We start from the raw sequence: 72,089 nt of genomic DNA on the forward strand, positions 1-72,089 counted from the left end.
CCTCTCGCCAACCAGTCATCGGCCTTGTTAAAAATATTTCCAATTGTCATTGCCGCTTCTCTTTGGGGCCACGATTGGAAACAAAAATCCGTCCTCATCCATTTGGCCATCTATGCAGTAGTTCATATAATCAACAAAGGAAGGTCTTCATCCCAATCTATCATGAAATTCCTCCACAGCCTTAAATGGATTTCTCTCACACATCAATTCATCCTCGTAGCTGCTCACATTCCAGGCCACCTTAATGAGATAGCTGACTCTCTCGCTTTCATTGTCAGAAATTCAGAAACTTGGCGCCAGATGCAAGACCGAACCTGTGCACAGTACCTCCCTATTCGGAACTCACGTTCCTCTGAATCATCCTTTCCATCACTATCTCTAGCTGGCCCAGCAAACTATCCTCTTAGGGATTGCCCCTCGAACTCTCAATTCTTACTGGACTGCCTGGAAGGGCTTCCAATCCTTCCACCTCTCGGTGAACATAAAATTCACTTCTTTCGAAATTCTCACCGTATCATCCTTCGTTTGCTATTGTAGAAACTTACTCAAGGTACGAGCATCCACCACCAAAGTATACCTGTGCGGCATCCACTTCTTCCATAAACTCCTTTTCGGCACGATCTGTCCATCCCTTATCAACCCTCAAATTACTCTCATTCTTAAAGGCTTTCAGCGGCTTGAAAAACCACTTCCGAACCAACACGCACCACTTACCTCAGACATCCATGAATCCTGAATCTACGTTCTCAGCTTGGGTTACCACTCACCCTGGGTCGACCGCACTCTTGAATCTTTATTCTTGTTAGCCTTCTTCATCTTCCTAAGGTGCTCCGAAATTACCGCTGCTTCCACATCCTTCGATCCTTCTTTCCAACCCTGCTTATCTGACATCTCCATCTTATCTTCCAATACACTGACCTTCTATCTCAAGAAAAGCAAAACCGACCAACTCAGATCCGCCACTCTCATCTATTATTTCAAACTCAGTTCCTATATAAGCCCTTACAAGCCTCTATCCCATTACGCACGTCTTCGCACCTCTGCCGGAGCTTTGCTTACTGCCTCTTTGTTCGTAAACGAGAAGGACCGTATCGTGATACTCTCCTGAACAATTCTCTGGGCACTCCTTTAGATCAGGGGCCGCATCCTCTGCCGCTCTCCAAGGCATACCCGAGTATCTCATGAAGCAACTCGGCCGTTGATTCTCCGAGGCTTACCATGCAAACATTAAAACTAACCCCGGTATCCTCAAGCAGGCACTTTCTCTCCTCGGCTTAATTAGTCCAATAATCTTTTTGTTTTTTCTGCACTGGTGACTGGGGGTCCTGCTTGGTTCTTTTGGGGGTCCTATCCTCCCCGTCCAACGGCCGGGAGGTTGGCCCTCAGCCAAGCGGATCACACCAAATCTCCACATCCCAATAAACGATTCTAAATTCTCCCAAGCTTTCGGCTGCTGTCATTCCTTGTGAAATGGAGTTTTTAATGAAAGTTCGGGAGGAATGAAGGCAGCCACGCTCATTCGACAGCTGCTGCAATTCTCACTAATCCTGATGTAAGCAACCGGTCTCCATATATATCAAACGTCACCCTCTCCTCTTCCTCGTTCGTTTTCTGCATCCCTCCTCCACCCCCTCTCCACCTTTGCAGCTACCCAATTGGTCGCATGGGGGTCCTATCCTCCCCGTCCAACGGCCGGGAGGTTGGCCCTCAGCCAAGCAGGTTACGCCAAATCTCCACATCCCAATAAACGATTCTAATTTCTCCCAAGCTTTCGGATGCTGTCATTCCTCATGAAATATTCTTTGTAATGGATGTTCAAATAAAGGACTTGAAGAAACTATGAAAAAAGCAACAGTAATAGCAGAGGATTTTTATTTTTGACGTTTGCACCTCAATAATTAATTCCTCCTTCCAAGAAGAAAACACAGATATCAAAAGAAAGATAGGGCAGTCAGCAAAGATAATCTGTCGGTAAAAGCGGTTGAGGTTGACTTGGGTTTGGGAGGATTTCTAACTTCCTGGGGACTAATACAAAACTCTGTATAAGATCATTGAGTTTTTTTATTCTTCTTAGTTAGTCTTAGCCGTAAAACTTCTTTGATGTTGTCATCAAAGATAAACTGCAGTCAACAAAGATAAAAAGATCATTATCTTCTCTGACTGCTCTATCAATCTTACACCTGAAGAAGGATCCACAGCCGAAATGTTGTCTCCTTTCTTCTCTTTTCATCATGGAATAAACCTTTACTTGTTCCTTTGCAGCCTATGCATGCTGACGCAGCTACCCACCTGATATATAACATTCCTGTAATCACAACTATGAATGTCGACTGTGGGCATTTTTCCAATGATTATTTATTCCGCCATTGAAGCATATTTTTTGTCATACTGACGTGTCATAATCGCTAAAAAAAGACGTTTTTCATTCAGAAAGTAAGACAATGACAAATCACTATGAATTGCAGTTAGCCTGTCCTGATCTAGGTTTTCTATATACATGCCATGTTCAGAATGTCACAACTCAGAAATGTAACAATGAAGTGTCGTATTGAGTGATATTGTCTTTTTTACCTTAGTGTCACAATATTCAGATGTTTTGGTAATGAGGAAGGACGGACAAAGCAAATTGACAGAATTTGTGCTTTTTTGTTGACTATAAATCCTCACATGCCAAGTTCACAGGGTCATGTTTAAAAAATAGTACAGTAAACTTTCTTGTGCTTCATTATTTTCATAGTCGGTTACATTGTGTCTCACACCTCAGTGTCAGAATTGTGAGATGTTTTTTTTATAATCAGGAGGGAAGGCCATAGGAATACAGCAGAAAGTGCAGTTACTGTTTGCTAATGTCTTCTCACATGCTGTGTTCAGAGGGTCATATTTAAAAAAACGGTACAGTAAATTTTCATGTACTTCAGGATTTTGAGTCTGTTACATTGTCTCTCACACCTCAGTGTCAGAATTGTGAGACGATTTTATCATCAGGAGGGAGGGCCATAGCAATTAAGCAGAAAGTGCAATTAAGTTTTCCCAATGCATTCTCATATGCCATGTTCAGAGGGTCATATTTAAAAAATGGTACAGTAAATTTTCATTTAGTGCAGGATTTTGAGTCTGTTCCATTGTCTTTCACACCTCAGTGCCAGAATTTTTAGATGTTTTTGTAACCAGAAGGTAGGCTCATAGCAATAAGCACAAAGTGCGATCACCCTTTGCCCATATATTCTCATATGCCAGGTTCTAAATGTCCCATATAAAACCGCTATATTAAAATTTCTTGCAAAATGCGAAATTGCTAGACTTCTAATGATCAGAAAGCAAAGTTGTGTTAAATATACAGAGAGTGGCGGTGAATTCACGTTTTGCCTTTGTCTTATTTATTTGTTGTCCAACATGCCAGTTTGTGTTATTGTGAGCTTTGAACATTGTTTTTCCATTTTCTCAAATGTGTTTCATACAAAAATGCTATTTGGACAGCCACTATTTACTTACATATTCCCCTTTAATGAGGATATGCACAGTAATCCATTCGGATTAGCATTTTAAAAAATGACTATAGTGAGCCATCTACAGCGAAAAAGGTGGAATAACATCACTGCAACAGCATTTAAGGTGGAACAAAAAACGCAAAGAAGCTGGCGAATAAGCCAACTTCAGCCTCGTTAATGCAAGAGAATTAGGTGAGATGAGGTGGAAAAATATTTCTTACTCCGAATCCTAACATTTTTATAGGAGGTGTTCTAGGACTTCTTGCCTCAGATAAAGCTGCCACTCCATCAATATCAGCAGTTTTATCGGTACTTAGCGCTAAATGTAGGTCCTGTCATCATATAAAAAGTCTAAAGTATTGAATGCATTCAACTGATAACATTTCTCTTTGATGAGAGAGAACTTTATCCAAAATAAATCGGAAACAAAATAACATGTTTTTTAGGGGTCCAAAAGAGCATCATCATGAGACTCAAAACATACCTGTTTTTTTCTTCTTTCCAGGAGGAAGAATTATTCAGAGACAAACATCAGTCCAAAATCAATGTATTCTCCAATTGCTGTTCTTCTTCAAATCCTTCAAATGAATGACGATATTGAAGGATGATATCGTACCAATTGTAGTTTTTTTATAGCAAATTTTATTAAAATATTAGCCTCTATTACAGTTGTCTTGGATGTTTCACAGGGTATAAAGACCCTCTTGCACCCTCAGATAAAATATTTAAAAATACAACACATTTATATATACATATTGAACAGTTTTTATGGTTACGTGTATATTAAAATTAAGGTAAATATAAAAAAGTATTAAAATATAAATGTACAGTCCTGTTGCAGGATGTGGGCCTTTGAGGCAGTAACAGGCTGTGATTGACTGCGTTCTGTTGATTGCCAGGATGGTGTCAATGTTGGCTCTCACTCAAGGTTTGAAACTTCAGTTTGTTCTAATGAATACAGTCTATCGGGAAACAGTCAGTAACAACGGTCACACCCAAGCTTCCTCCTGGAAAAATATTGTGCCAACCTGTTTCTGACAGGGACTCTGGAAAACCCCCTGAGGGGGATTGGCTAAGGGGAGGAATAAAAACATCTGAGCCGGAACAGAGTACGCTCGCAATTCCCACAAGCAGGGGTGGATTAACAAACAGGTTAGCATAGGCTTTAGCCAAGGGGCCCCCAACTGGCCAGAGTATTTTTTTAAACGGACCTGTCGGCCAAAATCGTGTCAAAACCAAGACGCGGATGTTGCAGTATCAGAAAGACAACATAAAGAGGTATTTCTCTAAAACCCTCTTCAAAAGAAAACTCAGAAATGGCGAGCGTGTTTCAAGAGAATGGCTGCTGTATTCTAATTCAAAAGGAAGTGTTTTGTTTCGCATGTAAATTATTTGGGGACAGCGATGAAAAGTCCGGACTGACCGTAGGGTATAGTGACTGGAAAAATGCCGCTGAATGCTTGGCTAAACGCAAAGTGTCGGAGAGCCACACAAAGGCTATGGTTGTATACGTTCTGCGCTGTGCTGATAATGGTTTAATAGATTCAGAACTAAAAAGACAGTTTGACAATGAATATGAGTATTGGACTAATATCTTGAAAAGGGTGGCTGCAGTGTTGAAGTTTTTAGCAGAGCAAGGGCTGCCTTTTAGGGGACGCAGCGAAACTTTCAGGCGCCCTGACAACAGGAACTTCATGGGTGTCCTTGAAGTTATCAGCGAGTTTGATCCCTTCTTGGAAGCCCATATAGAAAAATATTTAATCGTCGATGCAGTGTATTGACTGATTTGAGTCTGTTGACTGCAATGGACTTGCACGAGTTGGGAGATTCCTATTGCTCTTGAAATAATGCGCTCAAACAGGGTCTGTGGTTATCCTGTTGTTTCATAGGTTTTAAAGTAAGCGTGCGCATGATTTCTGTTGTCAGCTCGGAGGTTGGCTGTAAATCTGATTTATTGATTGTATTGCTGTACTTGCATTACAGGCGATTCTAGTGTGTGTGTTCCCTGCGTGTGCCGCGTCTTATTCTGTTTCAATCCGCGTTAGCAGGCTCTTACTCCGAACGCGTCACTGAATTATTACAGTATTTTCTATTTTTGTTTCTGGTAATGGGATAGGTGGGGGATGGAGATGGGGATGGGCGGCCTACACAACGTGTAGCCTAGGGGCCTCTGATCACCTTAATCCACCACTGCCCACAAGACCCTGGAGATGACACAGATAGCACAAGGGAAGCTGAAGAGTATGAGACCACGGAGGCCAGAACCTTTTGGTTCAGGAATTGACGACTATGGGAGACACTGGCATTGGAACAGAGGTACTGTACAGAGACTTTTAATACCATGAAGACGAGGAGCAAGATGTGCATCCCTTTCTCCATTTGTAAGCTTTGGATAAAAAAATAAATCAGTGGCTTTTTTCTTGCCAGATGGCAGTATTTTTTCTGCACTGGTAGGCAAGATTTGTATTTCATCTTTCGCAAGCTGTATGAATTTCTTGGAAAGAAACTATCACAAAACTACAAACTGAACCCACATAAGGAAATCAGTAAGATCACCGTTAAGCAGGAACAGAACAGTTATTGGGTCCAGTTCCTTTCATCCGGAGTATCAAACCGGTCACTGGTTGTTCTCAGCCAGGCTGCACAAACTGCTCCATCAAGAAGGGCAACATCAGACAGGAGAGTCAGGTCTGTCCAGCACCAGAGTAGGCCTGGGTTTTTCCAGCACTGCTGGTACGACCCCCAACAGAGTCCACTGTCTTCTGTTGGCACTGCAGCAAGAACACAGATGAGCACAGACTGGAGCTGCTGAATTCACAACTTCCTGTTGGGACTCTTAGGAATACTGAAGCTGACGTCTGGGGATTTGAAGGAATACAGGAGCTGATGTCCAAGGATTCAGGGAAATACTGGAGCCAGTGTATCCTTGAATTCTGAGGAATATTGGAGTTGAGGCTCACACACCTCTATCCTTTCACTAACATCCTATACTCCAGGTTCAGAGGACAGTGACTTCTCTACCTGCACTCAGGCTACCAGACACTCCTCTGGCCTTCCAGTCTTAACTTCTGTCTCCCCAAAATTAAAAGACCAGCTTTCCATCCTAGCTCCTGACAAACTTTTCCATTTTATTTGTATTTTTTGCCTTTTCAAGCTACTATGCAACTGCATCAAGTCACTCATTAACGAACATATCTATCACTTCTAGCAGTTCTCATTTGCTATACGTATGTATAAGGTAAAAAACTACTGTTGCACTGAACTAAAATCCAACTTTGTAATAACTCTTCACACAAAGACAGTTTAAACCAGAGAATCCCACTTCTAAAACAATTACAGAGAAGGGATTAAACAATACAAAACACAGCAGGAGAGACCATCTTGAACCTTGTGATACTTTCTACCACCCCTTAAATAGCTGTAACATGACCTTCCTCAATACTTTTCACTGAGAAGCCATATCTAGTGGAGAGGTCATTAAAGAGATTTAGGATGTGTAACATTTCTGCTTACATGAAATATATTCTGCTACAGTAGACTTATTTGAAATCCCAGAATTATAAGAATCTTTTACTGACCGAGATTAAAGTGTTTCTAACTTGATTTTCCTAAGGTATTGATTAGGAGGATTTATAATTACTGTTCAGAATGTTTGAGCATTTGTTTTTTTCCACCCTTGCTGTAACAGAATGTTTTTTCTCCTGTGTGAAGGAGCTGGTGGACTCTTAAGGCATTTGAGAAACTAAAGCACTTCCCACACTGGCTACAAATGAAGGGTCTTTCTCCTGTGTGAATGCGCTGGTGGCAGTTTAAAGTGTCTAACCGCCTAAAACTCTTCCCACACTGACTGCAGCTGAATGGTTTCTCTCCTGTGTGAATGCGCAGGTGGCTTCTTAAGTGGCTTGACTGATTAAAACTCTTCCCACACTGACTGCAGCAGAAAGGTCTCTCTCCTGTGTGAATGCGCCAGTGGGTTTTTAAGTTGCTTATGTTTTTAAAAGCCTTCCCACACTCCCTGCAAGGGAACAGTCTCTCTCCTGTGTTAAGTTTCTGGTAGGGTTTTGAAGTGCTAGACTGACAAAAATGCTGCTCTTGTCCATCCTGTAATGACAGTTTGTCCCCTTCCTCTGAGCAAGGGCTCGAGTGATTCTTCCTGAACGTCTGGCCTTGCTGTGGTTTCTCACTCTGCAAATGCTCCCAGTAATAATCTTGCTCTGTGTGTTGAAACTTGTTCTCTCCATCATGTCCCTCAGTGTGCTGCTCAGCAGTGTGAATCACCTGGGGCTCCTTCTCCAGCTCTGTAAGAAAAAAAACCTCCAGTTCATTCAGTTGTTCCTCTCTGTACCCAAGAACAGAGATGTACTCCAGATCACTAAAATGTTTTCTTCGTGAAATGATTCTTAGTGTCCAGATTAAAACATTTAGCCCTATATAGAGCTCGTTCAATTTACTACTCTGAACTTATAGAAAGCAATAAAATAGCCCTCGCTACCTATTTAAGACAATAGCTGATCTAACAAATAAGACAGATTCTATAGCACCATCTAACTTCAGTAGTGACGATTTCATTAACTTCTTTAACGATACAATTAACACCACCAGACTTCAAACACAATCAAATAAGCTGCAAAAAGGTCTGGTAGAGAAACAATAAAAGCACCTCTTTAATGTTTTTCAATTAGTTAATGAATAAGAACTCAAGAAATTAATTAAGACAAAGTCAACCACCTGTCCGCTAGATCCCATCCCCACTCAGCTAGTCAAAGATTCCCTCGAAGTACATTTATGTATAAGGACAACAGATAGCAAGTGATTGTGTGGGTAACTGAGCAACCAGATTATTAAACCAGTGTAAAGTCATCAGATACTAAGGGATCATATGACTGTTTAAAACACCTCTCCAATGACAGTCCCTCCACTTTAACAGAACAAGGCCAATTTATTATCAAGCCCTGTTGGAGCTGCTGTTGTTTCTCCCTGTACTGACTCTCCTCTGTGTAGTAACTCAGTACTGATCTCATCAACAGGTACATCAGTCTGCTGTTCTGCAGCGTCAATCAACGCTCAATGTCATGGGGTTCCATGTCCTGCTCTGTAAGATTACACTCACCCAGTTCTTCTTTGTGCTCTTGTACAGAGACACAGCCCAGTTTATTACAACCTTCTGTTGTTCAAATTACTAAAAATTACATCTCTATAAAATCATCAGATACTAAGAGTTCAGGTGTCTCACTCTCAGAATTTGTCTTCATCATGGGCACAGAGTCCAGATCCTCCACACTCTGTCTGCTTTCTGTGTGCTGCTCACTGAGTTTCTCTTTCCCTTCTGCAGCAGTGAGCTCTGTCTCCTGCATCAGACTGGAGCCCCACTCCTCCTCAATGTGTTGCTGTTCAAGAGGAGCCCTTTCCCCAGCATCAGGGAGAGCACTGGCCTCTGAGCCTGAAAACACAGGACAAGACAGGAAGGTCTTTAACATGAGCTTAGAATAGTGTTCAAAAGTAAATAATATGCACACAAAAACAAGCTAAAAATTTAAAATTTGAGATAACAGAGCAATACTATCTAACAACTGTGTTTAAATTAATTTGTTGAAGCTTATTTAAAAACTAGATGTACACCAAAGATCCAAACAGATATACAACAAATATAAAACAAAGATACAGACACACTGGACACTACAGTACATTAACACTGCACTGAGAGAGATGAGGCTGAAGTTGGCTTCTTATTCGTTTTTTGTTCCACCTTAAATGCTGCTGCTGTGATGTTATGTTGCCTATTGCCTGTAGATGGCTCTCTACAGTCTTTTTTAAATGTACAAATCCGGATGGATTACTGGACATATCCTCAGTAAAGGGGAATATGTTAACTAAATTGTGACTGTCCAAATTGCATATTTGTATGAAATATCTAGAAAATCGAAAACCAATTTTCAAAACTCACAATAACACAAACTGGCATGTTATACAATGAGTAAACAAGACAAAGGCAAAACATGAATTCACTGGCACATTCTGCATATTTACCACGACCTTGCTTTCTAATCTCAAGTCTCAAATTCTTGCATTTTACAAGACATTTTAAAATAGCAGTATTAAATGGGACATTTAGAACATGGCATATGAGAATATATGGTTAACCGAGGATGAGCAAAGGGCAATGGCACTTTCTGCTGTATTGCTATGGCTTTCCCTCCTGATGATAAGATTGTCTCACAATTCTGACACTAAGGTGTGAGAGACAATGTAACCGACTATGAAAATCATGAAGTACAAGAAAATTTACTGTACAAGTTTTTAAATATTTTTAAATACCCTCTGAATATGGCATTTGAGGATTTATAGTCAACAAAATAATGCACCTTCTGCTGATTTGCTTTCTCCCTCCTTCCTCATTACCAAAACATCTTCATATTGCGCCACTAAGGTAAGAGAGACAAAATCACTCATCATGTACATTTGTAATTACGACACTTCATTGTTGTATTTCTGCGTTGTGACATTCTGAACATGGCATGTTAAAGTATATATGAAACCTAGATCAGGACTGGCTAACTGCAATTCATATTGATTTGTCATTGTCTTACTTTCTCAATGAAAAACTTGTTTTCAGTGTTTGTGTCGTCGATATGACATAAAATATGCTTCAATACCAGAATAAATAATCATGGAAAAGATTCCTGGTAATTAGAATTACAATTACCGGTAAAACAGTAAATTACCGTTTACCAATGTCTTCTCACATGCTGTGTTCAGAGGGTCGTATTTAAAAAATGGTACAGTAAATTTTCTTGAACTTCAGGATTTTGACAATCTGTTACGTTGTTTCTCACACCCTAGTGTCAGATTTGTGATACGATTTCAGTCAGGATTACTACTGACTGAAGAGAGTCAATTACAGGCGAAAGGCAACATAAGGCCAGCAGCCGTATCACTCTGAAACTAACAACTAGCAACCCACTGAAGCAGGTGTGGAAAAACTAAGGCTGCTGCTGGGAGAGGGGTCCATGTGGGTCCTAATGCCCCAGTATAGCGATGGGGACACTATACTGTAAACAGGCGCCGTCCGTTGGATGAGATATAAAACCGAGGTCCTGACTCTCTGTGGTCATTAAAAATCCCATGGCTTCTCTCAAAAAACAGTAGGGGTATAACCCTGGTGTCCAGGCAAAATTTCCTATTGGCCCTTACCAATCATGGCCTCCTAATAATCCCCATCTATGAATTGGCTTCATTACTCTGCTCTCCTCCCAACTGATAGCTGATGTGTGGTGAGCGTTCTGGCGCACTATGCCTACCATCGCATCATCTAGGTGGATGCTTCACGTTTGTGGTGGTGGAGGGGATCCCCATTACCTGTAATGTGCTTTGACTGGAGTGTCCAGAAAAGCGCTATAAAAGTGTTATTATTATTATTATTATTATTATTATTATTATAACATCACCGGTGTGGATGATGAAATAATTTACATGCTGCAAAGGGCCTATTCCCACCTGGACAGAGCTGGCAGCACTGTGAAGATTATTATTTTTTTATTATTTCTCCAGTGCCTTCAACACTATACAGCCAGTACTGCTAGGAAGGAAACTGGAGGAGATGCAAGTGGGTACCTTCATGATCTCTTGGATCACTGACTACCTGACAAGCAGACCACAGTTTGTGAGACAGCAGAACTGTGTCTGAATGGGTGGTAAGTAATACAGGGGCTCCTCAGGGGACGGTCCTTTCTCCATTCCTCTTCACCCTCTATACTTCCGACTCGAAGTCCTGCCACCCGCAGAGTTCTCAGATGACTCTGCAATTGTGGGATGTATTGACGGTGGGCTGGAGATGGAGTACAGAGGACTGGACAATAGCTTTGTGGAGTGGTGTGGGGAGAACCACCTGCAGATTAATGTGGTTTAGACCAAGGACTTGGTGGTGGACTTCAGGAGGAAGAAGGCCCAACCTACTCCTGTCTGTATACATGGGAGCGCCGTGGAGAGGGTTAACTCGTACAAATACCTGGGCGTCCACATTGATGACAGACTGGAATGGACCAACAATTACGAGGCCATTTACAGGAAGGGTCAGAGCCGACTTGACTTTTTGAGGAGGCTCAGGTCCTTCAATGTGTGTAGTGAGACGGTTCTGATGTTCTACCAGTCTGTCATAGCGAGTGACAGTGGTGTGCTGGGGCTCTAGGATTAGAGTGGGGGACGCTAATCGGCTGAACAAGCTCATCAAGAAAATATGTTCTGTCATTGGGTCTGATCTGGACTCTCTGGAGCTGGTGGCTGAGAGGAGAATGGTGTCCAAATTAATATACATCATGGACGATGTTTTACTGGTGTTCTGTCTACATCTGGTTTGTAAAAGTGCAATACATGGAAGTGGAATGGGCAATTTATTTATTATTCACAACTGTGCAATAGTTGCAACAGTTACCTACTCTGTACAATGTGCTTGGGAGTGTGTAATATCTATACTGTCTATTACATCTTCCTTGTGTTTTCATACTTCAAAATTTCATTTTCAAAATTCATACTTTTGTGTGTGTGCGCCTTTTCTGTTTTGTTTGTAATTCTTTATTCATTTTTTAAAATGTATTTACTGTATTGTATTACTGCATTTGTACTGTACTGTGTTGATTGTGTCTGGCTGCTGTAGCACTTGAATTTCCCACATGGGATTGATAAAGTACCTACCTATAGGAATGTTATATATCAGGTGGGTAGCTGCGTCAGCATGCGAAGGCTGCAAAGGAACAAGTAAAGGTTTATTCCATGCTGAAAAGAGAAGAAAAGAAACAACGTTTCAGCTGTGGAACCTTCTTCAGGTGTAAGAAAGATATATAAGATATCTTTTCTTCTCTTTTCAGCATGGAATAAACCTTTACTTGTCACAGCTACCCACCTGATATATAGCATTCCTATAATCACAACTATGAATGTCCACTGTGGGTTTTACCGGTAATTGTAATTCTAGTTACCAGGAATCTTTTCCATGATTATTTATTCTGGTATTGAAGCATATTTTATGTCATTACGAAGTGTCATAATCACTGAAAAAATATGTTTTTCATTCAGAAAGTAAGACAATGACAAATCACTATGAACTGCAGTTAGCCTGTCCTGATCTAGGTTTCCTATATACTTTAACATGCCATATTCAGAATGTCAAAACGCAGAAATGCAACAGTGAAGTGTCGTAATTACAAATGTACATGATGAGTGATTTTGGCTCTCTTACCTTAGTGTCGCAATATTAAGATGTTTTGGTAATGAGGAAGGAGGGACAAAGCAAATCAGCAGAAGGTGCGTTATTCTGTTGACTATAAATCCTCAAATGCCATGTTGAGAGGGTCATATTTAAAAAATGGTACAGTAACTTTTCTTGTACTTCATGATTTTCATAGTCTGTTACATTGTCTCTCACACCTCAGTGTCAGAATTGTGAGACGATTTTATCATCAGGAGGGAGGGCCATAGCAATTTAGCAGAAAGTGCAATCACCTTTTCCCAGTGTAATGTCGAGTTTTTAAAATTGGTTTGCGATTTTCTGAAATATATTTCATACAAAAATACAACTAGGACAGTCGCTATTTATTTGGATATTCCCTTTCACTGAGGATGTCTACAGTATTCCATCCAGATTAGTACTGACCGAAGAGTGTCAATTACAGGCGAAAGGCGATACTGCAGCGGCATTTAAGGTGGAAAGAAAAATGCGAATAAGAAGCCAACTTCAGCGTCGTCAGAGTGAGAGAGGTTAATATAGACACACCGACATTTAAAATAGTAATCCTGCCGCTTTGGGGAGTTATTTTACAATGAACATATATATACATACTGTATCTTGAATTATTTATATAATTTCTGTATATTCTACAAATCAGGCACAATAATTCTGGCAACGACGCTAAATTAGAGAGATTGATTCGGTTATATAATTGGTGTATTTAATAACTTTTACCTTCAGATTAATTACATACAGTACCAAAGACCAAAGATATAATGTGAAACTTAATTCTGGAACAATATGTTGGCAACCTAAATTTACAAATACAAATAAAATAATTGAATGATTTTTTGCTAATGATGGTGACAACAGTTTAGTTCCCAGTGAAGAATTCAGCTGCTACATCACAAAAGTCTTTCCCACTTCACTCTGCATCTCTCCACTATGTAACGCAACGGGGGCTCAGGCGGGCGCCCTTGCCGCATCAGGTCGGCCCCACACCGTCCGGGGCTCGAACCCGGGACTTCCGCGTCTCTCTGCAGCGACCTAGCCCCGTGAGCTAAAGAGAGATCTCTCTACAGCCCAGTAGCTGTAGTCCTGCTATCACAGGGAAGGGCGGTGACGTCACCTGCTCTGGTACGCCGGCTCTTACACAGTACCTGTCGGCCGTAAGCGTTACAACTATATTATTACCACTGAGGAAGTTAAAGGCACAGTTTTTAAACGCACAGACACTGACTTCATACAAGTCATTACACTGACCTGACAGCTCCAGTTTCGTGTCTATTTCTTCTTTTATTTCTCCAGTGACTTCACATGGAAGCGTGAGTCCAACATGATCTGTCTGTTCCTGATCTCGTCCTGCTCCCGAGTCCTTCTCCCACAGTTGCAATCTCCACTTCAGGCTCTCGTTTTCCTTCTTCAGCTGCGCCACTTCACTCTCGAAACTCTCTTCCACAAACTGTGTGATTTTAACCATTCTGTTTCGGAAAACTTCAGAAAATTCATCCACGATCGATTTAAGCAAAACCTCCATGAAAGAGTAAAGCTCAGTCTCCAGCGTGAATAACAAATTAGCCATCTTTCTAAAGAGTCGAAGAGTCCGAAACAAAGGCTGAGTTCATACGTTCAGGGTCTGCACACATCTACAGTTTAACAGGGTCGTACCTATAGGAGCTAAAAAGTTATTTTTAAACAAAATAACTTTTATTATTCATCCAAACCAACCGATTCAATCACTGCCATGCGGGTGAAATGTCTGCACAACCGCGCAGCATTATGACGTCATACATGAGCGCTGCAGCGGCATAAAAAACAACCAAGGAGCGGTCCTGAGAAAAAGGAGTTTCTGCAACTTGATATAAATCTCACTGCACCTGCTACCGCCACCTACTCAGGAGGCCTGAATAGCCATCGAGCTGCACTGTTCGTGTTGAACCGTGCGATTGCAAATTTATTTCTGCTTTATACCTTCAAGGACATAAGTATGTACAATATTTTCACTGTAGCGGTTTAATGTAGATGAGTAATATGTCCAAATATGTTTATTTTGAATATCCCTTTTCCTATCCCTTTTGTTCAAAATATGTACAATGGATTTAAAAAAATTTAAATCGAAGTATCCCAGATTATATGTAGAGCGACAGATATACACATCAGCTGATCCTTTATGTTTTGTTATACACAATCAGCACAGAAATGCAAAGAATAAAAAAAAAAGTATCCTAAAGAAATAGAACAGCTATTTATAGAATAACAATAACATTAAGTACAAAATTAAAATTATATTTTTTCAGACATGCTATAATTAGATTTGGTTAGTGGCACCATTGTTAAACAAAGAGAGTGGGTTGTTGAATTGCACTGAATTTTTGGAAAGATTCCAGATTCCAGTTACCCCTTGGGAATATGCCATATTCTCTGATGTTTTCCATGAGACAGCAACTATGTTACTGTACAGTACTGACCTTCCTGATTTTATTGTTAATCTGTTCATGGATGGTGTGAAAATAAAAGATAGAAAATGAAATAACTAAATCTTTGTACCCTCTGCTTCATTTGTCTCTGTATATCCTTCTGGAGTTCAATATATATTAATTTCAGATAGTTTTATACCAACCTTGATAGACACTGCCTAAGAAACAAGATTAAATAAATAACTTTTTAATACTGTGGATCCTATCCTTCAGTTTTCTACAGTGAAGAGATCCGTCTGTGTCTTGTTTCTTGTACACATATAGGGTAGAATTTGACAACCCAGGAAGACGATGTGCCACTCGAACAAACTCTTCATTTTAACTCGTAACTCCGAACCCGTTAACTCCTACATTCACCATAGCCTGTTACCCTGAGCAACCGTTATTCCTACTCAGCCCTCCACCAAACAACATGTAGTTTCACTGCTGATGCACACAAATATAAGTCTGATCTCCAGTTTACCAACAGCAAGCTCAGGCAGTGCTCCTCTGTAAAGCAGTGTTTGTTCCTATCGCTTATGTGGGGCAGCACACCAATTTGATGATACACGCTTAGCTTTTTCCCCTTCATTCAAGCAAATATCAAACAGGGAATCTTTAGTCTTGTGCTGCTGTGAACCCCTGCAGGGTTGTTGCAATCAAAACACACATATACGGACCGCTATACAACCACAGCAAGCAGCTGAGATGTACATGTGGCTTGGTATGCTTATGTGGACAAGTCTGTGATCTCATCGTGAGCCAGGGATCTGATAAGTCCTGATGTTGTACATCAACTGAGTCTCAGTAAAAAAAAATGTTCCTTTCCTGATCAATATTTCATCCAAACAGTGGTCTTTCTGGGGAAAGTTGAGGTGCCCCAAATCTTTCCCCAATACTTGGGCAAGACAAACCCCCTCATTTCAAACCCACAGCTCTCAGACCCTTCTCTCTCTCTGTACACTTACACACCTTGCTAAACATTTCAATTAACAGAAGTAGTGATGTTACTGACTTGACAAGGTTTTCTTTGCATCTAACCAGACACACCAAACACACAAAGACAACAACCCACAGCTCCTTAAGCACAACATTGTTCTCAGTCTTCCTTCAGCTGAGGATTCTGCTCCTGGCCTCTCTTACTTCACTCTCAACTTTGAAGGCGTCATTCAGACCCACAAACACAATGACTCAACAGCTGTGGCATCATGCGGGTGGGGGGGGCGTGTGCCCAGTGTGGAGGCGGAGACCTGGTAGAAGGGCGACGCCTCGCCTTTTTATTCCTGGCTGTCCTGACGTTCAAATGATGAGCCACAGCTGGGCGGGTCCTATAAAGGCACACTGGACATCCCCCAAAGGGACGAGCAGGGACACCCCCGGAAGGAGTTTTACACTGACAGTCCCGAAGGGGTTTGCACCCATGTAAGGTTATCTCGTTCTTTTCTTTTTCGCCTGTCCCATCACTCGACATCACGCAACCCCCACACACCTTTTTTCCATGCACTAAGTTCTTGTTTTGTTTTTGCCTGGTGCACCTTCCTCTACCAGACTGGACCCAGTTAAATAGGGTAAGCCCAGCCTGAAGGTTACGAGGATCAATGGTACAGATGCAGCCATTCAAGGTTCGCGGTACAAACCCGTACTGCATGCAACTACACACGAGCCACTGCGCCGTACCAGGGCACGTGATTGGCTGGCCAAAATGACCGACAGGGGCACCCGTGGTGCTTGGGCGGTCGTGGAAAGATTTAATCATTTAATCTCTTTACTGTGCACATTTTAATTTTAGTATTAGATATTTATATGGAATTTTACAAATAAAGGGACATTTTAGTAGCTGAGCAAAAAAAGAAGAGGAGCATAACGCATCTGAAGGTAATAAACAATATTAATTTAGGAATACAAACATATTATGTAAACTGTATATTGCTGGTATTGGTAGTTTAAAGAAAAAATACACACAAGTCTTCCATTTCTCCCTAAACATTTTAAGCATAACATTTTAAGTCTTACATGTGGTTATTTCGGAAACGTTTTAATGTGCTCCTTCTGACCATATTACTGTACTGTACGTTTATATACTGTGTGAAAACTGATCATTTTAACCTTTTCTGCGAATACGCTCATTATTGGAGTAAACAAAAGCATACTTTTAGAATTGGATCAATAGGGAATATAATATGGAATTGCGTATCTAAATAAATTAATAATGATATAATTATATTCATGTACTGTTGCAAAAACAGTAGTATAAGACTTTACTTTAGGTGGTCTTTAAAATGCATTTAGTTTGAAGGCTTTCTGTGTTTCCCTTCCAAAGATATAGACAGAAGAATATCCGAGCATGGTAAAAAAAAAACGTGGCTTAAAAACGACATAGTGAAGGCTGTGAAAACAGTCACAATGTACTTTGTACACACAGCAAGTGTTTTCGTAACTCTAGGAGGTTTCGTGAAAAAGCTACAGGCTTGCCAATTGTAATTGTTTTTATTTTTAAATAAATTTTAGAAAAGTGTCATCTATACAAAAAAGTTGCATTTAATACCACTCGATAGTTACAATAGAGATAAGGTCTCTATTAAAGCTCAGATCAAAGATCAAGCACAGATCAAACAGCAATATCTCACACACTGGGACTGATCTGTGATCTATGATGCTGTTGAGTGTGAATTGTGGTGCTCTAGCAGGCGCAGTTGGCTGGCTGTGCCGAAAAATAAATAAAAAACGGTTTAACAACTCTTAAGCATACTGTAGTTTTTGTTGACACAAGTTTATCAGTGAAAGGACCACATCCCCCCTACATCCCCCCTACATTTTTAGAGTAGAATAGGCGTACCTTCCAATGAAAAACAGTCCCCCTTCCCCCCACGGACAGACAGGCAGTGAAAACATTTGTCTATTTGACTAGCTATTCAGAGGGAAAGGCGGTGACATCACCATGCTTGCAAGCATGTTCTTTAGATAACCTGAGTCCATCTTATATTCCCTTTTAATCAAATTCTAAAAGTATGCTTTTGTTTATTCCAATAGAGAGCGTATTCGCAGAAAAGGTTAAAATATCACTTTTTTTACAAAGTATATAAACAATATGGTCAGAAGGAGCACGTAAAAAAGTTTCCAAAATAATAATTAAATTCTGAAAAGTATTAGTTCCTTTTACTGTGATAATGAGCACAAGTATTCATGGAAAAATGGTATTTGTGATATTTAGAAAGACAAACAAATTCAATATAGTGTCGATAATATTTACTGTCGGTAATAATATCAGTAGCAGTTTGAAATCATTCGTTGTTATCAATAAATGACTTAGCTTCGAACATGTTGTGATATTTAGAAATATAAAAAAATGTCAATATAATGCTAATAATATTTGCTATTTTAGTTTTTCAAAGAAATGTTTATTTGTTAAAAGAAAACTCATGACAACAGCTACACTTGAACACCCACCCTCAGCCTTGTGAGTCAGTCACTTAAACCATCACTCCACAGAAAAAGTGACCTATCAAGCACTGAAACAGCAATACACATATCAATGGAAAGTCTTACTACTTTGTACTTTGTGCAACAGTACATGAATATAATTATATCGTTATTAATTCATTTAGATACGCGAATCCATATTATATTTCCTGTCTTCCATTTCTCCCTAAACATTTTAAGCATGAAAGTTTTATGAAACGGTACCCAAATATGTGATTGCTGTATAGAATGAATTTTAATTTTTAAAAATTATTTAACACGAAAATTAAGCTGTTTACACGTTCCGCCTGAGAACAGTCACCCGTTGCTACCCAACGCAGAAACACAGCCACTAACTAGCAAAGAGAGGACATTAGCTAGCCAATATGATAAAGAAATAAATGATTATTTTGTTTATTTCTTTTGCACATTTATTTGAACATTTCCATCGATTGTACAAGCACTTGGAAACTGTCCAATCCCTAGTTCATCAGGCATTTACCGGTCTGGCGCCGGTCTGTGTCTTCTAGGATATAATGCCAGCGAACTCTTGTTTTTATGTCCACTATAACTACGCTGGGCAAACGTTCCGAGGTCAAATTCTTCCAGCACGGTACCTTTAAAGCGGAGACGACGGCACCGAAATTTTTTGGCGCGCCTTCTCTTTAAAGCCCTGGCCAAATATGAAGACAGTACGTACAGTTATAATTCAAACGGAATTAAAAACTACACATCCCAGTTACCATGGTGGTGCTTGTGATCATTGCGTTTAACCAACGAAACAGGGCGAAAAATCAGTCACATGACTTTGGGGCAGAGTTTCGAAAGCTTAACCTATCAGCAACAAAGCGAAATTTACACGATAGGCTACCTCAAACTGTCAGTTACATGACTGTGTATGTCGCTTAAGCCACTCCTATTTGGCATTTTAGTTATGGAGGCGAGAAGACGACCCCCCCCCCCCCCTCTGGGTGTCTGATTTGCCGCCATCTTTAACTGTTCGGTGTCCGAATCGGAGTAGCTACACGTACGAAATAAAGTTAATCCCAACTACAAAACATATATTTTTGTGGTAAGAGGGCGCAAAACATCAGTATTTACTGCTATTAATTACTGTACGATTTATAGTTGAAATCTGAGCCTAGATATAAAGTTAGATATAAAGTTAAAATCTCGACAAAGCAATGTAGGAAATACAGAGAAAATAAATCCTTTCTGACATCTAAAATCAGTTTCGATCAAGGTCTCTAAAACGAACAAGAAAAAGAGGATTTTCGGAGGGCAATTACGCTGTGTTTATATAGAATAACTGATTTATGAGCAATCTAATTTCTTGTTCGTTTAAAACAGTGAAATGTCAGCTACAAAAGATCGCACCAGAAACAGCACTCTCTCTGCCTGTCATAGACGTTCAGGAAAGGCTGAATGAAGTCATGTCAAGTACAATAATTCGGTGATCAATAATAACAGTTGTAGGACAGTATATAAGGAGGATAAGGATTTTGAAGTTGACTCGAAATCTGATAGGTAACCAGAGCAAGGACTTGAAAACAGGTGTAATGCATCCCTGATAGGATTCTTGCTGTCATATTCTGAACATATTGAAGATTGCTCAGTGTGGATTTAATTTCCCCAGTGAACAGGATGTGCATTTATTAATTCTAGAAAAAAAGCCTTTCTTGATTTCTCTAGTTCTTAGTTTCTCTAGTTCCCTTTAAAATAAACTATTATTCCACAATGCAGAGTATTACATGGCCAGTATTTACACATGATATTTGTGATTTAAAGAAATTAACACAAGCAGCTTTTGGAGATTTAAGTGTTGGCTGAGTTATTGCAGGATAAATGACTAGAGATGTTGGTAAGAAGAAGATAATTTGGGGAAAGCTGAGGAATACACTTATAACAAGAACACTTCCTAATGGGGTTAGGCATACTTTTGATGAAGATGATGAAGTTAACAGACTGTATGTTTACATAGATACTGAAATGAGGATTGTATTTTAGATTTTGTGTAGTTGCTGGCATTGAACTGTGTGTTGGATGCACATGAATTGAAGGAATGGGCAAACATAGCTGATGCGGATCCACAGAGCCAGCATATTAAGATGTTTATAATTAGAGGCAATTTGTTTAAATAACTAGGTATGGATACTGATGTGCAAGAGAGGTGGAAAGGCTGTTTCCTTAAGCCAGCACTATAAAATATTTTATTCTCAGTGAGATGCTGCCATTTCATAGTGGGTTTCTAACACTGTGTATAGTTCCATCCACACAGTGCCTTTACTTCCATCCATTTCTAATCTCTTTATCCAGTACAGAAGATTTGGAGCCTATCCCAGTAAGCAACGGACACAAGGCAGAATACACCCTGGACATAGCGCCAGTCCATCACAGGACAGACAGACACAAACACACACACACCAGGGCCAGTTTTCCCATAAACCAATTAATTTACCAGTATGTTTTGGAGTGCGAGAGGGAGTCATATCACACATATGGAGAAAAACCATGTAACCCAGAGAGAACATGTAAACCCCACACACACAGGATGGCAGGAATTGAACCTAGGACCCCAGTGCTGCAAGATAGCAATGCTAACCACTTCGCCACCATTATAAATGGATGGATATCTTAGTTTTCTTTCTAGTTCACAGGTTTGCATGCATAATTTAATTTTGAAAGCCACTGAGACATCAGGTACTACTGTTGTATTTATGAAAAAGAAACAAAACAAAAAACATACTAACAACTGTGCCATCCTACTCCTTAGTTAATACATTGTATTATTCATAAACAGTTAACATTGTTAGCAAAATATTTTGAATTATATTTAACCCTATTTTTTCTTTAGTTTTGTATTTAACTTATTATATGATAGTCAGACTTAATGTATGTTTGAACAATGAAAATATATTTTTACAAGATGCGGGGGAAAGTGCAACAGCTTATTACAGTGCTAAATTTAATATTATTGATTGCTAATAGTTTATGCTAACACCTAACTTTCTTAATTAGATGTATTTAAAACAGTGAACTAAGTGTAACATACTATTTAGAAATACAATCGAAAATAGTTCTGTGGTGTTTGTGTGGATGAAACGTTTCTAAAATGTATAACGTAACAAAATTAAAGACGATTAAAATCTGTAATCTTTCCACTTGTAATGTCATTAGACAGAACAACAAGTTTCTGGTTTGACTAAGGATGGTATCAAAAAGTAGTCTAAGTGGTGAGAAAGATGTGCTTAATGATAATTAAGGGACTTAAAAGTAAAAAGAGATGCTTCATATTGCTTGATTAATTTCAAAAACTAAGTTATAAATGCAGACGCGATTGCTGCCATAAGCGCTCCAGGCAGCAGAATGTTCGTTCTGTACTGCTGAGCTCCACGCCTCCTCCCTCTCTGTAAAATCCTGGGTTCGGTAAAATGTTTCAGGCATTGATGTGAAGGACAACAGAGCTTTCACTGGCCGATTATCATTATTATCATTATAATCATTATTATTAATAATGATATTAATTTAAGGGTCTAAATATCTAAACATATGTATCTGTATAGCAGGTAGTATCACTGTATTCCACTTTCTTTGTAAACACGGAAAAACAGATTCACAACGCAAAGCTGTATCGCTGTGTAAAAAAACCCGGTTTGTAATGAGCTGCTGAGCTAAGAATAGGAATGTTCCTGCTGGCAGAGGGGGTGGAAAGTGCCTGCAGTCATTTAATTAGTATTGCAATTCGCACTGATTCCCTTGTGAAGATATGGACTTAAGAATATTCGTGCCTGGTCAAAAAATGGCATTAAGCACTTAAAATTAATATGGTTAATAATAGTAAACTGTAACATGCTGTAACAAGATCGGTTAAACTGCGAAGAAAATGCTTTCAGAGAAAATGTTTCAGGTGTGAAGAACATAAATCTCCAATGCAATTTCAACCAAACCTGTTCCCACACACCCTGCCCCCACTACCATTAGAATATACACAAAGCACTGAAATCTTTTGAGCTAATGATCAGGTGACCCGAGAGAGAGCGAAAGAAACACCAAGGGGTGCGGAACCAGAGAACTATTTACATGGAAAACGGGCGATCTCCCCAGACTGTCCGCCCGTTTCACTGTTACCTGGATACCTCTTTATTTAGAACTCACTAACACTGATTTTTAGTTTAGAAGGATTCAAGTAGGGTTTTAGATGAAAGGCAGCGACCTTAATCAAGCCCAAATCATAGTTGAACCCATTCAGAGCCTACATTACATTTTAGCGTTTCATTCTGAGCAGAAGACCCTCACACCTGAAGAAGGCTTGCGTTTTCTCTCTTCTCTTTTAAGCATGTGTACAATGTGTAATACAATTACAATGTGTAATTACAATGCTGTAATACAATTTGAATCGTATGAGGGTGGGGGGGGGGGGAGGTGTCTTTCGCTGGATATCTCGCCTGCTTCTACTTTACGAGTACAACCCCCTCTCTGCCGGAGTGCTGGCTGTGACGAATTAAACCGGTTTCACAGGTTTCAATCACAGACCATGTGACATGGGAGTCAGGAAACTAACACACAGCGCCACCGGATTTGATAACGCTATAAAAACGCTATAAAATAATGTGACTAGGCACAGAACAAGTTTACAGCACAGTACAATAATAAATGCTGACCATGACTTTAGAAGCATAAATTGCCTTACACTCAATTTAAACACAAGCTGTCTTTAGCCCTCTAAGCTGGTTCATACAGAAATGTAGAGATCCAGGCTCAGAACACACAGCTTCATTAGCGAATACATATGCTGGACAACTAGAAAAGACGTTTTACAGAGGATGGATTTTTAGAAACATCCCATCAGTGACATCACTGAAGTCAACTCCTAGGTACTGTAACTGTCATGTGGATAGTTTCACAAGAATCAGACAAAGGTTTAAGCATCGCTTGTTCTAGATAAAACTGCAAAAAAAAAAAACAACAACCCATAATGTACTTCTTTGCGGCTCTGTTTGCCCAAATCATATATTCACAACGTGAAATCTAGAAAATAATATTACGTAACCAAAATCCGCAATATGGAAACAGAACCTGTGTAATTGTTGATAGATGATGTACTCGTAACATTTTTACAAGACGAACTACAACATTTAAAAAATGACTTGTATGTACTTGATATCTCTAATCAATCCACGGCGACATTGTTAAAAGCAGAGTCCCAGCACAAAACGAAACTAAAACGCATACCGTTTCGCGCTTCTTATTAGTTGCTCAAAAGTAATTTGACCGTATGAAATGCATAATATAAACCTAGAAACATATACGTGAGCAGTACTTAAGCACTGTAGTATCGGTATTAAGACATACCTCTCAAATACTGTAAATCAAGTTAAAAATATCTCAAGACCGATTCTGGTCATAATGAAACCATGTTTCGTGTATGTTTTCTTTAAAGTACCGAGACCAGCCATATAGTGTATGTTTATGTTCCAAAATTAATATCGTTTATGGCCTTCACACGCGTTGCAGTATGCTCCTATTCTTTTTATGCTCAGCTACTAAGATTTCCCTTCAGTGGTAAAATTAGATATGAATATTCAATACTTAAACGGGCACAGTTAAGACATTAAATATACATATACATACTGTATACAGTACAGTTTTCATACGGTAATATGTTTATGTTCCTAAATCAATCTCTTTTATGAGCGTGTGAAAGGCATGGTGAATCGATTCTCAAAAATTACTGTACTTTGCATGATTGGAAACAAATGCTTGATTGCGAAATGCTGTGGTGTTACTTTTATAAAGACGGTCAATGAAAAAAAGAATGTTGACCAGGGCAATACTTTGAGTTTACACTTACAGCTTGTCCAAGGTCATTCATTATTAATACTATTAGTAATATCTTCGTTAAAGACTTTGATGGCCATTGCTCAAACATGAGAGGTTGAGCTTTATTAGCTCCACCTTGCGGAAATTCTGGATACTATTATTTTGCTTGTCGTATTATAGGAGAATTTACGGTAACTCGCGGTATTTACCGGTAGCTTGCGGTAGACTGCGTACAGCGTACCGCAAAATAATGTGGTATCGCCCGCGCATTTTGAATGGCTGCATCTGTACCTCCATGCTCCTGCGTCTGCACAGCTGCCCAGAACCCTTTGTCCACACTTACATACAAAGGAATGGTTGACCCATCTGAAGAAACCCCAGTCTCAGCACCTGTAAGAGAGCTTGTTTCAAATTATTACAGGCGGCTTTTGCTGCTGGAACCAAGGCAATCTTGTCCTTGTACTGCACTCCTCCCTTAAGCAGATCTGTTAAGAGTTGTGCTCACCCCGTAAAAACATTGCACCCAGGCCCTGTTAAAATTTCACAATGCTAGACACAAAAGGGCCTTATCATAACTGCTTCTATTAGACACTCTAAAGCTGAAGCAACTCAGACTTGTGGGTTTCCTCGTCAGGGGAAGCACTCAGAATACCATCAACATACTGAGTGATCACAGTCAGTTGAAGCCACGTGATACCCTGTTCTGGATAGTCATTCTTTGTAATGCATAATATTCCAACCCAATAGATCTGGGATAAAACCACCCATTAAAATCTGGTACTCGGCAAGTAAAACTTGCTGCCCCAATACTTTTGTGGCCTCCTGCCATCTTCCCATATACATTACTCTATAGCACACTGTTGAACAGAGGAGTGAAACAAGCATGACAGTAGTGCTCCAGTATCCCCTAACAGAGAAACTGACACCTCATTTACATTTTTATCCACTGGACTGGGACAGACTTAGGGAGGCTACAAGGGATTTACAGGATCTAATCGTTAGGTAAACAAATCTTCTCACAAGACGTTATTCTCCCCAGTCTCGATTCTAAACCTACAGCGTTTCAGCATGTCTGGTTTCGAGACATTCGAATAAATCCAAATTGTTTCCACTATTGCAACTAATTGTATAAAAATACAAAAACTGTTTATCTAACTACTTTTACGTCCACCTGTACTGTACTTATATGTTTCAGACGCTCTTATATTTTCCAATCTCCTTAAGTTGATTGTCGTCAAGTCTCTTTAGTTACATCTCTAGCCAGTCCCGCTGGCTAAACACACTCGCACCGTCATTTAGTATACCAAAACTCACAGTTACACACATACATGCCGGCACACAAATTCATAAAACACACATACACATCGAGAATATATTTTTCTCTTTGTACTACAATGTGCTGTATTCTTGTTTCACTTCTACATGAATCCTTTTAATTCCTGAAGCGCACTCCAGGTTCGCTGCATTCCTAATTTCAGGTGTGGTACTTTAGCCCACCGGTCAATATCTTCCAGTTTTGGATTTGACCGTATGGGGGAATCAGGGATGGTAGGTGCAAGTGCAGACCCCCTCGATGGGGTGCGAGACAGTTAGAGTGACGCTGTCATCAACAGCACCAGCCCCCGCTACATCAGGCCCTCTCCTACTTAGGGTGAGAGTACAGGTCTGCGGGCGCCCTCTGTTTAAGAAGGGAGTTCCTGTTCCGTCTCTATCACACTCGTACCAGGTGTCATCCCACTCAGACCCCCTGTCTCCATATGGTCACTGTGGGAATTGATCCCAATTATTTTCATTTCCTGCCTGTCTGTTCCCCTATGGGAGAGCAAGATATAATTTAGTTGACTGTTGTAACCCATTAACTAGTGCAGTGCGACCAGGAACTAATTCTTCTTTTAGTTTCCGATTCTCCTGCACTGCCTCTTTTCGCTTTTGTTCATACTCTTTCGTAGCGAGCAAAGTATCTTTTCTTCCTGGTTTTTGTTTTCCCTGTAAACACACTTTTAAGAAGTCACATCCCAATTTCTTTTTTTTTTCCCTCATGTATCTGCCACCACTGGTGCCGGCCGTGCACCAGGGTGGGAGCTACATGCTTGTGCTTTTGCCAATCAATACGCATATGCTTTCTTTACAGGCGTCTTTGCCCCAAACTCCCTCTGACAAACTCAGCTTTTCCCATATTTTTCTCCTTCTTTTCCGTCAACTTACACTTTTCCGATATATAAACGGACCCTTCCACCACTTTCTCAAACCATCAGTTAGTACACATGTTCGGTCTCTTTTACTTTTGTTGTGTGTGAGGTAACAGCTCATTCAGTTGGGGGATGTTTTCACTTGGAAAAATCTGTGCATTATTGCCCTCATTCAGCTAAGGGCGTCTGTTACCTCCAGATCTAAATGCCTCTCTGAGACTTTAGAGAGGACTTACACCGCACTGTTCACAGGTAAGGAACGAGACCTCAAAAACCCCCTTTCTTGATCAGTAATTCACCATCCCCAGAACGCCAGCATCGCTGCTTTTGCCCCGGGGTGGACTTACACACTGAGTGTAATGTGTGTATTTCTCACAGAGCAGGAGACACACACCCACAGAAGAGAGAGCATGAGACACACACAGCAGACAGAGCAGGAGACGCACACAGAAGCTCAAATTGTAGTTAGGTTGTTCATGACTTTCCTAAGGTATAGAAAGTAAGGTTTCAAAATCTTTTTCTTCATGGTACACACAGTTTCATATTAGGGGGTGTTCACATATGTAGAAACATTAAAATGACAGAATTCGGATGTTAGTGAAAGAGAGATCTGTTTATTCGTATGCATACGGGAGATCAGCTTGCAAAAGCTAGTCTCTCTGAAAGATGTTGCTCAGAGCTTTTTATACACAGTAACAGACAAGCTTCCTACTTTTGATTACCTAATCCCTTAAACGAATCATTAGTTTTTAGTCAAGCTCGGGTAGAGAAAAACAACTTATTAAGACTTTCGTTATTGCTTATATTCACAAAACAAGACATTTGACTTTCCTGGTTACATTTAAGACATGAGCTATACTTTCCCACTGATGTATAGATGCCCCCTAGTGTTTCCACTTGCCAGGGTTATAAGCAATTAGAAAGCTAAAAGACAAGCAGTTTGTTTGCTTTTATAAAAATGTATAACATTCCTACACATATAATGCATCAACCAAGACCTCTGTAGAAGATGGGAATTACATTGACTGGCTACATGTCTAACAGAAACTATTAATTGTGATTGAATTATGAACTTAAATGTTATAACTGAGATGAGCCTTTTGACCTGTCTGGCTGATTGAGTCGTAGAAGAAGTAATCAGAATGTCACTGTTAACAGTAATACAGGTCTAATAGAGATGAGAAGGTCATTAATAATAAAATCATTAATATTAAACTTTCACCACTACAGTTTCAGTCCTATGGGCAGGACTGAAACCAGATTTGACAGGATTCAAACAAGGAATTATTTCAAGGAGTCACAACCTTTCAATTGCCTCCCAAAGAGCCCAACTAAAAATAGTAGCATTGAAATTGGTCGAAAATGTACACAAAATCTGAAATCATTGCGTAAGAAGAGGACCATTTCTATACTGAAAAAGGCTCCACGGCCGAAACATTGTGTTTTCTCTCTTCTTTTTTTCAACATGGAATAAACCTATTACTTGTTCATTTCTATACAGGTTTATTATTGTACAACTGATAGGACACAGTGCAGAGAAACAATGTTTCTGGAGGAATTACATTGAGAGAACCTGTGGACTTGACTTTTTAAATGTAATGATTTTTAGTGAGTGCTTTACAAAAAACTCTCTAGAGACTTAATTCCTTCCAATTTCTAATAGCTTTATCAAGTACAGGATAGCAGTGGAGTCTAACCCAGTATGCAATGGACGCAAAGCAGGATACACCCTGGACAAGACGCCAGTCCATCACAGGACACACACACACTGAACAGGACACCAATCCATCACAGGACACACACAGACACACCATGGGACAGGACACCTGTCCATCATAGGACACGCACAGACACATTCACACACCCTGGACAGGATACCAGTCCATCACAGGACACACATAGACACACACACCCTGGACAACACACCAGTCCATCAAAGGACGCGCACAGACACACACGCTCACACACCCTGGACAAGACACCAGTCCATCACAGGACACACACAGACACATCATGGACAGGACACCAGTCTACCACAGGACACGCACAGACACACACACTCACACACCCTGGACAGGACACCAGTCCATCACAGGACACACACAGGCACACCATAGACAGGACACCTGTCAATCACAGGACACACACCCTAGACAGGACACCAGTCCATCACAGGACATTCACAGACACACATGCCCTGGACAGGATGCAACTCCATCACAGGAAACAAACAGACACACTCACACACCCTGGACAGGACACCAGTCCATCACAGGACACACACTCACACACCCTGGACAGGACACCAGTCCATCATAGGAAACACACAGACACACCATGGGACAGGACACCTGTCAATCACAGGACATGCACAGACACACACACCCTGGACAGGACGCCAGTCCATCACAGAACACGCACAGACACGCACGCCCTGGACAGGACGCAACTCCATCACAGGAAACAAACAGACACACTCACACACCCTGGACAGGACACCAGTCCATCACAGGACACACACTCACACACCCTGGGACAGGACACCTGTCAATCATAGGACACGCACAGACACACACACCCTGGACAGGATGCCAGTCCATCACAGGACATGCACAGACACACATACCCTAAACAGGACTCCACTCCATCACAGGCCACTCACAGACACACACACCCTTTACAAGTGTAGAGTAACAACCCACTGGAGTCGCTTTTGTTAAGCAGAAGAGGAATTTATTGTACATTAGGCCGAAGAGAAGCACCAACCTTGCATTTAGGAAGATGTTTCCCACAAGAGAAGTTACAGCTGACCTTTTATACACTTACTTGATAAGGAATACAAAGAGCTTAAGTCTCAGAAAAAAGATCAATCTTCATTCATTTCTATTGGCTAAGCAATCTTCTACCTCAGTCAGCTCAATTACGTAGATGTCTATGTAATTGAGCTGTTGTATATCAGTCCTTTCTCAAAGCAGGTAGTTGCAATAGGCCTTCTACACAAAAATAATTATTTGGGATCCTTAAAACAAGCCTTCTTTGTGTCTGCAGGCTCCTGGTCTTGTAAGCAACAGATACTGTAATGTTGCAGCTGGTGTTTTGAACATGCTGCACAGATAGAATTGTGAACCATTCACTTCCATGTCCGCATTTTTTCAGGGATTCCTCTCACTGGTGCCTTCTTATAAGGCTTATCTAAAACTCTTGTCATGCTAGCTGTGGTTTAATCACCTTTCTCCTACATGGATGCCTTCATATTTTTTTAAGGAACCCGACTGATTAAAACACTTCCCACAACGTGTCTAGCTGTACGGTCTCTTGCCAGCATGGATGTGCTCATGTTTCTTTAATGTACTGGACTGGTTAAAACTCTTCTTACACTGCCTGCAGCAGAACAGTTTCTCTCACGTATGGAAGAGTTTGTGTCTCTTTAAGGTGGCTGACTGACTAAAACTCTTCCCGCACTGACTGCAGCTGAAAGGCTTTTCTCCTGTGTGAATGCGCTGGTGTACTTTCAAATAGCTCGAGTGACTAAAACTCTTCCCGCACTGACTACAGAACGGTCTCTCCCCTGTGTGCGTGTGCTGGTGTGTCTTTAAGGCACTCGGGTGATTAAAACTCTTCCCACACTGACCACAGCAGAATGGTCTCTCTCCCGTATGGAGGAGCTCGTGTATCTTTAAGGTGGCTGACTGACTACAACTCTTCCCGCACCAACTGCAGCAGAACAGTTTTTCTCCAGTATGGGAGAGCTCATGTCTCTTTAAGGTGCCTGACTGACTAAAACTCTTCCCGCACTGACTGCAGCTGAATGGCTTCTCTCCCGTGTGAACACGCTGGTGTGCTTTCAAATAGCTCGGCTGACTAAAACTCTTCCCGCACTGACTGCAGAATGGTCTGTCTCCTGTGTGCATGCGCTGGTGTGTCTTTAAGGCACTCGGGTGATTAAAACTCTTCCCACACTGACCGCAGCAGAACGGTCTCTCTCCTGTGTGGAGGAGCTCGTGTCTCTTTAAGTTGCTTGACCGAGTAAAACTCTTCCCACACTGACTGCAGGTGAATGGCCCCTCACCCGTGTGAACGTGCTGGTGTGCTCTCAAATAGCTCGCCCGACTAAAACTCTTCCCACACTGACTGCAGCAGAATGGCTTCTCCCCTGTGTGCGTGTGCTGGTGTGTCCTTAAGGTGCCCGAGCGACTAAAACTCTTCCCACACTGACTGCAGCTGAATGGCTTCTCTCCCGTGTGCATGCGCTGGTGTGCTTTCAATTGGCTCAACATCATAAAACTCTTCCCACACTGACAACAGCAGAATGGTTTCTCTCCTGTGTGCATGTGCTGGTGTCTCCTGAAAGTGTCCGGGTGACTAAAACTCTTCCCACACTGACTGCAGCTGAATGGCTTCTCTCCTGTGTGAATGCGCTGGTGTGCTATCAAACTGCGCATCTGACTAAAACTCCTCCCACACTGTCTGCAGCTGAATGGTTTCTCTCCTGTGTGAATGCGTTGGTGTGCTATTAAGCTGCGCATCCGACTAAAACTCTTCCCACACTGACTGCAGAATGGTCTGTCCCTTGTGTGCATGCGCTGGTGTGTCTTTAAGGCACTCGGGTGATTAAAACTCTTCCCACACAGACTGCAGCAGAACGGCCTCTTTCCCATATGGAAGAGTTCATGTCTCTTTAAAGCACTCAAATGACTAAAACTCTTCCCACATTGCCTGCAGCCGAACGCTCTTTTTAAGGTGTCTGACTCATTAAACATCTCCCCGTCCTGACTGCCGCCAAACGGTATCTCCCCTCTGTGAGTGAGCTGGTGGGTTTTTAAGCTGCCTAACTGACTAAATATCTTCCCACACTCCCTGCAGCTGAACAGCCTCTCACCTGCGTGAATGTGCTTGTGCGTTTTCAAAGTGCCCAGCTGGCTGAACGGTCTCTCTCCTGTGTGAATGCACTGGTGTCTCTTGAGGTCACATGACTGACTAAAGCTCTTCCTGCACCGATCGCAGGTGAATCGTTTCTTTTCCATGTGAATGTGCTGGTGTGTTTTTAAGGGGCTTAAGAGAGGAAACTGCTGTTGCTCTTTGTGCTCCAGTGACAATTCCTGTACGTTGTCGGGTCTTGGCTGAATCTCCTTGATCATCTGGTCTTGCTGTTGTTTCTCCCTGCCCTGACTCTCCTCTGTGTGCTGTGACTCAGCACTATCCTCTTCACCAGGTACATCAGTCTGCTGCTCTTCAGGGCCAATCAACTGGAACCCGATTTCCTGCTTCCTTAGATTGCAGACATTAAATTCATGTTCCTCTTCCTTGCAACCTTGTGAAGAGACCAACTCCAGCTGATTGAAATGTTTTGCAATATTCTTAGTGTTTAAATTATTACACTTCTCTGTAATGTCCTTAGATATTAAAGGATCACCCATTTGTTTAAACCACTTCTGCAATGACAGTCTCTCCAGTTTAACAGAACAAGGCCTTGCTATTATCAAGCCCTGTAGGAGCTGCTGTTGTTCCTCCCTGAACTGACTCTCCTCTGTGTGCTGTATCTCACTACTGTTCTCTTCACCAGGTACATCAGTCTGCTGGTCTGCAGGGTTAATCAACTGGGGCTCCATGTTCTGCTCTGTAAGATTAAACTCACCCAGTTCTTCTTTATGCTCTTGTACAGAGACAAAGCCCAGTTCATTACAACCTTGTGTAATATTGTTCAAGTCCAGATTATTGATCGTCTCTGTAAAATCATCACATACTAAGAGTCCAGGTGTCAGACTGTCAGGCTCTGTCTTCATCATGGGCACAGAGTCCAGATCCTTGACACTCTGTCTGCTCTCTGTGTGCTGCTCACTGAGTGTCTCTTTCCCTTCTGCAGCAGTGAGCTTTGTCTCCTGCATCAGACTGGAGTCCCACTCCTCCCCACTGTGCTGCTGTTCAAGAGGAGCCCTTTCCCCAGCATCAGGGAGAGCACTGGCCCTTGAGCCTGAAAACACAGGACAAGAGAACAAGGCCTTTAACTTGGACTGAGAGTAGAGATTCGAAGGCAAAAAAACCCACAGAGAAAGAATAAAAACTTTAAGATATGGGGATGTTACAGCATCAAGACAGACCAGTAAAGAGTACTAAAGACATGATGATATTCACTTTTATAGCACACAGACAAACAAGTACACAACTCTCAGGATTTTTTCTTAACACAGGATTAAGCTCTGTGTTGGAATCGTATAGCTCTGTTGACATTAACAATGTCCAGCAAAGTGTTGTAATAACCAAGTCCAAGTTCAAATGTGAGCACTGGCCTCTTAGCCTGTAAACACAGGACAAGAGGACAAGACTTTTCAGTCAGGCTCAACAGCAAATAAAAATCAAAGTAAATAAAATGTGAATGAGCAGCACGTCAAAAAAAAAGGTAATCTGCAGAAAGACAATTGCTGAGCCTCAGATATTTTAAGTAACATTGACATCACAAACCAAGATTGGGGTAAAAACGATAGGGAACATAAAATGTTTCAAATGTTGAGTCCATGAAAAAAATTGTACACAAGTACACAAGCGCCCACACAGAAGTAAAAAAAAACAAAACTAAAACAATACTGTATCCAGTACACAATACATGTGCTGGAAATCTGCAATTGCAGTGTAATGCATGAAATACAACAGTTTACACATCAGTGAAGCCAATTTATTCTAACCAACTAAGTTTACACGTCCACAAGGCCACTGTATTTTACAACGATGCCTGTGAGATATTTAAAACACCTACCAACGTCCCCTAACACAAAACACCCAGAAGCTTAACTTCCAAAAAGGCACAAGTATAACAGCCCTCCCTCTCGTCAATGAAGGTATGGAAATCGTTTTGTTACAGTAGTTCAAGTAGGGCCATCCGTCAGCATGTGTAGGCTACAAAGGAACAAGTAAAAGCTTTATTCCATGCTGTAAAGAGAAGAAAAGATACACAACATTTTGGGGAGAACTCGCTGCATCACCTGCAAATTCATATTTAACACCACACTCATGCAAAGCCCCACTGGACAATTCCAAATCACTCAGATGACATCTTGTACCTCCAGCAACCTTATTTACTGCATCTCTTGCAGAAAATACCCAGCTATCTACATTGGAGAAACCGGAAAGAGACTCGGAGACCGCTTCAGTGAACACGTCGGGGTTGTGAGAATCAGAGATCTCTCCAAGCCCGTAGTTTCTCATTTCACCTCTAATGGCCGTGATCACACTGATCTCTCCGTCTGCGTCTTCAAAGAAAGGTTTCACATCTCCTATTGCAGAAAGAACTCTGAAACCAAGATTATCCTGAAACTTGGTTCACACCTTCCTCCTTCTCTCAACTCATTTCCTTCTAATCCTCTCTATTCATGTGCAGATTTCGACCCCACACCACTCTCGACTTCATACCACCTGAGTGCCCATTCTGCCTCCCCCTGCTCTCTCCTCTTCTACGCTCCCAGCTTTTGTTCTCCTGCTGACTTCGCGGTCTTTCTCACACCCGAAGAAGGCTCCACAGCCGAAATGTTGCGTTTCCTTTCTTCTCTTTTCAGCCTGGAAAAACCTTTACTTGTTATTTTTACTACTGCATATGATATAGGCTCCCCATAAGCATCAGCTTCATTTTCATATACAGATGCAGCCATTCAAAGTGCGTGGTACAAACTAAACAAACAAACTAAACGCGTCATACGTACACGTATGTGTACGGTATGTGATTGGCTGGCCAAAATGACCGACAGGGGCACTTGTGGTGCGTTGGTTGGTCGTGGAAAGATTTAATCATTTAATGTCTTTACTGTGCACGTTTTAATCCGCTTAGTATTGAATATTTATACAGAATTTTACAACTAAAGGGAAATTTAAGAAGCTGAGCATAAAAAGAAGAAGAGCATAACGCATCTGAAGGTCATAAATTATATTAATTTAGGAACATAAACATATTATGTAAACTATACATTGCCGGTATTGGTAGTTTAAAGAAAAAATACACACCAGTATTCCATTTCTCCCTAAACATTTTAAGCATCAAAGTCTTACATGTGGTTACTTCGGAAACATTTTTACGTGCTCCTTCTGACCATGTTACTTTAAGTTTATATACAGTACTTTGTGAGAAAAGTGATAGTTTTAAGCTTTTCTGTGAATATGCTCGATACCGGAGTAAACAAAAGCATACTTTAGAATTTGATTAATAGGGAATATAATATGGAATCGCGTATCTAAAGAAATTAATAATGATATAATTATATTCATGTACTGTAACACACACAGTAGTATATACTGTTTCACCACTTGTCACGTGACTGTGTCAGTTTGGTGATGGTTTAAGAGCCTGACTTATAAGCGAGAGGTCGGGTGTTCAAATCCAGCTATCACCACGAGTTTTCTTTTAACAAACATTTCTTTGAAAAACTAAAATAGCAATATTATGGACACTCTATTGACTTTTTAATATTTCTAATATGTTTGAATCTAAGTCATTTATTAATAACAACGGATAGTTTCAAGCTGCTACTGATATCATCATCAATATGTGTAAAAAGTTAATCCTGTTTTTTTATGGTCTGCAGCTCAAAACCTGCTTAACCAAAAATTAGACACAAGAAGAGTATTATTGAACAATGCTGTGAGGCTAAAGAAATCAATAGCGATATTAATTCAAAGATCTAAATAAATTTAACGCATACGCCTGAAATAAGAGGGTGTCTGCTCGCCTGCGCGGTGACATCACAGTCTTTCCCTCTGAATCGCTGCAGTAGCAGGGACCTGTACCGTCTGGATCGCTTTAGATCTCCCTTCAGATTTAAAAGGTTATTAATAATATCTTCAGTGTTGGTCGCATTAACATGGAATGTTAGAGAATAGCGATTACAAACATTAAAATCATACTTGCTTTATACTGTCCAACTGAACAATCTTGCTTTTATAAAATATACCGCCTTGTTTAATGTGTACGATGCTGTAATACAGTTTAAAATAATTAAAAGTCTTAACAGTATCAACTTGAATTCTTATCTCTATTAATATAACTATCAAGTGGTATTAAATAAATACAGCTTTTTAGTATAGATTACACTTTACTAAAATGTATTAAAAAAAACTATTACAATCTAATCTTTCCACGTTTGAAACCAGTTTGTTTATAAACAATGTAGACACAGAGAATCCCAGGTGTGAGTTCATAAAGCCTGAATTACGTACTATGCCTACGTCTGCGAAACACCTTATCATCTACTCTAAAGATTTCAGTGCTTTGTGTATATTCTAATTGCAGTGGGGGCAGGGTGTGTGGGGACAGGTAAAGTTAGCTTGAAGTTCAAAAACGATTTTGGCATTTTCATGAAACCTCCTAGAGTTGTGAGAACACTTCCTTTGTGTATAAAGTACATTGTGAATGTTTTCACAGCCTTCACTTCACGTTTTTATGCCATTTTTGTGACCACGCACAAATATTCTTATGTCCATATCTCCACAAGGGAATCAATGAGAATTTTAATACTAATTAAATGACCGCGGGCACTTTCCACCCCATCTACTCTTCTCAGAGTAGAATAGGCTAACCTTCAGTGTTTTGGGTTTTGCTTGTTCACATATCTCCCCTTTTTATAAAATGAAATGGTTGAAACAACAGTGGCTCTGGAATAGTTTTCATCAGTGAAAAGTACATCATGAAATGCCTCTCCGTTCAATCCACTGGAAAAAAGAAAAGGAGCATAAAGCGTCTGATGGTCATAAATGATATTAATTTAGGAACAGCATCAGAGATATTTTTTTAACTGCACTGCATCGGAGAGAATACCATAGTGCGCTTTTTTTTTTGTTTTTAAACCTGAAGTTTTTCATCGATGCTTAATTACGCACTAACTGGAACCCAGGGGGACCGCTGTGTACACACGTTCACAACGTGAGAAATACTGCTTAGTGCGAAAAACCCATATATCATCATAGGATGCATAACAGCGTAGCCTCCAATTATCCAGACTGTTAGCACGGGAATAAAGCTTTGATTTCTGAAACCCTTTCTTTATGTCCTGTTTTCATTCAGGTAAAGGTCAACTATATACACAATTCTGCTGACAGCAGGAAAATTCCTATACTTTACTCAGCAACGTCTTAAAAACCACACCCATGGTGTTTAAACCAATTTTTTTTCTACACAGAAGACTAACACAGCTTCGCGCTGTGAATCTGTTTTTCTAAGAAAACATGTGTCATGGGGGAAGATGGAGTGCCTGATTGGAAGACTCGCCCTATTCTACTTTGAAAATACCTGTGAAACCGGTTTAATTCGGCACAGCCAGCACTCCCGCAGAGAGAGAGATGAAAGCCACGCAGTGCCAGGCGAATGCACAACATTAATGAAGGGCTTTCGGACTCACGTGGATTTGCGCCTTACACGCTGCGGTACCACTGTGTACATACAGTACGAAGATGTTGTGATATTTAGAAATATATAAAATGTCAATATAATACTAATAATATTTGCTATTTTAGTTTTTCAAAGAAATGTTTTTGTTAAAAGAAAACTGATGGCGACAGTTGGGTTAAAACACTCAGGTCGATAACTCAGTCACTTAACTTATCACGCCACCAAGGCACTCATGTGACAAGTGCATATCAATGAAAAGACTTATACTACTGTTTGTGCAACAGTGCATGAATATAGTTATACCGTTATTAATTTATTTAGATATGCGAATACATATTATATTCCCTATTAATCCAATTATGCTTTTGTTTAATTCGATAACGAGCGTATTTGCAGACTTTGAGTTTACAGCTTGTCCAAGATCATGCATTATTAATACTATTAGTAATATCTTCAGTAAAGACTTTGATGCATAAAATATTTCTGCATAATTAAAATATTTATGATAAAGGTGGTAGGCTGTGTACTTTTGTCCAACTGAGCAATCTTGCTTTCATAAAATATACCAACTTTTTAATGTATAATGATTAACATGATGTAATACACAGTTTAAATTTAAAAGTCTAAAGAGTATACAACTTAAATTCTTAATTGAATAAAGACTGTCCCTCAGCAGTGATCGGGATTCAAAACCGGATGTTTTCTGGTAACAGCTCAAAAGGTGTACAGGTTAAGTTGAAGTCTTGAATAAAGACTGTCCCTCAGCAGTGATCGGGATTCAAAACCGGATGTTTTCTGGTAACAGCTCAAAAGGTGTACAGGTTAAGTTTCATTAGCTCCACCTGCCAGTTTAACAGGGTGATTCCAGATACTATTAACATAATCTAATTTTCATACGGTAAAGCCCGGTATAATAATAATAATTGCTTACACTTATATAGCGCTTTTCTGGACACTCCATTCAAAGCGCTTTACATGTAATGGGGACTCCCCTCCACCACCACCAATGTGCAGCATCCACCTGGATGATGCGACGGCAGCCATAGTGCGCCAGAACGCTCACCACACATCAGCTATCAGTGGGGAGGAGAGCCATCTATGAATTAGATGAATAGCCAATTCATAGATGGGGATTATTAGGAGGCCATGATTGGTAAGGGCCAATAGGAAATTCTGGCCAGGACACCGGGGTTACACCCCTACTCTTTTCAAGAAACGCCCCGGGATTTTTAATGACCACAGAGAGTCAGGACCTCGGTTTTACGTCTCATCCGAAGGACGGCGCCTGTTTACAGTATAGTGTCCCCATCACTATACTGGGGCATTAGGACCCACATGGACCGCAGGGTGAGCGCTCCCTGCTGGCCCCACTAACACCTCTTCCAGCAGCAACCTTAGTTTTCCCAGGAGGTCTCCCATCCAGGTACTGACCAGGCTCACACCTGCTTAGCTTTAGTGGGTTGCCAGTTGTGAGTTGCAGGGTGATATGGCTGCTGATATGGTGGTATACTGCGACATGCCCACCGCGTTCTACCGCAGCATACCCCGCTTGTTTTGAATTGCATTTGCTGCATTTGTATATAAATACAGAAGCTGAACTGGAGTGTAAGTGTGAGACTTGTGTACCTGTGTTTAGCCACAGAAGAAATGACCTCGAGGGAGGTGCTGAGGCTCGTCGTGTAGTGTGCTGGTCTGCAGTCAGTGAGAGGCTGGGTTCAAATCCAGACTAGTCTGCAGTCTATGAGGGTCTGGGTTCAAATCTCTGTGCTACAGAGCATTTTATATCACTCTTCTAATTCTGGGCTCCTGTCTGACACCCCCAAGCCCGTCTACATTCTAGGAGTGACAGAACCCCGATTTCACTGGACTTTACGGTACTGTACTGTGTTATCACCCTGATCTTACTGTGACTCTACTGCACTGTACAGTGTTATTACCCTAATCTCACTGGGCATTGCTACGCTCTACTGTGTTTTTACCCTGATGTCACTGGACTTTACTGCACTCTACTGTGTTTTTACCCTGATCTCATTGGGCTTTACTGCACTATACGGTGCTTTTACCTTGATCTCACTGGAGTTTACTGTGCTGGACTGTGTTTTTACTCTGATCTCACAGGGCTTTACTGAACTGTACTGTGCTTGTTCCCTGATCTCACTGGGCTGTACTGCATTGTACTGTGTTTTTACCCTGATATCACATGGATTTATTGTTCTATACTGTGTTTATACCCTGATCTCACAGGGCTTTACTGCTCTGTACTGTGTTTCTACTCTGATCTCACAGGGCTTTACTGCAGTGCACTGTGTTTTTACCCTGATCTCAATGGACTGTACGGCACAGTACTGTGCTTTTACCCTGATCTCACTGGGCTGTGCTGCGCTGCACTTTTTTTACCCTGAACTCACTGGGCTTTATTGCACTGTACTGCATTTTTACCTTGATCTCTCTGGGCTGTACTGCATACTGCACTGTACTTTGTTTTTAACCCAATCTCACTGGGATTTTCTGCACTGTAGTGTTTTTACCCTGATCTCACTGAGCTGTACTATGCTTTTACTCTGATCTCACAGGGCTTTATTGAACTGTACTTTGCATTTACCCTGATCTCACTGGGCTATACTGCACTGTACTATGGTTTTACCCTGATGTCACAGGGCTATACTGCAGCCTACGTATACTAATGAAGCTACCCACCTGAACTACAGTGCAGTAAAGCCCTGTGACTTTAGGGTGAAACCACAATACAGTGCAGTTAAGCCCAGTGAGATCATGGTAAAAGCACAATATAGTGCAGTACAGCCCAGTAAGATCAGGGCAAAAACACTGTACAGCACAGTGAGATCAGGGTAAAAATACAGTCCAGCTCAGCAAAACCCTGTGAGATCAGGGTAAAAGCACAGTTCAGTGCAGTAAGGCCCAGTGAAATCAGGGTAAAACACAGTGCAGCACAGTACAACCTAGTGAAATCGGGGTAAAAACACTGTACAGCTCAGTAAGGGCCAGTGAAATCAGGGTAAAACACAGTACAGCACAGTACATCGGAGTGAGATCAGGGTAAAAATACAAAACATCGCAACAAAGCCTTGTGAGATCCGGGTAAAACCACAGTACAGTGCAGTAAAGCCCATTGAGAGCAGGGTAAGAACACAGTTCAGCGCAGTACAACCTGAACTACCATGTAACAAGTTGTGCCAAGGCACAAGCACAAGACTATACATGCACTGCACACAATAGAAGAAAGCTAAAATATTTCAGTTAATGTATGACTTCAGTTGATGTATGTCTGGATTATTTTATCTGCAGGGTTAATCAACTGGAACTCCATGTCCTGATCTGTAAGATAAAACTCACCCAGGTCTTCTTTGAGTTCTTGTATAGAGACACAACCCAGTTCATTACAGCTTTTTATCATATCATATTGTCAGTGTCCAGTTTATTAATCTACTCTGTAAAAATTAAGAAACCAGGTGTCTCACTCTCAGGCTCCGTCTTCATCACGTACACAGAGTCCAGATCCTCGACACTCTGTCTGCTCTCTGTGTGCTGCTCACTAAGTGTATCTTTCCCTTCTGCATCAGTGAGCTTTGTCTCCTGCATCAGACTGGAGTCCCACTCCTCCTCACTGTGCTGCTTTTCAAGAGGAGCCCTTTCCCCAGCATCAGGGAGAGCGCTGGCCTCTGACCCTGAAAAGACAGGACAAGAGAGAACAAGGCCTTTAACATGGGCTGAGAGTAGAGATTCAAAAGCAAAAAAAACCCACAGAGAAAGAATAAAAACTTTAAGATATGGGGATGTTACAGCATGAAGACAGACCAGTAAAGAGTACTAAAGACATGATGACATTCACTTTTATAGCACATAGACAAACAAGTACACAACTCTCAGGATTTTTTCTTCACACAGATTAAGCTCTGTGTTGGAATCATATAGCTCTGTTGACATTAACAATGTCCAGCAAAGTGTTGTAATAACCAAGTCCAAGTTCAAATGTGAGCACTGGCCTCTTAGCCTGTAAACACAGGACAAGAGGACAAGACTTTTCAGGCTCAACAAAAAATAAAAATCAAAGTAAATAAATTGTGAATGAGCAGCATGTAAAAAAAAAGGTAATTTGCTAATTCTGAGCCTCAGATATTTGAAGTAACATTGACATCACACACCAAGATTGGGGTAAAAACAATAAGGAACATAAAATGTTTCAAATATTGAGTCCAGGAAAAAAATGGTTCCAACTACACAAGCGCCCACACAAAAGTAAAAAAAACAACCTAAAAAAATACTGTATCCAGTACACAATATATTGTGCTGGAAATCTGCAACTGCATTGTAATGCATGAAATGCAACAGTTTACACATCAGTGAAGCCAATTTATTCGAAGATCAAATTAAACTGCTTTGATTACAACAACATTTACACATCCACAAGGCCACCGTATTTTAGAATGATGACTGTGAGATATTTAAAACACCTACCAACGTCCCCTAAAACAAAACACACAGAAACTTAACTTCCAGAAAGACACAAGTATAACAGCCCTCCCTCTCGTCAATGAACGAATGGGAATCTTTTTGCTACAGTAGTTCAAGTAGGTAGCTGCGTCAGCATGTGAAGGCTGCAAAGGAACAAGTAAAAGTTTATTCCATGCTGAAAAGGGTAGAAAAGGAACAACATTTTGGTTGTGGAGCCTTCTTCGGGTGTGAGGGAAGAACTCGCTGTATCACCTGCAAATACTTATCTAACACATACCTTCTTGCACTTTACTGTGCTGTACTGTGTTTTACCCTGATATCACAGGGCTTTGCTGTGCTGTATTGTGTTTTTACCCTGATCTCAAAAGGCTTTGCGGTGCTTTACTGTGTTTTACTGTGTTTTTACTGATCTCATTGGGTATTTAGTGTACTGTGTTTTTACTCTGATTCCACTGGAGGTTACCGTGCTGTACTGTGTTTTTACTGTAATCTCATAGGGTTTTACTGTGATGGACTGTGTTTTTACCCTAATCTCAGGGCTTTATTGAACTGTACTGTGTTTTTACCCTGAAGTCACAAGGCTTACAGCGCTGTACTGCATTTTATACCCAGATCTCACTGGGCTGTACTGCACTGTATTGTGTTTTTACCCCCTTCTCACTGGACTGTACGGCACAGTACTGTGTTTTTACCATGATCTCACTGGGCTTTACGGCACTGTACCATGTTTTTGCCCTGAAGTCACAGGACTTAACTACACAGGACTGTGTTTTTAACCCGATCTCACTGGGTTTTACTTCAATGTACTGTGCTGTGGTTTTACCCTGATCTCACAAGGCTTTGCTGCAATGTACTGTATTTTACCCTGATCTCACTGGGCTGTATAGTGCTGTACTGTGTTTTACCCTGATTTCACTGGGCTTTACTGTGCTGTATTGCGTTTTTGCCCTGATCTCACTGGGCTGTACTGCACTGTACTGTGTTTTTACCCTGAAGTCACAGGGCTTTACTACACGGGACTGTGTTTTTACCCCAATCTCACTGGGCTTTACTGCACTGTAGTTCAGGTGGGTAGCTGTGTCAGCATGCGTAGGCTACAAAGAAAAAAGTAATAGGTTTATTCCATGCTGAAATGAGAAGAAAACACAACGTTTAGGCTGTGGAGCCTTCTTCAGGTGTTCTGATACCTGAAGAAGGCTCCACAGCCAAGACGTTGTGTTTTCTTTCTTTTCTTTTCAGCATGGAATAAACCTTTTACTTGTTCCTTTACTGCACTGTACTGCGTTTTTACCTTGATCAAACAGGGTTTTACTGTGCTGTACTGTTTTAACCCTGATCTAACAGGCTGTACAGTGCTGTACTGTGTTTTTACCCTGATCTCACTGGGCTTTACTGCTCTGTAATGTGTTTTCAACCTGATGTCTCAGGGCTTTACTGTGCTGTAGTGTCTATTCACCTTGATCTTACTGTGGCTCTACTGTGCTGTACGGTGGAGTGGTGTGGGGAGAACCACCTGCAATTGAATGTGGCAAAGACGAAGGAGCTGGTGACAGATTTCAAGAGGAAAAGAGTTTAACCTACTTCTGCCTACATCCATGGGTGTGGCGTGGAGATAGTGGACTCATACAAGTACATGGGAGTGCACAACAACAATAGACTGGAATGGTCTAAGAACACCGAGGCCATCTACAAGAAGGGTCAGAGCCGACTTTACCTCTTGAGGAGGCTCAGGTCCTTCAATGTATGTAGCAAGATGCTCCATATGTTCTATCAGTCGGTTGTGGCGACCACCATTTTCTACGGGGTGGTATGCTGGGGCTCTGGGCTCTGGGATTAGAGCAGGGGATTCTAACAAGCTCATCAGGAGAGCAAGCTCTGTCATTGGGTCTGACCTGGACCCCCTGGAGGTAGTGGCTGAGAGGAGAATGGTGTCCAAACTAGAGGCCATCATGGACAACGTCTCCCATCCCCTCTATGACATGCTTTTGGAAATGAAGAGCACATTCAGCAATTTGTTTGATCCAACCACGGTGAGACAGGGAGCGCTACAGGAGGTCACTCTTGCCTTCTGCCATAAGACTGTACAATGTATCCACTTTGTGTCTGGGCAGGTGCAACATTGACATTGACCTGTTTTGGACTAAACAGTAAACTCTCTGCTAAATCTGGATTTTCCCGCTTACAACTGTTTTTGTGCAATATATTTATATTTACATTTATAATGTGGAATACAACTTATTGTGTACTGATCTGATTTGTTCTTTGTATAATCTGGACTGGGGGTAACTCTTCTTAGTGCACTTCTCACTGACTGGACTGATTGTATTGCATGTATTGTATTATTGCATTATTGTCTCATTTCGTTACACTGTGCTGTGTTGACTGTGTTAAGCTGCTGTTGCACTCCAATTTCCCTCACGATATTAAAAAAGTATCTGTCTACTGTGCTTTCACCCTGATATCATTGAGCTTTACTATACTGTGTTGTTACCCCGATCTCACTGGACTTTACTGAGCTCTACTGTATTTTTACCCTGACCTCACTGCATTTTACAGCACTGTTCAGTGTTTTTACCCCAATCTCACTGGGTTTAACTGCTCTGTACTGAGCTTTTCCACTGATCTCACTGGGCTGTACTGTGCTAGACTGTTTTTCCACCCTGATCTCACTGGGTTTAACTGCACTGTACTGTGTTTTTACCCTGATGTCACGGGGTTTTACTGTGCTGTACTTTCTTTATACTCGGATCTCAATGGACTGTACGGCACAGTACTGTGCTTTAACCCTGATTTCACTGGGCTTTACTATGCTGTACAGTGTTTTTACTCCCATCTCACTGGACTGTATGGCACAGTACTATGTTTTTGCCCTGGTCTCACTGGGCTGTACTGCACTATATTGTGCTTTTTCCCTGATCTCAATGGGGTTTACTGCACTGCACCGTGTTTTTATCCTGAAGTCACAAGTCTTTACTGTGCTGAACTGTATTTTTGCCCCAATCGCACTGGGCTTTAAAGCACTGTACTGTGTTTTTACCCGTTTCTCACTGGGCTGTACTGCACTGTACAGTGTTTTTAACCACATCTTACAGGGCTTTGCTGCTCTGTACTGTGTTTTCACCCTGATCTCACTGGGTTTAACTGTGCAATACTGTGTTTTTATCCTGATCTCACTGGGCTTAAATGCGCTATACTGTGGTTTAGACCTTTATCAATGGGTTTCACTGCACTGTACTGTGTTTTTACCCTGATCTCACTAGGCTGTACTGCACTGCACTATGTTTTTACACCAATCTCACTGGGCTTTACTGTACTGTACTATGTTTTTACCCCAATCTCATTGGGCTTTCCTGCACTGTACTGTATTTTTACCCTGATGTAACAGGGTCTAACTGCACTGCACCGTGTTTTACCCTAATCTCACAGGGCTTTATTGAACTGTACTGTGCATTTACCCTGATCTCACAGGGCATTACTTCACTGTACTGTGTTTTTACCCTGATCTCATAGGGCTTTACTGCATCGTACTGTGTTTTTTTCCCTGATCTTAATGGCCTCATTGCACTGTACTGTGTTTTTACCTTGATCTCAGTGGGCTTCACTGTGCTGTACTGTACTGTTTTGACCTTAATCTCACAGGGTTTTGATGTGCTGTACTGTGTTTTTATCCCTATCTAGCTAGGCTGTACTGCACTATACTGTGCTTTTCCCTGATCTCACTGGGCTGTTCTGAGCTGGACTGTTTTTACTCTCATCTCACAGGGCTTTATTAAACTGTACTGTGCTTTTACTCTAATCTCAGGACTTTATTGAACTGTACTGTGCATTTACCCCGATCTCACGGCGTGACTGCACTACTGTGTTTTTACCCTAATCTCATAGGGCTTTACTGTGCTGGACTGTGTTTTTACCTCGATCTAGCTGGGCCTTACTGCACTGTACTATGTTTTTACCCAGATCTCACTGGGCTGTACTGCAATATATTGTGTTTTTACTCCAATCTCACTGGGCTTTACTGCACTGTACTGTGTTTTTACCTACAGTGGTGTGAAAAAGTGTTTGCCCCCTTACTGATTTCTTATTTTTTTGCATGTTTGTCACACTGAAATGTTTCAGATCAAACAAATTGAAATATTAGACAAAGATAACACAAGTAAACACAAAATGCAGTTTTTAAATGAAGTTTTTTTTTATTATTAAGGGAAAAAAAAATCCAAACCTACATGGCCCTGTGTGAAAAAGTGATTGCCCCCCCTGTTAAAACATAAATCAACTGCGGTTTATCACATCTTTAGAAAGCTGAGTTCAATTTCTCTAGCCACACCCAGGCTTGATTACTGCCACACCTGTTCTCAATCAAGAAATCACTTAAATAGGACCTGCCTGACAAAGTGAAGTAGACCAAAAGATCCTCAAAAGCTAGACATCATGCCGCGATCCAAACAAATTCAGGAACAAATGAGAATGAGAAGGAGAGTAATTGAGATTTATCAGTCTGGAAAAGGTTATAAAGCCATTTCTAAAGCTTTGGGACTCCAGCGAACCACAGTGAGAGCCATTATCCACAAATGGCGAGAACATGGAACAGTGGTGAACCTTCCCAGAAGTGGCTGGCCGACCAAAATTACCCGAAGAGCGCAGCGACAACTCGTCCAAGAGGTCACAAAAAAACCCACAACAACATCCAAAGGAATGCAGGCTTCACTTGCCTCAGTTAAGGTCAGTGTTCATGACTCCACCATAAGAAAGAGACTGGGCAAAAATGGCCTGCATGGCAGAGTTCCACGACGAAAACCACTGCTGAGCAAAAAGAACATAAAGGCTCATCTCAGTTTTGCCAGAAAACATCTTGATGATCCCCAAGACTTTTGGGAAAATACTCTGTGGACTGACGAGACAAAAGTTGAACTTTTTGGGAGGTGTGTGTCCCATTACATCTGGCGTAAAAGTAACACAGCATTTCAGAAAAGGAACATCATACCAACAGTAAAATATGGTGGTGGTAGTGTGATGGTCTGGGGCTGTTTTGCTGCTTCAGGACCTGGAAGACTTGCTGTGGTAAATGGAACCATGAATTCTGCTGTCTACCAAAAAGTCCTGAAGGAGAATGTCCGGCCATCTGTTCATGACCTCAAGCTGAAGCGCACTTGGGTTCTGTAGCAGGACAATGATCCAAAACATACCAGCAAGTCCACCTCTGAATGGCTTAAGAAAAACAAAATGAAGACTTTGGAGTGGCCTAGTCAACGTCCTGACCTGAATCCGATTGAGGTGTTGTGGCATGACCTTAAAAAAGCAGTTAAGGCTCAAAAACCCTCCAATGTGGCTGAATTACAACAATTCTGCAAAGATGAGTGGGCCAAAATTCCTCCACAGCGCTGTAAAAGACTCATTGCCAGTTATCGCAAACGCTTGATTGTAGTTGTTGCTGCTAAGGGTGGCCCAACCAGTTATTAGGTTTAAGGTGCAATCACTTTTTCACACAGGGCCATGTAGGTTTGGATTTTTTTTCCCTTAATAATAAAAACCTTCATTTAAAAACTACATTTTGTGTTTACTTGTGTCATCTTTGTCTAATATTTCAATTTGTTTGATGATCTGAAACATTTCAGTGTGACAAACGTGCAAAAAATAAGAAATCAGGGAGGGGGCAAACACTTTTTCACACCACTGTATTTCTCACTGAGATTTACAGTGCTGTACTGCATTTTTACCCAGATCTCACTGGGCTGTACTGCACTGTATTGTGTTTTTACCACCACCTCACTGGACTGTACGGCACAGCACAGTGTTCTTGCCCTGATCTTACTGGGCTGTACTGCACTATATTGTGCTTTTACCATGATCTCACTGGGCTTTACTGCACTGTACCGTGTTTTTACCCTGAAGTCACAGGGCTTTACTACACGGGACTGTGTTTTTACCCCGATCTCACCGGGCTTTACTGCACTGTACTGTTTTTACCCTGATCTCAATGGACTATACTATGCTTTTACCCTGATTTCACTGGGATTTACTGCACTGTAGTGTGCTTTTACCCTGAACTCACTGGGCTGTATAGTGCTGTACTGTGCTTTTCCTCTGATCTCACTGAGCTTTACTATGCTGGACTGTGTTTTTACTCTGATCTCACAGGGCTTTATTAAACTGTACTGTGCTTTTACCCTGATCTTACTGGGCTTCACTGCACTGTACTGTGTTATCATCCTGATCTCACTGGGCTTTACTGCACTGTACTGTGTTTTTACTTTGATCTCACTGGGCTTTACTGCACTATATTGTGCTTTTACCATGATCTCACTGGGCTGTATAGTGCTGTACTGTGTTTTACCATGATTTCTCTGGGCTTTACTGCACTGTACAGTGTTTTTACCCCGATCTCACAGGGCTTTGATGTGCTGTACTGTTTTTACCTCAATCTAGGTGGGCTGTACTGCACTATACTGTGCTTTTACCCTGCTTTCACTGGGCTTTACTGTACTGTTCTGTGTTTTTACCCAGATCTCAATGGACTGTGAGGCACAGTACTGTGCTTTTACCCTGATCTCACTTGGTTGTGCTGCGCCGAACTGTGTTTTTACCCTGATCTCACTGGGCTTTACTGCACTGTACTGTGGTTTTACCCTGATCTCACAAGGCTTTGCTGCGATGTATTGTATTTTTACCCTGATCTCACTGGACTGTGCTGTGCTGAGCTGTGTTTTTACCCTGTGTTTTATCAGTGGGCTTTCCTGCACTATACTGTGTTTTAACCCTGATGTCACAGGGTTTTACTGTGCTGTACTTTCTTTATACTCAGATCTCAATGGACTGTACGGCACAGTACTGTGCTTTTACCCTGATTTCACTGGGCTTTACTATGCTGTACAGTATTTTTACTCCCATCTCACTGGACTGTATGGCACAGTACTGTGCTTTTTCCCTGATCTCAATGGGGTTTACTGCACTGTACTGTGTTTTTATCCTGAAGTCACAGGGCTTTACTGCACTGGACTGTGTTTTTACCCTAAACGCACTAGGCTTTACTGCACTGTACTGTGTTTTGACCCTGATCTCAACAACCTCATTGCACTGTACTGTGCTTTAACCCAGATCTCCCTTGGCTGTACTGCACTGTACTGTGTTTTTACACCAATGTCATTGGGCTTTACTGCACTGTACTGTATTTTTACCCTGATGTAACAGGGTTTTACTGTGCTGCACTGTGTTTTACTCTAATCTCACAGGGCTTTATTGAACTGTACTGTGTTTTTTTCCCTGATCTTAATGGCCTCTTGCACTGTACTGTGTTTTTACCTTGATCTCAGAGGGCTTCACTGTGCTGTACTGTACTGTTTTGACCTTAATCTCACAGGATTTTGATGTGCTGTACTATGTTTTTATCCCTATCTAGGCTTTACTGCACTATACTGTGCTTTTACCCTGATCTCACTGGGCTTTAATGCACTGTACTTTTTTAACCCTGATCTAACTGGCTGCACTGAGCTGTACTATGTTTTTACCCTTAACTCACTGGGCTTTCCTGCGCTGGATTGTGTTTTTACTTTTGTTTCACAGGGCTTTACTGTGCTGTACTGTACTGTTTTCACCCTGATGTCACGGGGTGTACTGCACTGTACTGTTTTTACCCTGATCTTTACTGGCCTTTCCTGTGCTGAATTGTGTCTTTACTCTGGTCTCACAGGGCTTTATTAAACTGTCCTGTGGTTTTACCCTGATGTCACAGGGCTTTACTGTACTGTACTTTTACCCTGATGTCAGTGGCTGTACTGCACTGTACTGTGCTTTTATCCTGATCTCACTGGGCTTTACTATACTGTGTTTTCCCCCTGATCTCACTGCGCTTAACTGTACTGTACTGTGTTTTCACCCTGATCTCACTGGGCCTTCCTATACTGTGTTTTCCCCCTGATCTCACTGGGCTTTACTATACTGTGTTTTCCCACTGATCTCACTGCGCTTTACTGTACTGTACTGTTTTTTTATCCTGATGTCACTGTGGTTCTACTGTGTTGTACTTCACTGGACTTTACTGCACTGCACTGAGATTTTACCCTGACCTCTCTGTGGCTCTACTGTGTTGTACTGTACTATTACTCTGATTTCAATGGACTGTACTGCACTGTATTGTGTTTTAACCACAATCTCACTGGGTTTATTGAACTGTACTCTGTTCTTACCCTGATCTCACTGGGCTTTACAGCACTATGCTTTTACCCTGATTTCGCTGGGCTGTACTGCACTGTGTTTTTACCCTGATCTCAGGGCTTTACTGCGCTGTACTGTTTTTACCCTGATTTAACAAGCTGTACTACTCTGTACTGTGTATTTACTCTGGTCTCACAGGGCTTTATTGAACTTTACTGTGTTTTTACCTTAATGTCACAGGACTGTACTGTACTGTTTTCACCCTGATGTCATTGGCTTTATTGCATTGTACTATGTTTTTACCCTGATCTCACAGGGCTTTACTGTGCTGTACTGTTTTAACCCTGATTTAACTGGCTGTACTGCTCTGTACTGTGTTTTTACCCTAAACTCACAGTGGCTCTACTGTGTTTCTGTTTCTAAACTAAACCACCGTGATGGAAGTCGGACATGCCTGATTTGCAGGATATGCTTCTCTAATAAATATGTCAGTTTTGTCTTTTAAAATTCCCTTGATATCCTGACAGGCCCAGGCAATTTCTCAGACGAGAAGAAGATGCTCCTTGAAAACAACACCGCAATATTCACGTAATCCTGCACCTCAAACCCCAGGGATTTTACAGCAAACAGACCAGTACAGAACACTAGAGACACCCTGATATTCACTTTATCCTGCATCTCAAAACTCAGGGATTTTATAGCTCCTAGACAGACCAGTACAGAACACTAGAGATACCCCGATATTCAGTTTATCGATAAAAAAAACACTAAATGAGATCCCAACATTTTCTATAGCGGGTGGGTGTTCCTTATCCAGTTATTGAACAAGATGCCCCAATAAATAACTAAACAATACCGAATCAGCCTAAACTAGCCGTTTTCAGTCCTGGTACAGTATTAAAGACATTCTCAGCACTATAACCGGACAATATCAGTGCAGCTTTCTAGTAAAATAATCCCATAGCTACATCACACAAGTCTTTCCCACTTCACTCTGCATCTTTCCACTATATTCTGACCAGTGAGAACGTTAAAGACACTGTTTTAAAACACACAGACACTGACTTCATATAAGTCACAGCACTGACCTGACAGCTCCAGTTTCATGTCCATTTCTTCTTTCATTTATTTCTTTTATTTTTTATTTAATGTGAGTTTGACACGAGGCTGAAGATGGCTACTTATTCGTGTTTTTCCTTCCACTTTAAATGCTGCTGCAGTGACGTTATATCGCCTTTCGCCTGTAATTGACTCTCTTTGGTCAGTACTAATCCAGAAGGAATACTGTAGATATCCTCAGTGAAAGGGAATATCCAAATACATAGCGACTGTCCTAGTTGTATTTGTGCATGGAATATATTTCAGAAAATCGCAAACCAATTTTAAAAACTCACAATAACATGAACTTTCACTGGGAAAAGGTGATTGCACTTTCTACTTATTACTAGGGCCCTCCCACCTGATTATAAAATTGTCTCACAATTCTAAAACTGAGGTGTGAGAGACAATGGAGCAGACTATCAAAATCCTGGACTTCAGGAATTTTTACTGTATATGACCCACTGAACATGGCATGCAAGAATACATTGGCAAATGGTGATTGCACTTTCTGCTGATTTGCCGTGCCCTTCACTCCTGATTATAAAAACGTCTCAAACTTCTGACACTGAGGTGTGAGATACAATGTGACAGACTGTCAAAACCTTGAAGTACAAGAACTTTTACTGTACCGTTTTTTTAAATATGACCCTCTGAACATGGCATGAGAGAATACATTCGCAAATGGTGATGGCGCTTTCTGCTGTATTGCTGTGGCCCTCCCTCCTGATTATAAAAACGTCTCAAACTTCTGACACTGAGGTGTGAGACACAATGTAACCGACAATGAAAATTTACTGTACCATTTTTTAAATATGACCTTGTGAACATGGAATGTGAGGATTTACAGTCAACAAAACAGCGCACCTTCTGCTGATTTGCTTTGTCCCTCCTTCCTCATTACTAAAACATCTTAATATTGTGACACTAAGGTAAGAGAGAAATAAATTACTCATCATGTACATTTATAATAACTACATTTCACTGTTGCATTTCTGCATTGTGACATTCTGAACATGGCATGTTAAAAAATAAAGGAAACCTAGATCAGGACAGGCTAACTGCAATTCATAGTGATTTGTCATTGTCTTACTTTCTGAATGAAAAACGTCTTTTTTCAGTGATTATGACACTCCGTAATGACATAAATTCTGCTTCAATGTCAGAATAAATAATCATGGAAAAAATACTTACAGTGGACATTCATAGTTGTGATTATAGAAATGTTATATATCAGGTGGGTAGCTGCGTCAGCATGCATAGGCTTCAAAGGAACAATTAAAGGTTTATTCCATGTTGAAAAGAGAAGAAGGTAAACAACTTCTCGGCTGTGGAGCCTTCTTCAGGTCTAAGAACGATAGGGCAGTCAGCAAAGATAATCTTCGGTAAAGCGGTTGAGGTCGACTTGGGTTTTGCGGGATGTCTAGCTTCTTGGGGACTAGTAAAAAACTGAGGCTTTTGCCGGGAACAGATTGCTCATCCTGCAAAAGCGAAAGGTCAGGGGTTATAGTAACAACAAGGTTAGGATTGGCAGGAGGGTTGCTGATGGTTTTTCCGAGTATAAGATCATTGAGTTTTTTATCCTTCTCTGATTTAACAGCAAACAGACCAGTACATAACACTAGAGACACCCTGATATTCACTTTATCCTGCATCTCAAAACTCAGGGATTTTATAGCTCCTAGACAGACCAGTACAGAACACTGTACTCTGAAGTGAGAAACTGGTAGAGCTGGGAGTTGAGGGACCTGATGAGATTAGTTATGAGGGAATTAACCAAAAATTTGCATTATATCTTGTAAACTATGTATCTTTTTACTTATATTTTACTAAATCCGTCTCAGGATATCTGGTCTCAAAAGATAACATAAGCACATGATGTCTTTACACACAGCTGTTCTCAGGGAAATGACCTCTCCTGGAACAAATGGTCTATTCAGCAGAAGGGGCTGCTTGTCACTCAAGCCAGCAGTAAAGAATATATATGTAATGGTCAGCTTTTTAGAATGACCGTATATAGCCACAATGCAAGTAGAGAGTCATGTGGGAGTGTATCTTGTTTCATTTGTTTCACTGTATAAAAGAGCGCTGTAAGCGTTTTCTTCTAAGTCTTGTGCCACACGACGCAAGACTTCCATATGCATATGAATAAAGACGACTTTCAACACACAAAGGCTCAGTAGATGCCATTTTTTCTGGCACTACTATTATAAAAGGAATATGATGTGGAGCTGTTACCCATTACTTAACTTTTTTTAAGTTGCCATCAATGATAAACTACAGTCAGCAAAGATAAAAAGATAATTATTTTTGCTGACTGCCCTATCTTTCTTACACCTGAAGAAGGCTCCACAGCTTAAAGTTGTTTCCTTCCTTCTCCTTTCAACATAGAATAAACCTTTTCTTGTTCCTTTGCAGCCTATGCATGCTGACGCAGCAAACATCTGATATATAACTTTCCTATAATCACAACTATGAATGTCCACTGTTGGCATTTTTCCATGATTATTTATTCTGGCATTGAAGCTTATTTTATGTCATACCAAAGTGTCATAATCACTGAAAAAATACATTTTTCATTCAAAAAGTAAGACAATGACAAATCACTATGAATTGCAGTTAGCCTGTCCTGATCTAGGTTTCCTATATACTTTGACATGCCATGTTCAGAATGTCACAATGCAGAAATGCAACAGTGAGGTGTTGTAATTACAAATGTACATGATGAGTGATTTTCTCTCTCTTATCTTAGTGTTCCAATATTAAGATGTTTTAGCAATGAGGAAGGAGGGACAAAGCAAATCAGCAGAAGGTGCGCTATTTTATTGACTATAAATCCTCACATTCCATGTTCACAGGCTCATATTTTAAAAATGGTACAGTAAATTTTATTGTACTTCAGGGTTTTGACAGTCTGTTACATTGTCTCTCACACCTCAGTGTCAGAATTGTGAGATGATTTTATAATCAGGAGGGAGGGCCATAGCAATACAGCAGAAAGTGCAATTAGCTTTTCCCAATGCATTCTCATATGTCATGTTCAGAGGGTCATATTTAAAAAATGCTACAGTAAAAATTCCTGAAGTTAAGCATTTTTATAGTCTGCTACATTGTCTCTCATATCTCAGTGTCAGTATTTTGAGACATTTTTATAACCAGGGAGTAGGTTCATAGCAATAAGCATCATCCTTTTCTCATCCTCAGTTAACCATATATTCTCATATGCCATATTCTAAATGCCCCATTTAATGCTGCTATATTAAAATGTCTTGTAAAATGCAATAATTTGAGACTTTAAATGATCAGAAGGCAAGGCCGTGGTAAATATACAGAAAGTGACAGTGAATTCACGTTTTGCTTTTGTCTTATTTACTCGTTGTCTAATATGCCAGTTTGTGTTGTTGTGAGTTTTGAAAATTGGTTTTAGATTTTCTGAAATGTGTTTCATACAAAAATGCAATTTGGACAGTCACTATTTGGTTACACATTCCCCTTTTCTGAGGATATGTAATCCATCTGGATTAGTACATTTAAAAAAGACTGTAGAAAGCCATCTACAGGCGAAAGGCGACAAAACATCATAGCAGCAGCATTTATGGTGGAATGAAAAACGCAAATAAGAAGCCAACTTCAGCCTCGGGAGTTTGACACCCTAATTTACAGTGCTTCTCTAATAAAAAACGCATGTGAGTTAAGTCATTTTAAGTTTGAACGAGGTGTTTTCGGCCCTGTTACTGTATCGCAGCTGTTTTCTGCACCGAAACCAGACAACAAAGGAGAGGAAGTTACAGACACACGGATTGAAAACACACGGATATTGCAAAACAAAAAAATTTGCAATGGTCGATTATTTATGGCCTGCTCGAAATACATTTATTTCTAAACTAAACCATCGTACCGACAGTTTGACACGCCTGATTTTAGGACGTGTTTCCTAAAGTCATTGTGTTTATGAAGATGTTTTCAGTCCTATTACTGTAATTGCAGGTGTTTTAAGCGCCATAACCGGACAACAACAATTCAGTTTCCAGTAAAGAATCGCGTTGCAACATCACACAAGTCTTTCCCACTTCACTCTGCATCTCTCCACCAGATTATCACCATTGAGGAAGTTAAAGACACTGGTTTTAAACACACAGACACTAACTTCATACAAGTCACCACACTGACCTGACAGCTCCAGTTTCGTGTCCATTTCTTCTTTTATTTCTGCAGTAATATCACAAGAAAGCCTCTGGGTACCCTGAATTGTCTGTCCCTGATCTCCTCCTGCTCCCGACTCCTTCTCCCACAGCTGCAATCTCCACTTCAGGCTCTCGTTTTCCTTCTTCAGCTGCGACATTTCACTCCCGACACTGTCCTCCACACACTGTGTGATGTTAAACACGGCCCGTCTCACCAGAATCTGGGAGATGCTGTGAAGTTTGTCTTGAAACGCATCCTCGCAGTCCAACATCCTGTTTCGGAAAACATAAGAAACTTCACACACGATCGATTTCAGCAAAACCTCCATGAAAGAGTGAAGCTCGGTTTGCAGATTTAACAGGAAATTAGCCATTTTCTTACTAATTTACTGACAAAAAAGACGAGCTGAGGAGGTTTAATCTTTATTTTGATCTAAAACAGCGGAATCAATATCTGCCACGAGGTGAAATGCCTACACAGCCGCGTAATATGATGACGTCATTTCTTGGCGCTGCTTCAAAACAAGCGAGGAGCGGAGCTGAGAAAGAAAAGAGGAGTTTCTTCCACCAAAAATAAACCTCACTGCACCTATTAGCACCACCTAGTCAGGAAAAGTGAACCGCCTGCGAGTTCCGCTGTTCGTGGGTATGAATTCCATGTAATAATAAGTGTATTTCCCGTGTTTGTGTTTTTTTTAACTGTGTGCTTATGTGCATTATTCTCGATGCAGTGGGGTTTTATGTACGTTGTATGTTCAAAATACGTTTTAATTAAAATACACAAGAGTTTCAGCTGTGCTCATCAGCTGATCCCTTAACTCCTTTGATAGAAAATAAGCACAGCAAAACCCACCAATACAATTTTGTAAATAATAATAATAATACTGTAACGAATTCGGATTTCGGTGCGAGCAGGCATGGGACTCAGGGAATATGGTTGAACACATTTATTAACTTGAACTTGAACCGGGAAAGGTACACACACAAGGACAGGGGTTACAGCGCTGCACCTTCGCTAACACAGACACGAAGGGAAGGGGCTGTCTCCTAGCCTCCGCCCTACTATATAGCCCCCATGCTAAAGCGCTACAATACGTGTAATAATAATTGCTTACACTTATATAGCGCTTTTCCGGACACTCCACTCAAAGTGCTTTACAGGTAATAGGGACTCCCCTCTACCACCACCCATGTGCAGCATCCACCTGGATGATGCGACTGCAGCCATAATGCGCCAGAACGCTCACCACACATCAGCTATCAGTGGAGGGGAGAGCAGAGTAATGAAGCCAATTCATAGATGGGGATTATTAGGAGGCCATGATTGGTAAGGGCCAATGGGAAATTTGGCCAGGACTCCAGGGTTACACCCCTACTCTTTTCGAGAAACGCCCTGGGATTTTTAATGACTGCAGAGAGTCAGGACTTCGGTTTTACATCTTATCTGAAGGACGGCACTATATTGGGGCATTAAGACACCCACAGACCGCAGGGTGAACACCCCCAGCTAGCTCCACTAACACCTCTTCTAGCAGCAACCTTAGTGTTTCCCAGGAGGTCTCCTGTCCAGGTACTGACCAGGCTCACACCTGCTTAGCTTCAGTGGGTTTCCAGTTCTGAGTTGGAGAATGATATGGCTTCTGGCAATATAAGTTACAATAATCAAATCAAATAAAAATCAAATTAAAGTTTATTTATCAAATGCACAACAATACAGTGTGCAGCAGTAGTTGCTGGCAATGAAATGACTTTTCTACAAGCTCACCGGGTCAGTGGGGGGGGGTTAAAAATCACAAAATTTACAAAAGTTAAAAAAGGTTACATAATAATACATAATAGTACAATAGAAATTGAATAAAATAAACTCAGACAATACTCAATATAAATAGAGCTTCTATGTGTCCATGGTGTATGCAATATATTATGTCCTAGTAGTGCAGTATGATGAATACACTGAAAATCGTGTCACTGTAGCCATTATAGGTGATTTGCTAAAGGAGCTGCAGGTTGACTATTTAGCAGTCTTATTGCCTGGAGGTAGAAGCTGTTCCATAATCTGTTGGACTTTGACCGAATGCTTCAGTACCGTTTACCAGACTGTAGGAGGGAAAACAGTTTGTGACTGGGATGACTGGGATCCTTGAGAATGGATCTGGACTTCTTAAGACATCTAGCTGAGTAGATGTCCTGGATGTTTGGTAGCTCACAGCCGTTAATGAGCTGCGCTGATTTCACCACCCTCTGTAGTACTTTGGGATCCCGGGCGGAGCAGTTCCCATACCAGGCAGTGATGCAACCAGTCAGGATGCTCTCAATAGTCCACCTGTTGAAGTTGGCCTGGATATGTGATGGCATGCCAAATGTCTTTAGCCTGCAGAGAAAGAATAGGCACTGCCGTGCTGTTTTGACCATGATGTTGGTGTGGTGGGTCCAGGTAAAGTCCTCCATGATGTTAACTCCCAGGAACTTAAAACTGCTGACCCTCTCCACTGCAGTCCCATTGATATAGATAGTTGTGTGATCTCCTCCCTGGTGTTTCCTATAGTCCACAATCATCTCCTTAGTCTTACTGATGTTCAGACTCTGTACACAGACTCTTCACCATCTGTGATCAGGCCGATGACTGTTGTATCGTCCACAAACTTAATGATGGAGTTTGAGTTATGCCTGGTGACACAATCATGGGTAAATAAGGAGTAAAGGACAGGGTAAAGCACACAGCCTTGGGGGGTTCCAGTGTTTAGAGTCAGTGTTTATAATACGCATAATTATAATTATAATATGTATTTATAATATGCATAACACTGAATGCAGTATCATAAAGTATCATAGTATCTTTCTACAGATGGGGAATCCATTAATTCATTTTGTTCCTTTTTGAAAATGAAGCAGCTAAACAAAGTAAGACATACATTTGATAAATTGTATAAGACCTTCCAGTAACCTTGCCTCTTAAGGTGAGCTGCCATTCCATTCTAGCTGATGTAGCAGTTTTTTGGCATCTTTAAACTTTAATGTTTCCTGGCAGCTATCTTAGTTTCTCCAGCTGGAAGAAACAAAAGACTAGCATAAAAAAATAAACTCCAAAGGTGAGGGAACACGGAAGTGATTTGGGGAAAAAAGGGAAGGTAAACACCACTCAGAATTTACACTTTACCTCTCTAGCCTAGTAAGTTTTGTATATATCTATCTCTGTAACCTGTAGATTACAGATGTAAGAACAAGTGGCTTCTGATGTCAAAATGTGTGATAAATAGGTGAAGATATTTCAGTTTGAGTCTTTCAGAGAATGTATCCTGAGCCTTAATTTCAGAAAGAGTATGATCTGTGTCACACATATACATGGTCCTTTAGATCATTTCAAAATCACCCAGAGAAGATAATGTGTGCCAGGTAATCTCATTTGGAGAAAATGTCCTGCCATTTACATTTGTGAGACAGGATGAAGACGGCCAGACTGCTTCAGAGTTCATGTCAGAGCAGTGAGAATCACAGATCTGTCTAATAAGACAGTTCCCCATCTCAGTTCCTCTTCCTGTATGATCATACCAACTTTCTTCTGTTTCAGAGGACACATCAGAACTGTGAGGATCACACATCTGTCTAAGATGACAGTTCACCTCTCCTGGCCCTCACTATTCTCCAGTCACACTGATTTCTGTCTTGGAATGAGCTTATTAATGTATACTGTCCAGGTCGCCCACTTAGCTCACAGAATGCAGGTCTTCTTCATATTCCACGCATTAATAAAATAACAGTTGGCGGTAAAGCCTTGGTTACAGGGCCCCTAGCTTATGGAACAGTCTCCCACCCCATGCTCGGGATGCCGAGTCAATCTCAGTATTAAAATCCAGACTGAAAACCTATTATGTCAGCCTAGCCTACTCACACCTTACATTGTAGCCTGCTGCAACCATGGCTGCTGGTGCTGCTGTACATGCCATTGTGTGTCTCTATGTTGGTCCACCAGGTAGAAACATCTGTTCTGACCAAACTATCCTATTCTCCTCGCCACATGCCCGGATGGCACCTGGGCTGGACACCATCTGACTTGGATGCTGCAATACTGCCATGGATTCAAGAGGGATATTGTGGATATAGCTATCGTTTAGGAGGATTTTGCTGGTCTACAGAGATCTGCATGGATTACTGACATACAGAAGACATGATGGATGGATTAATACCCTTATTCATTTATTCATTTTTTAATTTTATAATATTAGCATGCCCAAAGGGGTTGGGCAGCCAGTTGACTTTGGACCCCTTGGAGGTTTTTTTTTCTCTGTACTAAGGAGTTTTTGGTTCCTCTCCTCCATTGACTTCTGGTCTTTCCTGTTCTGTATCACAACATGTATGGTCACTTGCTTTGTTACATGCCTTGGGGCAACTTTGTTGTGCAAGGCGCTATATAAAAATAAATTGAATTTAATTAACCATCCACTATGCAGAAACTCACAGTCTTTGTGAAAATGACAGTCTTTCTCTAAATAACGGGACAGCTTATACCAAAGCATCTGCTCACTTGTTCTGTGGGACAGAGGCACCACAGAGATTTACTAAGAGTGGCAATAAGGAATCGGATTTCTCACCCCAGCCTCTCTTACCTCTAGACTATGAGGATCATTCTGTCAGAATGTCCAGCTACAAAAGAGGGATTTCAAATATACTGTGACACTGAGAAGAAAGAGTATAGGACCCACAGAGACCAAGAGAAGGGCTTGAGTTGGAAAGAGCAGATCAATGGAGAGGATGGCAAAACTACATTAATGAGCTCAATCATTCTCAGTGAAAGAGCAGCTCACCAAGGGGGATGTGATGGAAGTGGGTGATGAGAGTAAAGTGCTCCTCTCTCAATGTGGGTGAAGATGACCATGAGAGAACCTTCTTGCCAGTTAACCCCAGGGTTAACCAGAGCTGCTGCTGTTACTGATGACTCTTCATCTTCAGACACTGAAAACACAGAGACTGAGGGTCAGAAAGACAGGATGACATCCACTGCTAATTGCTATACAGCACAAACCACAATTACAAAAAAATGAGACAAAACCTCTTTAGAAGCCCTTCACACAGAGAATTCTAAACACATTCTCAATGTAAAGAGAGAAGTACAACATAATGTGTACACGGCTGAATTAGGCCAATACCCACTGCTAATGGCCAGCAGCCATATCACTCTGCAACTCACAAATGGCAACCCACTGAAGCTAAGAAGGTGTGAGCCCTTGTCAGTATCTGGACAGGAGACCTCCTGGGAAAAACTAAGGTTGCTGAGGGAAGAGGTGTTAGTGGATTCAGCAGGGGGCGCTCACCCTGCGGTCCATGTGGGTCCTAATGTGCCAGTATAGTGACGGGGACACTATACTGTAAACAGGCGCCATCCTTCGGATAAGATGTAAAACCAAGGTTGTGACTCTCTGTGGTCATTAAAAATCCCAGGGCGTTTCTCGAAAAGAGTAGGGGTGTAACCCTGGAGTCCTGGCCGAATTTCCCATTGGCCCTTACCAATCATGGCCTCCTAATAAACCCCTTCTATGAACTGGCTTCATTACTCTGCTCTCCTCCCCACTGATAGCTGTGTGGTGTGGTGTGGTGAGCGTTCTGGGCATTATGGCTGCCATTGTATCATCCAGGAGGGACTGCACATTGGTGGTGGTGGAGGGGAGTCCCCATTACCTGTAAAGTGCCTTGAGTGGAGTGTCCAGAAAAGCACTATATAAGTGTAAGCAATTATTATTATTATAAACTGTTGTATTGCCAAAACCAACAAAAGTGTGTCATTGTGCTATGCAGAGAGAGGGTTAGTCATGTAGGAGAGAGAGCTGTGTGTCAGTATGCCATACAGAGAGAGGGTTAGTTGTCATGATTGTAAGCCCCTCCTCTTAAAGATGCTCCGGCTCTTCCTCGTTTGTTCTGTTTTTTTACACCTGTGTTTTGTTCCAGCCCCTCCCTACAAGAGCCAGATGCTCCCACCATTCCAGGCTTAGCTTTGGAAGATGGACGCTCGGAAGCCCACCTACCAGTGAGCCCAGGAGAGGCTTTTTGACTATCTGGGTCTGAGGCTTGGAGCGCCTGGCCCCGTTAGCTCTTTTTTATTCCCCAGTCCATGCACTGGATCCCACTCCGGCTTTTAACCTTCATGTCTGTCAAGGATGGACTCTAGATTTTAGCTCACCCTGACTTGTTTGCCTTGGCCACACCCCCCCGAGCACCAGCGCACCGTCGACATGCTGTCCTGTTCTTCTAGTCCCGATTCTAGTCTTTTTCCCCGTGTTTGTCTCACTCCCCTAAAGATTCTGCTGTCTGCATAAGGTCCTGAAAGACACATCGTGACATTAGTGGTGTAAGAAAGAGCCGTGTGTCAGTGTGCCATACAGAGAGAGGGTTAGTGATGTAGGAGAGAGAGCTGTGTGTCAGTGTGCCGTACAGAGAGAGGGTCAGTGATGTAGGAGAGAGAGCTGTGTGTCAATGTGCTGTTTGTCAGTGTGCCCTACAGAGGTTCAGTGATGATTTATATACAGATCACTGAGTCAGTATAGGGGAGTCAATCATACTCACTGGAAGGAGGATGTTCAGCACTGCTTGGCTTCTTCTTCTATTTTACTTCTTCTTCCTCTTGTGTCTGTCTCACTGTAACAGAAGCAGAAAGGATTCACATGAGGGGAAGTTCATCTTTCGTTTATTGTTGCTCAGTGGTGCATCCATCATGTTATGTTTTCAGCTGTTCCGGTGACAGTTTAAACCCCTGTTATATAAAACACATCACATTAAAACAGCGCTGTAATGACAAAGAAATCTGAGCCTCAACAGGCCTGCATGCGGTATCTTAAGAGGAACTGATCTCTGTTCTGGAGTGTTTACCTGACAGAGATCAGTAAATAGTAAAAAGAGTAGGAGCAGCAGCGATGAGAGTAGGAAAGTACTGGAAGAATGGAGTAGCAAATGTGCCATGAAGAAAAAAAATCGCTATCATTTTCTTGACAGCCAGCAGTATTTCTTCTGCACTGATTAACAGGTTTTTGTATTTCATTTTTCACATGCTGTATACATTTCTTGAAAACAAGTTGTTCCAGAAAGAAAATGAATACTTGTATTAAACTAAATCGAGCCAAATGTCGCTGTCCATAATGATAAATTCTGTACATCAAGACAGGAAGAAGGGCACCGTTGGGAATCGGAGCCAGGATCTTCTGTTTAATAGGCAGGCACTTTAACCAGCTAAGCCATGGAGTCATCAGAGCATTGCCCTTTTACAACCACTTGGACACACCTGAGGAATCCAGAATAAATGCTTTTAACAACTTCTCTCCTACAGATCAAGCTGCATATTCTTTGCCTGTCATGAGGAAACACATACTGTAACAAGTGCTGTCCGTTCATGATTTCACATAGCGTCTATGTGGAACCTGTAACATCCTGTTTTGTGTTCTGGCAAAGTCCCATATAAGGAGGTGTTTTTCTGTTACATCAGCATAAGAACGGAAAGTACTGAGTCGACAGTTAGCAGGTCATATGATGTATGTGCTAATACTTTGTTACATTGTACAAAAAGACTAACTTCATAACCGTTAGGAGAGACTAGCTTCTGTAAGCTGCTCTCCTGCATGGAAGTGTAATAAACAACTCTTCTTTCACCAACATCAGGACATTTTATATGACACTACATACCTTTCTGAGACATCTGCGTTCGGGGTGTGTTGAGCCTGCTCGCTGAGCAAATTGCCTCCTTTAAATGCAATAACAGCACTGACACCAATACAAACAAAGAGCATTGGCTTTTATATGGCACTTTTCATCTCCAAGGAGTTCAATGTGTTTTGCGTGTACAACAGGGTGTCCTCTACACCCACCGCTGAAGCACACCACAGGCTCGAAGGCTTGACATCTCCCAAGGAAAATGTTTAAATGGCAGGTGGAAAAGCAAAAAGACCCTCAAGTACAAGGAAAGATGATTATCTTGAGCTCACTGTCTCATGTCCCATGGTATCTGTCTGCTTGACAAGGTGTCGGAGTGCTTAAGGCAATAAACTGCTAATCTCTTGTGTTCTGTACCTGTGGGATTGAATCCCATCCTCCTTGAATTTAGAGTTTGAAGGGAGTGCCTTTTTTAAATTGGGTTTATGTTCTTTTCCTCTTTTACTCCAGTGCTAGACCACTAATATTTCTACTGGTGTTTGAACATGGTATAGCTGACCGACAGCATGGATACTTGGCCCACAAGCAGTAACAGCATAAGTATCAGTATCATATTTGGCTGCAGTACATCGGTTTGGGAGTGGCAATAACTTTCCTGTGAAAACTGGGGTGCCTACAAGAGTAACAAGAACCAACCCAAATTCAACAGTTACTTTCCATAGGTAAGAGGATAGGCAACATTGCTCCAGGTGAGGCTCACATTCTCGAGCTTGGCATGACTGAAAAACAAAAAACAGTCTAAACTTAACAGTTAGTTTCAGTCACTAAAAACATAAACAATGGTGCTCCAGGTGATGCTGCAATTCACAATCTCAGCATGACTCCGCTGTATAAGTACCGCACGCTGACCGATTGCGCCACTGGAGCTGTGCAAGTCGCTCTCCTTACACAGACTGACACTGCATAAACACGGGGTGAAACACAGGGTTTCAGCTGTGGATCCATCTCCGCATGGGAGAAGAGGACAGGAAAATAGTAAGGAAAATTCAAGAGAAGAAAAGGAACAATATGAATTTGGGTGCCAATATTGGAAGAGTAATTAGTCTGGGAAATTAACTACTTTTGCAGTTTCTTGAATTTCATTATGCAGATCACTATTGTTGTATCATACAAATGACAAAGTTCAGGTGTCATGAAATAAAGAAGTCTCTTTATTTCATATGCGTATGGAAGTCTGGTTTGCAACCACCAGACTTAAAAATAAGTAGCTGAAGATGGTCCTTTATACCTTAAAATAAAACCAGTTACTATGACACATTCTAAACAAATGATAAGACAACACAACACATGCCAATTAATTATATCTAAGTTGCAGACTAGACAACAGTTAGTTCTTTTCATGTTCTGGGCGTACACCCAGCATACCAAATACATGCCCTTTATCTTACTGACCAAGGACAGGCAGCATCTTTATATATTTGAGCGCAAAGCTAACTTCAAGACACTGGACTGCATAGTTTGCAAAAATACAAAAACAAGAAATGATATTAACTCACTTCCCAGGTGTCACTCTTATCTCTTCACTATCAATAATGAATTTATTGCCAGCAGCCATATCACCCTGCAGCACACAACTGGCAACTCACTGAAGCTAAGCAGGTGTGAGCCTGGTCAGTATCTGGATGGGAGACCTCCTGGGAAAAACTAAGGTTGCTGCTGGAAGAGGTGTTAGTGGGACCAGCAGGGGGTGTTCACCTTGTGGTCCATGTGGGTCTTAATGCCCCAGTATAGTGCTGGGGACACTATACTGTAAACAGGTGCCATCCTTCGGATAAGATGTAAAACCAAGGTCCTGACTCTTTAAAAATTGTAGGACATTTCTTGAAAAGAGTAGGGGTGTAACCCTGGTGTCCTGGCTGAATTTCCCATTGGCCCTTACCAATCATGGCCTCCTAATAATCCCCGTCTATGAATTGGCTTCATTACTCTCTGCACTCCTCCCCACTAATAGCTAATGTATGGTGAGCGTTCTGGCGCACTATGGCTGCCATCGCATCATCCACGTGGATGCTGCACATTGGTGGTGGTGAAGGGGAGACCCCATTACCTGTAAAGCGCTTTGAGTGGAATGTCCAGAAAAGCGCTATATAAGTGTAAGCAATTATTATTATTCTTCAACTGAACGACTGTAAAATAATCAATTACTGTCTTTGATTGATGAGTACTGTTTCGTTTCCCATTTTTGAGCCTTTTTTAAAATTCTAGAAAACAGCTTAAGCTTAACTGATCAATTATCATAGTGCGTTTTGTGTTAATAATTTTCAATCATAGAGCATTATTCTTTTAATATTTGTATCCAGGAGCTCAACAAGTAGATTCCAAGTAGATAAATTTATATAAATAAAAGTTTTAATGCATTTTTTCTGCTCTTAATTAATTATAAAGTGTCATAACCAGAATTTGGGTGACAATATTGGGAGAGTAATTAGTCTGGGAAATGAACTACTATGTGGGGCTGGATTGTTGTCTCTCTTCACAACCTGGGTGGGATGGGTTTTTTTTAAATGTTACACTTTTTAGAAAAACGACGGACTCTGCTCTGTTAGAAAGAGCGCTGTAATGTCACAGACCCCAGCTGGAGCGCCGGGATCAGAGAGTGAGACCACGGAAGATGAGTTACAGATCACTATCAATAATGAATTTATTCAACTCAACAACTGTAGAATAATCAATTAATATCTTTGATCTATGAGTACTGTTTTGTTTCCCATTTTTGAGCCTATTTTAAAATTCTAGAAAACAGCTTAAGTTTCATACAGAACGTACTGATCAATTATCATAGTGCATTTTGTGTTAATAATTTTCAATCATAGAGCATTATCCTTTTAATAATTGTATCCGGGAGCTCGAAAAGTATATTGCAAGTAGATCAATTTATGTAAATAAAAGTTTTAATGCATTTTTTCCTCACTTAATAAATTTTAAAGTGTCATAACCACGGCACCACTCTCCCTGTCACTGTCCCTGTCTAGGTGACTCGCCTTCGTCACAGAGAGTGTGACATGATGAGCAGGAGCTAATACTAATACTAGTGTTCATGTTAATATTCGTAGTAATAATAATTATAATAATAATAATTCCTTACACTTATATAGCGCTTTTCTGGACACTCCACTCAAAGCGCTTCAGAGGTAATGGTGACTCCCCTCCACTACCACCAATGTGCAGCATCCACCTGGATGATGCAACAGCAGCCATAGTGTGCCAGAACGCTTCCCACAACAGCTTTCAGTGGGGAGGAGAGCAGAGTAATGAAGCCAATTCATAGATGGAAATTATTAGGAGGCCATGATTGATAAGGACCAATGATAAATTTGGCCAGGACGCTGGGGTTACACCCTACTATTTTCAAGAAACGCCCTGGGATTTTTAATGACCACGAGAGACAGGACCTCAGTTTTACATCTCATCCGAAGGATGGGAAATTAGTGTAACACTTTTAGTATGCTAGTATTCATGTGTGTAATAGTGATGACTGAGCTACTGTTAATATTACAGTAATATTACTGTAATACAAATATTGAAAATATTCAAGTCTGAACCCCTTCAGTTTCTGCTTGGTAAAACAACAGTGGGATTCTAAGTACCCATACAAAGACCAGAATCTGCTGTATTCCGCAGGGATTTCGTTGCAGTTGAGCAGGCAGTGTCACGCTCTCACATAATCAACGACATAATTTGGATAAAAGCTGGCACATTCCCACGACCTCTGCCAATCAAACACCAGCCTGATCCAATTATTGAAAAAGACAACACACAAGCTAATCATCCAATCAGGTCTCTCGCTTCCCATGGCACTGGCTATTTGAACCTCCTCAACCTTCACTTCACTGTTTGGTATTAAACAGTTTACTGTTTTCCTAGCTATTAGCTTTGAAACCTTGTGATCCCCTTTTTTCTTCAAGCCCTGCTTATCCGACTCTGTCTTCGCCTTGCCCTACTGGACTCGTTCGCTACCCGACCTGCATAAGGTTCTTTACACCGCTTGTTACAGGCAGCTGGTGATAATCTTGAGGTATTAACATACTAGCTTTTAGCTAAAATGCTTCTCCATAATAAATGACCAAGTTTGTTGCACCTGATCTGTCACAGATGTCGGAAGGGACGAACCGTGGAATGGCAGGAGAGCGAAAAAAACCCTATGCGTAGCGGCGAGACGGGGGTTAGCCCTGGCTCAGCAGTTCAGGAAATGCCATATAGAAACCAATGCCCTCAAGCCACAGACAGGAGGAGCGACCTGGTGCTAGGCGGATCTCAGGACATCCGAACCTCAATACTGAGCCAGGAGCAGAGCAGAGCAGAGCAGAAACATTAAGTAAATAGGCTACACAACAAGACACACCAGAAAGACATAAATAATCATAGGTGTATGCATCCTCTCACGAGGCATCAATAAATGTAGGGGTTTGTGCATTTACTGGGACAATTGTTAATTGTCGCAGTAAGTCACAAAATGATTCTTTGACGGCTATTAGAAGACTGACCTTGTGTGATAACTCAGCCACGCACACGGATACTAATACACGACAATACATTTATTAATACATGAAATGTGCATATAAACATAACAGATCTTATAGTGAGGGTTAGCAGAATACAAAAGGTATATATTCAATCACGAAGAATTACAAACCAAGAGGGACATACATTCAGTATATCATTCATTTAAACCATTTAGTAAATGAACTTGGGTTACAATACCGGGGTAAAGTTAGCTTGAAGTTCGAAAACGATTTTGGCACGCCTGTAGCGCTTTCATGAAATCTCTTAGAGTTACAGAAACACTTGCTTTGTGTATAAAATACATTGTGAGTACTTTCTCAGCCTTCAATTTGTCATTTTTATGACATTTTTTTGACCACGCTCGAATATTCTTTTGTCCATATCTTCGCAATGGAAGCACAGAACACCTTCAAACCAAATGCATTTTAAAGACCACGACTTGTGGAAATTTCCACAGCCTCTACATCAAACTATCAGTGAGCTAATTATCTTTTTTTAAACCTCCGGTTTTTCATCGATGTGTAATTACGCACTAACTGGAACCCCGGGGACCGCTGTGTGCACATGTTCACAACGCGATATATACTGTTCAATATGGCTTCGTGCAAAAAACCTGTATATGACCATAGGAAGCAGAACAGCGCAGTCTCCAATTACCCAGACTGTAAGCACGGGAATAAAGCTTTGTTTGATTTCTGAAACCCTTCCTTTACGTCCTGTTTTCATTCAGGTAAGGGTCAACTATATTCACAATACTACTGACAGCAGGAAGATTAAAATATTCTTTACTCAGCAGCTTATTAAAAACAGCTCCCATGATGTTCAAACCGACTTTTTACACAGAACACTGACACAGCTTTGTGTTCTGAATCTCTTTTTCTCATGCTTTTATTTAATGTGGCACAATGCACTGGGATAGGGGTATTGTGTTCACAAACCAATAGCATTTAAACCACAGCACCCACAATGCTGCAAGTCAGTCCTCTGACTTTTCCCAGCTTTGTTTTGGGTTGTGGAAGCTTTCTTTATTTTTTTATGATTTTTTGAAGATGACACTACGGGTAATACACTGGGATAGGTGGGTCTTCTTCGTGGCTCAATAGCATTTCAAGTACAACAGTCACACTGCTGAAACCAAGTGTTTTACACACCAGATAGCCCCCCTAACCTTATACAACCTTGTTGTGGCTATGGCCCCTTTCTTTATTTTTTCATGATTTTTTCAATATGGCACCATTAGACAGGCGGTACATGGGGATAGGGGGGTGCTATTCACGAGTCAATAGCTCTTCAAGCACAACAGCTACAGTGCTGCGACCAGGTGTTTTACACACCAGGCAGCTCCCCTAATCTTATACAACCTTGCTTTGAGTTGTGGAAAATTTCTTTATTTTTTTATGATTTTTTTACTGTAATCAAGTGTTGTGCTCACTAGGCAGGCCTCCTGACCTTTCACAGTCATGCTTTGTTGTGTGAAACTTTAATTCTCTTTTTAGGATTTTTTTAACATGCTCTTGAAGGTGCTCTTCAATAGCTTTTTCATCTATACACACAAACAGATGTAACCAAGACACTCAGAACCAACAGAATCAACCTGAACTCATAGAAAAACAAGAATGCCCCCGAGACACCTGCACCCCCCTCCTGGACCACTCTGGTATCAATACCCCCAAACCCATCCATACCAGCTAACAAGACTCAGAATCGGTGCAACCCTCCAACCTGGACCAAGAGCAGGATGGGACAAGAACCTGCACCACACTACATACACAAGTTTGTATTTTTTGGCTGAAGATGAAAATGTCTAACATAGATTGTTTTGGTTCTAGCAAACAATAATAATAGTTGTTAAAATCCAAACACACATAATGAGATCACTCTCTCTCAGTATGTGTAACATTCTGGGTCTGGGCTCCTCTGTATTTGGGCTGAAGAGAGTTCAACAACATTATTAAATGCACTGACATCATAATCTGACAAGAGACATTGTTCAGGGGAGACTTGACCACCCACTGTCCCCCTGGTATCGTGAAGCTCATTGTCCTTTAGCTTACCAAAACCAGAATCACTTGGGACTCCGGGGGGATCGGTGTATGCAAAATATGAATTCCTCATGCAAGAAATTGTATATGGTCAATATAGTGATCATATCTTATCAGCAGATGGTAATCTCCAAGGAACAAGTAATAGGTTTATTCCATGCTGAAAAGAGAAGCCCCAAATGATTCTGGTTTTGGTAAGCTAAAGGATAATGAGCTTGAGTGTAAAACACTTGGTTTCAGCAGTGTGGCTGTTGTGCCTGAAATGCTATTGAGCCATGAAGAAGACCCACCTATCCCAGTGTGTTACCTGTAGTGTTATGTTAAAAAAATCATTAAAAAATAAAGAAAGGAACCACAGCCACAGCAAGGTTGTATAAGGTTAGGGGGCCTGTCTGGTGTGTAAAACGCTTGGTTTCAGCAGAGTGGCTGTTGTGCCTGAAATGCTATTGAGCCACGGAGAAGACCCACCTATCCCAGTGTATTACCTGTAGTGTTATCTTAAAAAATCATAAAAAAAATAAATAAAGGGGCCACAGCCACAGCAAGGTTGTATAAGGTTAGGGGGGCTATCTGGTGTGTAAAACACTTGGTTTCAGCAGTGTGACTGTTGTACTTGAAATGCTATTGAGCCACGAAGAAGACCCACCTATCCCAGTGTATTACCTGTAGTGTTATCTTCAAAAATCATAAAAAAATAAAGAAAGGGGCCACAGCCACAGCAAGGTTGTAAAAGGTTAGGGGGCCTGTCTGGTGTGTAAAACACTTGGTTTCAGCAGTGTGGCTGTTGTGCCTGAAATGCTATTGAGCCATGAAGACGACAAACCTGTCCCAGTGTATTACCTGTAGTGTTATCTTCAAAAAATCAAAGAAAAAATAAAGAAAGGGGCCACAGCCCAAAACAAAGCTGGGAAAAGTCAGAGGACCTGCTCAGTGTGCAAAACACTTACTTGCAGCATTGTGGATGCTGTGGTTTAAATGCTATTGGTTTGGGAACAGAATACCCCTATCCCAGTGCATTGGGCCACATTAAATAAAAGCATGAGAAAAAGAGATTCAGAACACAAAGCTGTGTCAGTGTTCTGTGTAAAAAATTGGTTTGAACATCATGGGAGCTGTTTTTAATAAGCTGCTGAGTAAAGAATATTTTAATCTTCCTGCTGTCAGTAGTATTGTGAATATAGTTGACCCTTACCTGAATGAAAACAGGACGTAAAGGAAGGGTTTCAGAAATCAAACAAAGCTTTATTCCTGTGCTTACAGTCTGAGTAATTGGAGACTGCCCTATTCTGCTGCCTATTCTGCTGCCTGTTTTTCGCACAAAGCCATATTGAACAGTATTTCTCGCGTTGTAAACTTGTGTACACAGCGGTCCCCCTGGTTCCAGTTAGTGTGTAATTACACATCGATGAAAAACCGGAGGTTTAAAAAAAGATAATTAGCTCACTGATGTTTGATGTAGAGGCTGTGGAAATACCCACAAGTCGTGGTCTTTAAAATGCTTTTGGTTTGAAGGTGTTCTGTGCTTCCATTGCGAAGATATGGACAAAAGAATATTCGTGCTTGGTCAAAAAAATGTCATAAAAACGAAAAAGTAAAGGCTGAGAAAGCATTCACAATGTATTTTATACACAGAGCAAGTATTCTCGCAACTCTAAGAGGTTTCGTGTAAATGCTACAGGCGTGCCAAAATCATTTTCGAACTTCAAGCTAACTTTACCCCGGTCTCCACAACTTCTACACTAGATACTCAAAAGCAAGTACATCACTCATAGGAATTAAATTGATATCAACTGGGGCTGAGGTAACAATTGAATTCTCGAGCTGTAATGCAGAATGTTGATTACTCATCCAATCTGTGTGGATTCAGATCTCCCGTGGACACAAAGGAACAGCAGCAGGATTGTTGCTGTGTCCAATTGGCACTCTCTGGCCCGGTTCCAGGCAGTGTTGGTTCAGCGTGAGAGAAGTAGAAAAAGGGAGAGATTTCTCCTGCGACGCGCTGGTGAGGTTCTCTGAAGACCGACTAGTTAGTTCTGGCTTACTAGCAGAGTTTGTGCCAATGAAAAGTGACTGTGGGTCCAAGCAGGTCACACTCTTTAGACAGGAAGAAGACCGTTTCGTTCCTGATGTAGCGCTAGTCCTGATTCCTGAGATTCAGATGTCCACAGTTCTGACCGTAGTTCACTTGTTGATCAGGTGAGCGTTCGCGGTGGGTTTACGAGGCTTGCTGCTGGGCTAACTTTGGGTGGATCCTTTGGTTACGCGCTTGCGACCTCCATTCTCGACTCTTCTTCTTCTTCTATGGTGAGCTGATTGAAAGTTAATTAATATTCTCTATTCCACTGTCCATCTGAAAGTGTTCTTCTTCCCGAACACTGGTACCTGGATTCTCACTTGCTCTTCCACTGGCAATTCTTCTAGTCCTCTCAGTTACTGAGGTCCTGTCCTAACACCTACTGGCTGAAATTCTTCCCTCTCTTTTTGGTGCCTCACTTTGAAATTTCAAAGGTGTGTAATGCATCACTGCAGTCATTTTGGCCTCATGTTACACATTAAAATCTCACGCACCAGGTAATTGGTGTGATAACTATCCAAAGAGAGTTGTACTGAGTAATGTGTCACCTAGTGGCTTAGGGTTGTTACTACAGGCAGTGATAGGACATTATTTTATGGAGTCTGTGTCCCAGGCTGGGAAAGGACAAAGTGTGGCTGTATGAACAGCCTTCTCACTCCTGAAGAGGGCTCCATGGACGAAACATTGTGTTTTCTTTCTTCTCTTTTCAGCATGGAATAAACCTATTAAAATAAACCTATTACTTGTTCCTGTATGCACATATGTTGTTTTAGAGTGGTTGTTTGTACTCTGTAGTTGATCTATAGACTTCTAACTTCGGTGTTTGTAACCCTGTTAGCAATGATACCACCAGTGTTCTACAGACTGGACTCCAGTG

General features: G+C 41.2%; 3 protein-coding genes across 3 annotated transcripts; all 3 read right to left on the reverse strand.

The window, feature by feature from the left end:
• Positions 1 to 7,091: 7,091 nt before the first annotated feature.
• Positions 7,092 to 14,351, reverse strand: LOC148824506 (uncharacterized). Its single transcript, XM_088926453.1, has 3 exons — positions 13,972 to 14,351; positions 8,722 to 8,928; positions 7,092 to 7,786 (listed from the first exon to the last, which is right to left on the reverse strand). The coding sequence occupies exons 1-3, from the start codon at positions 14,288 to 14,290 to the stop codon at positions 7,125 to 7,127; spliced, it is 1,188 nt and encodes a 395-aa protein (XP_088782579.1). The 5' UTR covers positions 14,291 to 14,351; the 3' UTR covers positions 7,092 to 7,124.
• A 15,682-nt stretch (positions 14,352 to 30,033) lies between these two features.
• On the reverse strand, positions 30,034 to 31,647 carry LOC148824507 (uncharacterized). The gene is made up of 3 exons (XM_088926159.1): positions 31,554 to 31,647; positions 30,432 to 31,361; positions 30,034 to 30,281 (listed from the first exon to the last, which is right to left on the reverse strand). The coding sequence occupies exons 2-3, from the start codon at positions 31,288 to 31,290 to the stop codon at positions 30,034 to 30,036; spliced, it is 1,107 nt and encodes a 368-aa protein (XP_088782285.1). The 5' UTR covers positions 31,291 to 31,361; positions 31,554 to 31,647.
• A 227-nt stretch (positions 31,648 to 31,874) lies between these two features.
• LOC148824508 (uncharacterized) lies at positions 31,875 to 55,275 on the reverse strand. The gene is made up of 3 exons (XM_088926160.1): positions 54,888 to 55,275; positions 32,154 to 32,603; positions 31,875 to 31,900 (listed from the first exon to the last, which is right to left on the reverse strand). The coding sequence occupies exons 1-3, from the start codon at positions 55,273 to 55,275 to the stop codon at positions 31,875 to 31,877; spliced, it is 864 nt and encodes a 287-aa protein (XP_088782286.1).
• Between the last annotated feature and the right edge of the window lie 16,814 nt (positions 55,276 to 72,089).

This window comes from Atractosteus spatula, chromosome 10 (assembly GCF_055471065.1).
Source record: "Atractosteus spatula isolate fAtrSpa1 chromosome 10, fAtrSpa1.hap1, whole genome shotgun sequence".
NCBI lineage: Eukaryota > Metazoa > Chordata > Actinopteri > Semionotiformes > Lepisosteidae > Atractosteus > Atractosteus spatula.

Excerpts from the sequence above, each read along its gene's own strand:
- LOC148824506 (XM_088926453.1), bottom strand. The coding sequence starts at position 14,290 with ATGGCTAATTTGTTATTCACGCTGGAGACTGAGCTTTACTCTTTCATG. Across the intron at positions 8,929-13,971 it reads CACGAAACTGGAGCTGTCAG|GCTCAGAGGCCAGTGCTCTC; the intron begins GTCAGTGTAATG and ends CTGTGTTTTCAG. Across the intron at positions 7,787-8,721 it reads GATGAAGACAAATTCTGAGA|AGCTGGAGAAGGAGCCCCAG; the intron begins GTGAGACACCTG and ends TTTTTCTTACAG.
- LOC148824508 (XM_088926160.1), bottom strand. The coding sequence starts at position 55,275 with ATGGCTAATTTCCTGTTAAATCTGCAAACCGAGCTTCACTCTTTCATG. Across the intron at positions 32,604-54,887 it reads CACGAAACTGGAGCTGTCAG|GCTCAAGGGCCAGTGCTCTC; the intron begins GTCAGTGTGGTG and ends CTGTGTTTTCAG. Across the intron at positions 31,901-32,153 it reads GATACAGCACACAGAGGAGA|GAAGCAGGAAATCGGGTTCC; the intron begins GTCAGTTCAGGG and ends CTGCAATCTAAG.
- LOC148824507 (XM_088926159.1), bottom strand. The coding sequence starts at position 31,290 with ATGGGAAAGAGGCCGTTCTGCTGCAGTCTGTGTGGGAAGAGTTTTAAT. Across the intron at positions 30,282-30,431 it reads AGAGAAGCCATTCAGCTGCA|AGAGACCATTCTGCTGTGGT; the intron begins GTCAGTGCGGGA and ends TCCATACGGGAG.